At 36.0% G+C, this 62,604-nt stretch overlaps 1 protein-coding gene and 1 long non-coding RNA gene across 28 annotated transcripts; both read right to left on the bottom strand.

Annotated features, from left to right (window-relative positions):
* Nucleotides 1-2,069: 2,069 nt before the first annotated feature.
* Nucleotides 2,070-10,954, bottom strand: LOC147381481 (cysteine protease ATG4B-like). Of its 4 annotated transcripts, XM_086430362.1 has the most exons (11): nt 10,793-10,953; nt 10,609-10,701; nt 7,251-7,445; nt 6,917-7,135; nt 5,978-6,063; nt 5,746-5,796; nt 5,222-5,595; nt 3,591-3,729; nt 2,847-2,902; nt 2,663-2,733; nt 2,070-2,568 (listed from the first exon to the last, which is right to left on the bottom strand). In XM_086430362.1, the coding sequence occupies exons 4-11, from the start codon at nt 7,104-7,106 to the stop codon at nt 2,333-2,335; spliced, it is 1,203 nt and encodes a 400-aa protein (XP_086286488.1). In that variant the 5' UTR covers nt 7,107-7,135; nt 7,251-7,445; nt 10,609-10,701; nt 10,793-10,953; the 3' UTR covers nt 2,070-2,332. The 4 variants fall into 4 exon arrangements, 3 of the variants coding, with proteins under 3 accessions (XP_086286488.1, XP_086286487.1, XP_086286490.1); XM_086430361.1 differs by having other exon boundaries at nt 6,917-7,445; XR_015174528.1 differs by having other exon boundaries at nt 2,546-2,568; nt 3,641-3,729; nt 6,917-7,445; nt 10,793-10,954.
* Nucleotides 10,955-27,725: 16,771 nt separating this feature from the next.
* On the bottom strand, nt 27,726-47,695 carry LOC147381480 (uncharacterized). 24 transcript variants are annotated; one of them, XR_015174532.1, is made up of 11 exons: nt 47,558-47,695; nt 43,216-47,466; nt 43,062-43,123; nt 39,342-39,447; nt 37,897-38,181; nt 37,059-37,125; nt 36,760-36,813; nt 36,255-36,329; nt 34,924-35,115; nt 34,632-34,739; nt 29,121-33,959 (listed from the first exon to the last, which is right to left on the bottom strand). It is a non-coding gene; the product is annotated as an uncharacterized LOC147381480 (long non-coding RNA). The 24 variants fall into 24 exon arrangements; XR_015174530.1 differs by having other exon boundaries at nt 29,122-33,959; nt 37,536-38,181; XR_015174531.1 differs by having other exon boundaries at nt 29,122-33,959; nt 37,709-38,181.
* Between the last annotated feature and the right edge of the window lie 14,909 nt (nt 47,696-62,604).

The following is a 62,604-nucleotide window of genomic DNA, read 5'->3' as shown; positions in this document are numbered from 1 at the left end:
TAAAATGTTTAAAGCTTAACCAGATGGGTTTGTGGATAAGGTGGTCTACAATTTGTATGAAACATGTGAATTTATGGATTGCCTTGCATGTACATACATCTATGTAATTCTTGTAATGTTTCTAGTGCATTCATAGTTTGCATGTGTTGTTGGGGTGGGACTAAAATTTTGGGCATTAGTAGGAACATTGCATATGTTTATTCAATGGTAATGATAAGTAACAAGTGGATTCCAAAACTAATTCTTAACGTATAAGAGCAACTCCAAGGGGGATACCCATCTCCATCTCCATTAATGAATGACCATGGGCTTATAGATAGTCACTTTGGATGTTCATGGTGTATGCTTTCCACCCTTGCTACCCAAAAATTAATATTCATAAATATTTTCATATTTTTTTAATGTAACCTAAATTCCAAACGGTTTGAAGTTTTAATATTTTCAGTCACCTGTCTGAAATTTTTTACCTCCAAAAAGTGGAGTAGCCGTGCCTGGAGCTACCATTTGGGGTTGTGAAAATGCCGTGACCCAAAATGGATAGTGAGATGGGTTGTGCGTTGGAGTACGACCCAAATTGGCAGTTGAGAGCATGGTTTTAAATCTTGTCCGAGACCAAGACGACTTGTCCGATTCGTCCACCAATGAGACTGATAGACAAGTCATCTTAAACCTAATGTGTTTCTCAAAAGTTAGTCCTTGTTTTATTGTTGAACGAAACGGCTTAAATAAATCGGATGACTCGGTCTCGTTCATGACAAGATAAGACGTCAAAACAAGTTTTAAAACCATGATTGAGAGGGGATGGAGAGTGGGATAGGTTGTGAGTTGGATAATAGAGCGCGAGCTCTTCATGCAAAGAGGCAAAAAGCTTGATGTCAAGCAGTCAACCCCTCAATTTGCCACGTTCCACACTTTTTGGGGATTTTAAGGGTTTAGATATCATTGAATTTACAATACTTAAAAGTGATAAGTTACATAATTATGAATTCACTTAATAATCTACAACTTTAAGTTTTTTGCCAGATGGAAAATAATTTTAAATTCTAACATTTGATTAAAAAATTCTCATTAATATAGATAAATAAATCACTTCTAACGAGGTTAGAAGGTATTGAATTTGAAAATTATTTTTTAATGGGTCAGGATCCCTTGACTCCTAAGAATGAATCATGAAAAAAAACAATGATCCCAAACCTTTAAAGGGTTAGGATCATGTGTTTTTTTTCCATTAGTCATTCCTAAGAGTCAATGGATCCTTACCCTTTTAAATAGTGGTAAATTTCATAACTATGAAATCATGTTCACAAAAAACCAATCCATTTTAAAAAAGTCATGTGTTCATATACAATCCCAATTGTGTAAATGCAAAATCCAACTGTTGGGATTATCTTAGGGATTTGGAAGGCATTCTCTTTTATCTGGACTATTAGAATTCACATTAAACAGTCAAGATTGTCTTTGAACATATGAGTCTCCGGATCCTGGCCCTATAAAAATATTTTTAAAATCATTATTAAAATATTTAACAATTAATTATTGTAAGTATGGACAAATAAATCAATTTTGATGGGTTTACAGGATATTGAATTTAAAAATATAATATAATATAAATTTAAATAATCATGAATCCATATTCCATTCACAGTTAAAAAAAAACTTCATATTTAGGTATCCTTTGAGATAAAATTATTTTAAATTGTCACAATTAATAAAAATAATACTTGCTAATGTAGAAAATAAATTACTTTACTTGGGCTTAGAAGTAGCTAAATTTAAAGATTTTCAGCACTTATAAATTAAGTTATTAAAAAATCACACTCAGTAAAAATCAACTCACTGAAACATTTTTAATGAAAATTTAAAATTCTGAACAAATTAATCAAGAAATTATTCTCACCAATGTACACAAATCAATAAATTCTGATGTGGTTAGATATCGTTGAATTTAAAAATATTCAATAGTGCTAATTAACGAAGTTATGAATTTTTGCTCCCAAAAATCAAGTTATATAAAATTTTATTCTGATTGAAAATATTATTAGAATTATTGAAATTAATTGAAGAATCAATTCTCATGAATGTAGACTGCTAATTACCTTTTATCGGTCTAGAGATTCTGTTCATTGGAGAGAATTTTTTGAATGGTCTCTGTTCATTGTAGAGAATTTACACACAAAAGTACAATAACTCAGTTGTCTTTTTCACAAGTTATTTTAGCAAACAAATGAATATACTTAGTTGAACCGGCTCTGGCAGCACTGATAACAAAAGAGTGGCATGGCATGGCATGAGCGTAGCAACTGATCAAAGTCTTCACCAAGGTTCATTCTCCTCAAAGGAGTTGCCAATCATCCTCGCCTGGATGAGCATCTTCAATATCATCATCACTCGTGTTCTCCATCTCAAAGTTATCATTCCCATGGGTCCCATCCAAATTATGGATCAACACGTCGTCTTTGTTATGGACTTGCCTTGGTGGTTTGCGGGATTCAGTTACTGTGAACAATGGTGCACCATTTGATTGATCTGCAAGGTTGGAAGCTCGAGCACAAAAATCATCAAAATCATCTGCACAGCAATATATACATATATATGAGATTCCAGAGACAACATTGGCTTTTCGGCTGTTAACAAGAAAATAATTAAATCCAACGTCTATTACCTTTGTCTCGACAGTAGAAACCAATTGCCAAGGATGAATCAATCATGTCAAGGGGAAGGTACCGTACAGCACTGTGTGATAAATCAATAATTTATATATATATATTTAGATATGGAACTTATAATGAATACAAAATTGGTAATGATTCATGAATGATCACTTCTCTCTTTTCCAGCCAACTTACTTGCAGTGGTAAGATGAAGTATCAACCTCTAGATTATCCCTCCTGATATCAACCACCTACAACGATATTCCAAAGATGATGCCAGTCATACATGTCATCCACAAACAAAACAAAATGGTACTATAAAATCATAACAAAGACTTGGCTATACTTTATAAAAAGTCAGTCCTTCAAACTTTACTGCCAAACAATATTCATGCTACCACGAAAAATGAGAAAATGGGAATATACACGTATTAATGGAAGAGATTTTTCAATAGGGAAAAAGAAAAAGACAAAAACTGAAAAAAAAAAAATTACAAAGAAAGGAAAGCTATCCAAGTGGTCAAGATGACCTACCAAGGAGGCAGAAAGAATCAGAAAAACAAAAAAGAAAAATCACCACCACAATCCTCACAGAAGTCAGCGGCTAAAACACCCCCCCAGCATAGATGAGCAAAAGCTTAGACAACAACTCAACTATGGTTTTTTGCATCAATGAATGCCATCTAACACAAAATCCCCAGATAAGACCCCCCTTAATTCTAGACGATGATTAAGGCAGGACTGACCAAGCTACTGAAAAGGGTCGACACCAAGTGGTGAAGGGGGTCCAATATATGTGAAAAAGAGAGAAAAAAAATGACCCTAGATCTTACTAGTTAGCCTCAGACACAAAAGGCAACTCAAGACCAAATTTTCATATAAGAACTTTGATGTATATGAATAACTGGGCAGGAGAAATAATTTAAGAACATATGATACCGGTTGAACTTCATGCGGATCAAGATAGTAGGCGTTGTCATCTTGCATACCAACAATGTAAGTTGAGGCCCCTGGTTTCCCACCTAAGATGCCAAGGCTTTGAGGAAAAGTGAACGTTGCCCAAAGTGATGGGATATACCTGACGAAGTCCAAGAAATGAAGATTTAAGGCACTAGATTACATAACTGGTGCATGTCACAAGTAGTAGCATGTAACACGCAACATTACATTAAATGATATCAATGAGAATGTAATGAGTAAGAAGCTTTTGTGCAGTCTTCCAAACCATTTCTCCCTTAATACGAAACATTAATAAGGGTGAAAAAAGGAAAACAAAGATTTTTTATTTTTATTTTTAAGATTCATAGTTGACTTGATTTTCATACAGATAGTTGCACTTCCTCTCCCTATCGATTGAGTCAGGCTAAAGCTTCCTTCCTGAGCTCGAGAATCAGCTTTGCTTCTCTCTTTTATTTTATACCTCTATTAATATCTTTTTATTTGTATAGCACCCTGTTGGTGAACCTATTTTTTGTATTTTTATATTAAGAACTGGGCCCAAGCTTTATTATCTGTTATTATTTAGAGGACCAGCCACTTAAGTAACATGTGGGCCCCACATGGGAGATTGTATCACCCAATAATGGGCTGGTTGGTCAACTCGTGTTAGTTGATTAGTTGTTTTAATTTTAATGGTAATTTAAGCAGTTCACTTAATTTTGGGTTTTAGAGTTTTCTCTTCCAAGAACACAATATTTTGGCGGGTAAAAGAGAGACAATAAAGTTGGAGGGGCATTATAATTGGAAAAAGAGAGAAAAGGAAAGGTAATATATAAAGTTGTATGGGTATTCTTGAAAATGGGTAGAAGAAGAAAAACAAAAAAGTTGGAGGGATATTCTTAGTAAGAGAGAGGAGAAAAGACAATAAAGTTGAAAATTGTTCTCAACATAGATTATGAACTTCAATCCGAACCACTCTTTATGGGGGGCAACCATCTTGGGTTATTATATAAACTAGAGTTTGCCCGTGGTGTCCTCTTTGAAATTAAGGGGGTAAAAGTGAAAAAAATAAAATAAAGTTAAGGGGCATTATTAAAAAAAATTGAGATTAAGGGACAAAAGATGAAAAACAAAGTGGGTGAAAGGAGTAAAAGAGGAAATATAGAAAAATTAGAGGAGGTAAAAAGGAAAGGCAATAAAGTGACCCCCACAAAAATTGTAGTTGGATGGAAGTTTGCCCCTCACAAAATAGGCCCTACAGTTGTGTTTTATTATATAGATGTTATGTTGTTGTTGGAGGCAGGCATTGAATGAAAAATAAAAGATTTTTTCTAATTTCCCACTGATTGGAATCTCATTTGGTGTGAAATCATGTAAGTTATCTCTTTACCTCTTCCTAACCTCCTCTTCTTATTCTATTTCTCTGAGTTTTTTTGTTTTGATTTTAGTCCTAACCATCAAAGAGATCTGGTCGAACCCTTCACCTCCAACTAAACTCATTTGTTTCAGCCATAGTTCTCCCAAATACATTGCCGACTTCACAAATCAGGTATCACGCCAATAGCTATGTAGGAAAACAATAAAAAGGTTAACCCTTAGATCAAATGACCAATGAGTAAAACATTACAAACCTGGGATTGACTTTGTCAAGTCCAAGAACCAGCGGAACCAATAAAAGAATAGGAGTCCAACCACTTTGATCCTTGCAAAAGTCAGAGCAAAGTTTAGCAACATCTTCAATACAAACAACTGGGGCTCCACCTCGTTCCCCATCTTCATCACCAGAAACAATATAAACAGCCATTGATAAAAACTGGTTATCAGTCCGCTCTTGCTTAGATCGAGCAAGAGTTTCCCATGTGCGACACATGGCATAAGGGCCGACCCAAGAACCAGCAGCAAGGCCATAAACCTTTCCAGCTTGAAGAAGATTGTGTATGGAGAAAGCTGATGCCTTGGAATCACCAAAGAGCTCCAAAATCTCAATGTAATCTTTATCAAAAGGCTGCATTATAAACTAGGGACCATCAGCATCCCTACAAAATAAATTAAAGAGTCTCATCACTCTCTACATGTAACTGACGAGGTTTTTTTTTTCCAATAGGTAAAAGGTAAATTGTGTATCTATGACTCTCGAGTACAGCTTTCATCTTACCTTTTCCAAAGGCTTTCTCCATGATCTCCCTAATCGATGAATAACCAATGCCTAAAGCATAAGACAATAATTAATCGACTAAAGTACAACATTCTGGAACTTTGATAGAAATGCAACATGGTAAAGGAATGAACATAAGAGTTAAGTAGAACCAAAATCATGACCAAATCACCTGAAAATTAATGTGTTGCTTTATAAACATATATTTAAGGGTACAAAAGAAGCATTTTACCTGGGCAACAAGCATTTGACTACTTCTAAGCATGCAACCCCAATTGACATCACTGGTGAACTTCGAATCACCAAAAGCATCAAAACCTGTGGGTTAACAGAGTCCACTTCATTTCATCTGTGCCACTTTAATATGGACAAATTTGGATTGGTCAAATCAATTGAAAACATGGTTCAAAAAGTCTCAGATGATCCAATATAGGATGGCCCAATCAACATGGGATCAGCCATGGTGAGCCAAGATCCAGGTGTGAATCACGAATGACACTAGATCGACATAAGATAGTTCAGGATCGCAGTCACATAAAACACATGCTCAGAGATTTAAATTTTAACCTGAATTATCCAATCAGTGACCCCATTTATGAGGCCATCTTGACCCAAAATCAGCTTAATATGATGATTTAAATTTGTTACCATCAAATAAATACATGGCTTCTCTATGTTGCCACCCTCATATTTTTGTCCAAACTAAAACAATACAATTGGTAGGAAAGTTAAACTCACCCAACAGTGCTAAATTGTATTCAAAGAAATCCTCTAACATGGGTCAACAATTTCTACAATTCATATTTTCTTGGAGCAATCGCTTCACAACTCGCAGAAAATGTTAACTGCAAGAGAGCAAGGAAAGCTTTCGGTGTAGGAATGAGAACACAATGGCATTAGGGGCAAAAACATGCCAAATTAAAATTTAGGTTTAAATGTCATCAATTTTGTTACAAAAAATTAATGTATTTTGTAGATTTTTTATTTTCCTGATTAAAAAACAAATACTTTTCAGGGCTTTTACTTGGGCATCTTACCAATTGATCACATATGATCATTCCAGTACCATCTGAATCATCTGATTCAGATCAATCTTAGCCAGGAACAATACTAATCATGATTTTGAGACTTTGAACCATGTCAATCAAAGAAGCCTTTGTACAAAACTAACCTTTTCGATATGTCATCCATATCCTTGATGAGAAATCATGTGCGAATTCAGCTAATCCATTGCCATGAACATCTTCAGATGATTCTTCTGGTAGAATTTTATAGCATACACCAAGAAGCCATATTTCACTAGTTGAGCTAGAAATGCCAGTTTTGCTTGAACCTACTATGCACTCTTGAAGTCTCCTCATTGAACCACCAGCAACAACTCGCTTCAAAGCTGTTGTCCACCCATAGGTTCTACTGTTAGATGCTTTCTTGTCACAAATAGATGACTCACTGTATGTTTCAAAGATTGAGAAGGTAGATGCAAAAAAGCTTGACCATAAGGAGACCTTGGAAGACTTAGTGTCCCTAGTTTTTGGGTCAGAACTGTCAGATGTCAAATCTCTATTAGGATAATCAGTTGCAGATCCTGCACAAAATTTTGAAGCCGCAATCCTCTCAGGCAAGCCCTTCATCACCTAATTGTACATAAATGTACAATAATGGAGATGGTTCGTGGAAGCAAGCCAAGGAGTGAACTTTACCTGTAGATTAGAGATGAAAAAAATGAAGTGGAACTTATTCAAACTATGAGGTAAGGTGCCTGAAGATACATATATGAATTGAAACTAATAATGAAACATCATATTAACGGATGGAATAGAAAAATATGATCAATTAGTGGTGTTCAGTAGGCTACTTATTTGTTACACATTTTTAAGTGATGAGTCAACAGAGAATCATGATAATGCACCAGTTATTTCTTTTCTTACTTGTTGGCAATAATTGCACATCTTTGATACATTTCCCCAAGCCTAGGGAATGGTATTACAATCAACCAGAAATTTTGTTAAATCAAGTCAATGTTTTTTTTATTTACAAATTGGTGACAATATTTTCTAGAGGGTGAGAGTGTAGGATTGGGTAGACCCCAACCTCAGTTACATCAATTGAGTCAAATAAAGAATTACAAAGGAGAGTATTACAACCTCTAGCATCTTCCCCAACCAAACCTTACCCAAGGGGCACAGTTGCCCTGAAAGAAATAGAGGACATCTATGGATGAAAACCCAATTTTAGGGGACATCTAATAAATTATTAAGGATTAACTACAAACCATTAACAGTTAACCAAACTACATACCCCAACATGGCTTGCAAACCCAAACTTTGGTCCTAACATCAAAATCGAGTTAATTTGTCTGAATTGTCTTAGATGAAACCTTTCTGTACGTCTTAAAATGAACTTTAAACAATATTTTTATTTAAATATAATTATTTCTAAACTACAAATTAGATTGATAGATGCTCAACCACAAAATAATCATTTTATATATATTTTGATAAGTAAAAATATCTTATTAAAATAAGGGTCTGATTGAGATAACCAACCAAAGGAAATACAACTAAAACAGACTTACACCAACTAATTCTAAAAAATCGAACTATTATTTATAAACAGAGACAACTAACCACTAACAAAAAACCACCAATCAGTAATGAAAAACCACTAACAGCTAACCATTGCCAAAAATCATTGAACACAACTAATAACCATTATCTATCAACCATTTACCATCCACTAACTACTAAGTAATTACTACTTACAATTTATCATTGCCATTTTGCCAATAAACCATTAAACACTAATAAAAAAATCATTATCAGTAACGAGTAATTATTAACCAACTACTAACTACAAATCACTAACATCCAACCACTAACAACGAAACACTAACATCCAACTACTAATTATAAGTCAAATTATAAATTACTAAACATTAGCCACTAACAATTAATTTTTGATCTTTATTCATAAACCACTATCCCATAACCATAAACAATAAATCAATACCAATTAACTATAAAGGATAAACCTTCATCACTACACTAACAAGTAAAAACCAACCGTTGTCAATGAATAATTAAAAACTAACCATAAAACAGTAATCATTTATCAACAACTCAATAGAAATTATAAATTACTAGAAGGTGGCTTGTGCAAATGCACATGTATTAGATGAGCTTATCAGTAATTTAAAACATTGATTAAAGGTTTGTTAAGTATTATAAAAAGGATATTTCTGTAATTTTGAAAACGAACCAACATGATTCTAGGTTCGTGGGACGCAATTTTCTTGGCATTTTACCAAAATAACCCTGATTATATTAAGTTTAAATGTAAAGATGAGGGCATTTGTGGAATGCAAAATCTGTTGTCGAACCACTTCTACTTTGCCTTCTCTCATTATAGTAGTAAAGATAAATTACTAATCATTAACGACAATAATTTATCAATAAGGAATATGGATTAACCTCTAAAATCTAATCATAAACCATTATGTAAACAATAACCATCAACCACTAACCATTATCAATATCAATAACCAACCACTAACTTACTAATCACAACCAATAAACTATAAATCGAAAAATGTAAATAGTTAAGCAAAAAAAAACACAAACCAAGCACTAGAGATCATTAACTATAACTAGGAGGCATGTGCAAACACACGTATCAAAAGGGCTTATTTGTAACTTTGAAAACTAAGCAATGTGATTCTATGGTCGTGAATTTCAATTTTCTTGCTTTGTTACCAAAATGACCATGATTATATTAAATACAAAATAGAAGTGGGGGGGAGGGGGGCAATTGTGGGCACTCAAATTTTGGTGTCAAACCACTTCTACTACTCTCATTATAATAGTAAAGATACATAAATCATTTAATCATAAACCATGAATGATAACCATAACCTATGAATACCCCAAACTTTATTCTCTTTCTCCTTCTACCCTTTCCAATATTCCTCCTCCAATTTTATTGTCTTTCCTCTTCTCCCACCTTTCTTAATAATAACTCTCCAACTTTATTGTTTTTCCTCTTTTACCCCTAAACCCAAAAGAGGATGCCCGTGTTGTAGGCATGGGCAAACTCTAGTTGACTATAAGTTATAAATTATTAAGCCCAATACTTATGAACTATGAATTATGAACCACTAGCTAAATAAAAGTAAAACCCTAAACTCCTCAAATCATTAAAGCTCGTTCCTTACTTGACCCCTATAAACTTGGAACACTTGCCATAAAAATAATCAACTACTAATCATTAATCACTAAGCACTAACAAATGGATATGGAATCAGTCGACAGCCAGACATGAACAAAGCGAAGATGGGGATGGAGAAGAGGTTGTTACTACTTGAAGATCCATTCTGTAGTCATGGTTAAAGAAGTATGACATCTCTCTTACCAATGATTAAAAAATTTGATCGTTCAGGCGATGAAAATCTGATGGTTAAAGTAGGTAGGTGTGTTTCAAAAGAAAGAGTCCATTATTAGAGTGAGTTGGACATTCAAGGGTTCAAATCCTGAAAGTTGAGTTAATTATAACTTCAGTGATGGTTTCCATGAGAATTCACTCATTCTTCCGCTTCTTCCCCAAACTCCAAAAAGAAAAAGACAAAAAAAATAATAATCGAAGAAAACACTAAACCAAACAAAGAGATCTGATGAACAATATAAGTATCACTCATGTATCTTTAAACGAACATCTATCATATCATTTTAAACAAAAAAAAACTGTTATGAAACCCTAAATAATTATTCAAGAAACAAAATCGCCCAAAACTATATATAGTTTTTACTCAATAAAAACCCTAGAAACACACCCTACAAATTGAGACTCGAAGAGGCACTAAAAGAATACCTGATGAAGTTAATGGAGAGGACCAATCAGATCTGATCTGCAAAATTCTTAAACCAGATCTTAATTACATAAATCAAATAAGGGTATACCGATCTGCAAAACGAAGAAATTAACCAATGTTTGAGAGGTCGCGAAGATACCGTTTAGGAAGGAAGGATTTAGAAGATCATGAGAGAGAGAGTACCTGGTTCGATGAAGAGACTTGCGAGGTAGCACAGGAGGTTGAAATGTTTGTCGTCCGTTATCCGCAGGTTAAAGGGTTGATCGTACTTTGTTATCTGCGTATACGGGAGAAAGGGAGTTGGGTAGTTTAGCCTTCTTTTATTACAACGGATCATAACCTTTGTGAGTAGGAGGTTGAGAGAAGTAAAGAGTAGGGGTGCAAGTTAATTCGGTTCAAATCGAGAACCGACCAAAATCGTAAATTTTGGATTGATTTGATTCGGTTTTAACAGATAATGGTTCAATTTCGGGTTGAAAATATGAAGAACTGATGAATTCGGTTCGATTCTCGGTTCATCCCTAATATATAACCGAACCAAACTAAAAACCGAATGAATATTTAATTTAAAATAAAATATCAGATTTTATATAAGTTTTTTAAATTTTACAGAAACCCTAAACTCAGTATTTCATCTTTTCCCTCTCTCCCTCGTCTCTTGCAGCTAACCTGCGGCAGTAAGCTCAACTCTGGCGATCGGCGGTAGGTGTTTGACGGTCATCCCTCCCCTCTCTCTCTCTCTTGTGTGCGACTGGGCGGTGTGCGGCGTGAGGTGTGCTTGTGGGCTGCCTCTCAATTTGGCAGTCGGTGATTCATCTCTCTCTCTCTCTCATCTCTTGCGTGTGCGACTATGCGGCATGCAGCTATGGCTATGGGCTACCTCTCAACACCGGCGCCCTGCAGTTCATCGCTCTCTCTCTCTCATCTTTTGCATCGATTGTAGGTGGGCCTATAGAATGGCAAGTTGGATGGCAAGTAGCATGGCCTATAGGATGGCCGGTAGAATGGCCTGTAGAATGGCAAGTAGCATGGCCTATAGGATGGCCGGTAGAATGGCCTGTAGAATGGCTGGTAGGATGGCAAATAACATGGCAGGGAGCATGGCCTGTAGAATGGCCTATACGATGGCAGGTAGGATGGCCTTTAGAATGGCTTGTAGCATCCAAAATTCATTTTAAAATGCAATTTTTTTTATAATTAATTTGAAATGTTTTTGGCAACCCATGGAACCAAACCGAATTAAGTTCGGTTTGGTTCTATACTAATTCGGTTCGGTTTTGGTTTCAATATAATGAAACCGACCTTGGTCAGTTCGGTTCTAATTTTTCTCAAAATCGAACCAACCCGAACCAAGTTGCACCCCTAGTAAAGAGCATCACATTTACCTTGAAAATAATATTTTTAAAAAAGCTATCAATATGAGAAAAAAATTTGAGAATATGGAGATGTGGCTAACTTCCGATAAGGAGATGCGAGTATTTAAAAAAACATAATTTTTTTTTGAGTTTTGATTAGAATGGATGTTCCTGCGGAGTATCCCGTTGTTTGCTATTTTCGGGAAGGAAGATAAATTTATATTGAAAACCTTTCTTCTTAGAAAATGTAGGTATTTTTATACGGACAAGTGGACATAAGTATTGATTAAAGTCAATAGACGAGTGATGAGATATGACCATTTGAATGCAACGATGCCCTACCTCAAAAAAGAATACCTTCACGAAAATCACATTTTTTGAGAAGATTGTCAGTATTAGAAAACAAATCTAGGAATATAGAGACGTAACTAATGTCCATACAAACAAGTGGATATGAGGTATGAATTTGTTGATTAAATGGATAAGGAGCTAGGAACGTTAAAAAAAAACGTAAATTTTTTTGACTTTTCGACGAGAATGGGTGCTCATACAAAGTATCCTGTTATTTGTTATTTTCGGGAAAATAGGTACATTTGTATCAAAAATCTTTCTTATCGGGAAACATAGGTATTTTCAATATAAATGAGTGGACATAAGTTATAATTAAATCCAACAGACGAGTGACGAGATATGACCATTTGAATGCATCAATGTCTTGCTTTGAAAAAGGGATACCTTCACAGAAATCATGTTTTTCGAGAAAACTATCAGGAATTTTTTTGAGCTTTTGAAGAAAACGGGTGCTCAGATAAAGTATCCCATTGTTTGTCATTTTCAGGAAGGAAGATGAATCCATATAAAAATCTTCCTCATCGAGAAACATAGGTATTTTTTATATGGACGAGGAAACGTAGGTTATGATTAAATCTGACAGACAAGTGAGGAGATATGACCATTTAAATGCATTGGCATCTTGTCTCAGACAATGGATACTTTCATGGAGGTCACATTTTTTGGGAAAGATGACGATTTTCGTAAGAAAATTGAAGAACATGGAGACGTAGCTAACTTCCGTATGAACAAGTGGCTATAAGCTATAAATCCCTAGGATGAAAGGATAATGAGATACTAGTATTTAAAAAATGTAAAAAATTTCATTTTTTTCAATGATAACGAGTGCGTAGGTGAAGTATCCTGTTGTTTGCCATTTTCAGAAAGGAAGATGAATCCAAAAAAAAATCTCTGTTATCAGGAAACATACATATTTTCGATACGGACGAGTGGACATAAGTTACAATTAAATCCAATAGACAAGTGATGAGATATGAACATTTGAATGTATCGATGTCTTGCCTTGGAAAAAGGGATACCTTTACGGAAATCATGTTTTTCAAGAAGGATGTTTATCTCTGGGTTTAAATCCGGGAACATGGAGATGTAGCTAACTTTCTTATAGACGAGTGGGTATAAGCTACGAATTCGGAGGATGAATGAACATTGAGATACGAACGTTTAAAAAAACGTAATTTTTTTTGAATTTTCGACGAAAGCTACTCAGGCATAATATCCCATTGTTTGTCGTTTTCGGAAAGGAAGATGAATTCGTAAAACATCTTTCTTCTTAAGAAACGTAGATATTTTCAATACGGACAAGTGGGCATAGGTTACGATTAAATCAGACAGATGTGTGATGAGATATGACCATTTGAATGTATCGACGTCTAGCATAAAAATAAAGGATACCTATACAAAAAAAAAAGTTCTGGAAGGATATCGATCTCTAAGATAAAATCTAGGAATATGGAGACATACCTACCTTCCGTAAGGACAAGTGGGTATAAGCTACTAATGCATAGGATGAACAGATAATGAGATACAAGCATTTAAAAAAGCATAAAATATTTTGAGTTTTTGACGAGAATGGGTGCTCGGGCAAAGTATTCTGTTGTTTTCTATTTTTGGGAAGGAAGATGAATCCGTATAAAAAATCTTCTTACTCGAGAAATGTAGGTATTTTTGATAAAGAAGAGTAGGCGTAAGTTACAATTAAATTTGAGAGACGGGTGATGAAATATTGACCATTTGAATGCATCAATGTCTTGCTTTGAAAAAGGGATACCTTCATGGAAATCAAGTTTTTTGTGTAGGATACCAGTCCTTGGGATAAAATCCCAGAACATGGAGACATAGCTAACTTATGTATGGACAAATGGGTATAAGCTACGAATCTGCAGGATGAACGGACAATGAGATACGAGCGTTTAAAAACAATGTAAAAAAATTCGAGTTTTAGACGAGAATAGGTGCTCGAGCGAAATATCCCGTCGTTTGCCATTTTCGGGAAGGAAGATGAATCTGTACAAAAAAGCATAGATTACGATTAAATCCGATAGACAGATGATGAGATATGACTATTTGACTGCATCGATGTCTTGCCTCAAAAAAGGGATACTTTCATGGAAATCATATTTTTTGGGAAGGAAGCATTTGAATGCATCGATGACCATTTGAGTCCGATGTCTTGTGGGTCTCAGATAAAAAATCCTAGGACATGAAAATGTAGCTAACGTCTGTATGGACATGTGGATATATGATATGAATTGGTTGGATGAACAGGCAAGTAGATACGAGCTTTTCAAAAAGAAAAACTTTTTGAGATTTTGATGAGGATGGTACTCACGTGGAGTATCTCGTTGTTCGTTGTTTTCAGGAAGGAATATAAATCCAGAACGAAAATCTTTCTTCTTAGGAAGCACATGTATTTTCTATACGGACAAATAGACGATAGTTAAGATTAAATCCCATTAATTTAACTTGAAAAACTATGCTCAGTTAACGTAGCAAGTGTATAGAACCATATATTTTTTCTTTGAGATACACAAGGAAAAGTCTACGATTCTGTGCACTTGCCACATCAATCAAGTAAAGACTGTGTATGTTTTTTCAACTCATTTTATCATTAGTCATTAACAAAACTCCTATATTATCACAAATTTAAAACTTATTATATTCACTTAAACTTCGGCCATATGATTAGAGATGATCCACAACACCAATATTTTATGGAACCAATCTAGGGCTGGCAATGATTTGAAATATACCCAATGTTTGAACCAATCTAATCCAAAAAAACATAAAAAATCGAATTTTCGATCAGATTCGAATTGAAATCTTAGATCCGATATAATTTCATATAAATACATATAGATAAAAGGTATAGTCTTTTTGGTTTCCCTCTCTATATTTGAAGTTGAAAAGTGGATTTTTTTTTTAATTTTTTGAACATTGATAATTTAAAAAGAAGGCATGTGTTCAGATCAAATCAATTGGTTTCGGATTAAAGATGAAATGAAACGGATTTGATTTTGTTAACATATTCATTAATTGGATCGGGTACATGTTTAAAAAATTTTGAATCAGTATTGGAGTGGTATTGATCCAATATCAAATAAATCTGTTTCCAACCCTAAACCAATCCAAACGAGTCAATTCATAAACTTAGGTGAGTCAATTAAATTTTTTTTGTTTACTTTTTATAAAAATTGGCATATAGCCTTTTTTGTAAATAACTCTTTATGAGTACGATAAAAACTGAAATTATTAACTAATGAGCGTTGGGCACAGTGGCCAAGGCAACCCTCCAAAAAGAGAAAGGTCTTCAGTTCAAGTCCCTTCGTTGGCCATCCATAGAAATTTTTCCCTATTTACCTAATATGTGTGGTTTGTGGGGTATTGCATGTAGGAGTGCTACTTGGTTCGGGTTGGTTTGGTTTAGAGCAAAATCAAAACTAAACTGAACCAACTCGACCAAGGTCGATTCCATTAAATGGGAACCAGAACTGAACTGAATTGGTCTAGAATCGAACCAACCCAAACTGACCTTAATTCGGATCCATGGGTTGCCAAAAAAAAGTTATTTTTTTACACAAATTTATCAATAAAATTATGGAAATAAGTACATAAAGTAACATTCGTCCCCAAAAAAATAACATTTTCGGATTGTTTGAGGAATCGAATTTCTAGAAAGATGAGTCTAAATTTCTGTCAAATTGGTTGCTTTCAGAAGCAGGTTGAGAATGACCAACTTCATTATGCCAAACACATGAAGATTATGAGATCACATAAAGATTAGATTAATTTCACACGCAAAAAAATAAAAAGACTAGATTTCCAGATATCATCTAAAAAATCAATTTTTCTCCAAAACTACAAAACCAATACCCAAAACAAAATGGGTTTCCATTAATCTCTTCCACAACAAAATAAGTTTATAAAAATGAATCTAATTTGTGATATTTGAGAGATTGGGTTCACTTACAGGGGAGATTGGGAGCTTCTTTGGATCAGTTGGTTTCATTTTGGTTCTCAACAAAATCAGTAGACCCTTTCTGTTCATTAACTATTTATACATTTCTTTCACATTAAAGTGTAAAAAAAAAATTCAGAAAACAGAACTTCTGAATTTGAGGAATGACAGAGAAGATTCAATTCTGCTTAGATAGAGAGATGAGGGATAACTGAAAACGCCCTCGATCCGTCGGTTGCAGATCCTCTTTTTTGGTGTTTGGGAGTCGTCCCCTAATTTCACGGTCTAGGAACCGAATCATAACTCTAAAAAGATAAATAATACTAATCTACAAAAAAGAAATTATGGGTCTGGGGATCACGTTACGGGATTGGAAGGCCTTAGGTACCAATCCCGCTCAACAAATGCCGGTATCTATTTTTTTCAAAAATTACATTGCTAAAAAATGACCTAAGCAATATAAAAAAAAAAAAACTAGTTTACCTAGATGATTGCGACGGTTGATTCCCTCAGAACTGGCGGAGTACGTTCCTCGTATGAGTTTTTCTGCTTGTGTTTCCATCACCAGATCCGCTTTCAATATTTGAGATGAGGTATTCTCCTCCTAGATATGAATATTTTCTAGATGTTCTAGGTGTTTTGAAGATTTCTGGATGTTTTTTTTTTTGTTGAAGATTTCTATGTGTTTTTTGAGTAAAAAATGGGGTTTGGGTGTTAGGTAGGGACTTAGGGCTTCAGATTTAGTATTTTAGGAAGGCTGGGGAGAGTTTTTGGTATCTCTTTCCTAGGGTTTTTCTTGACCTGCGAGATTAGGTTATGGAAGTTCTTTTTTATAAAGTTTTTTGGAGTTTTTCAGTTTGACTAGGTCTCTTAAGATAATGATAATTAGGGTTTTGAATTAGGATTTTAATTCTTACGTATAATGACTATTTTTAAGTTTTTTTGGAGAAATCCCTTAATTATACTTTTAATTCTTTGGGACCCCAGATGGAGGGGTCTTTTAATAAATATCATGTGGGCCCCCACTTAAATAAGTGGGCCACCACTTAAAATTTGGCTCATGGGCTTGAATTGATTGATTTTATTTGTTCAGATTTTTAATTCAATTTATTAAAATTCACTTTACGTTAATTAATGTTTTAATTATTAATTTCGAAATTTTAAATTTTTAGGATTGAAAAATTACTATTTTGCCCTCAAAAAGGACTTTTGTTTTGAGAGGTTGTTTTCGTTGTTTTGAAATGTTTTGAAATCAGTTTTTCGTAAGGAATTCAATGAGAGTATCAGTTTGTATAACTTATGGGTTTTTTTTGCATGAAATGGTTGACCCTATGAGGGCGTTTTGATAATTTTGTTAAATTTTGTGAAAATTTACGAAATGGTTTATTTGGTTTGAATTTGTTGTTTTGTGTTCGAAAAGATTTTCCTAAGAGTAATGTAGGCTCTAAGGATGTTTTGATGTTGGGGGTATTTTGATAATTTAATTTTGGTAATTTTTCTCGTAAAGCTTATTTTTGTCTCAAAATGATGATTTCTATGTTTTTGAGTTATATTTTCTTAGCGTAATGTGATTTTTAAAGTTTTGCTTATTTAAAATACCTCATTCGAATTTCTGAAATATATCTAGTAACAAATAAAAAAATATTTAAATATTCATCTATCATTGGAAACCGTCGCAATTGAGTTGACGAGTTGATTAATCAGGCAAATGCGAAAATGGGGTGTCTACAGATGCTCCTCTTTGGCAAAGGGTTGTAATAAATTAGATAGCAAATCTACTTTGATAGATAGTGTGATATCTGAATGCCAAAGCTAGTGACAGTTCATTTTGCAGTTTGATTTAGCAATTTGTTGGAACGTTCGAATCCTTGAGGGTAAAACTCTTTCCGAATTAAAAGTAGTCAGGTCCTCAAGTGCAAGTTCTCATTAACGATATCAGATCCTTGAATTTTAGAAAATTCTCCATGACTAAATGAACAAATGTGCAAGTGTGTGCACTTGAAATCTAAGATAAATCTCAGAGGATCTGAGTAAAATCTAAGCAAAAACTGAGTAAGATCTGAGCAAAATCTGAGTAAATCCTCGATGATATCTGAGCAAAATTCGAGAAAATCCTTGGCTGTGTTTGGCTAAGAAAAATCCGAGAAAACACTCGGTGGTATCTGGTTAAGCAAAATCTGAGAATACCTTTGGTGATGTCTGGCCCCCTCGGTGGTGTATGAACAAAATTCGAGAAAACCCTCGACGATGTCTGGCTGAGCAAAATTTCAGAAAATTCGAGAAAGCCTTCGAAGGTGTTTGAGCAAAATTCGTGAAAATCCTCGACGGCGTTTAGTTGAGCAAAATCCGAGAAAACCCTCAACGATGTCTAACTGGGCAAGATCCGAGAAAATCCTTGACGGTATGAATCTGAAAAAGAATGGATAACTTTGGGAATGAATGAATGAATTTGAAAAAGAATGAATGAATATAGGAAAAATAAATGAATCTAGGAAAGAATAAATAAATCTGGGAGTTCTACTCTACCTACTCGGGGTGAAAGAGTAATGAACTATTTTGAGGAGTCCTACTCTACTTACTCGGGGTGAAAGAGTAATGAACTTTTTTCTAGGCAAAACCAAATATGAGATCAGAATGCTTCTCTTTGAACCTCAAGATTTTTCAAAGATTTTATGAATTTTTTTTACTTCCCTTAAACTTCAAGGGTTTTCAAAAAATTGATATTAAGAGGATAACCTTAAATTCAGAGTTTCTATTATCCTTTAAGATTAACATTAATTAAGCTTCAGAACAAAATGCCCCTAGTTTGATAGAAAACATTGCATTGGGGACAATTGAACTCAATTTGGAAAAGACTGTCCTTAGTATAAAGGGAAAAACTACACGCTTTAAAAAAAAAATGCCCCTTATTTTGAAGGTTTGAAATCTTTGATTACCACAAGCGCAATAAAGATTTAACTTTTACTTTTGATTTTTTACATTGAAGATTTTGAGTCAGGCTCAAGGGAACAAAATACTTCCTTTTAGAATCCACCCTTCTCTCTCTTGGTTCACTTAAGGAAGTGAAAATTTTCAAATCAATCATGAATAATATACTCGTGGCTTCTGAGTCTTTACCTAGTTTAAGTTGGGTATTAGAACTTGGTCATTTGGATGTCTGATATTTTGATTTAGACCATCCTTCTAGCTTTTCAACTCAACGGGAATTTTCTTTTGTTGCTTTAACTTTTGCCTATATTGCCCTTTTAGATTTTCAATCTAGTAAACATGCTCTAGCTTTTGCCTTACTAGATTGCCTTTTTAAGTTCTCTATCTAACGATCTTATAATTTTTCATTTTTGCTCTGATTGTTGCCAAGGTCATCATTTCAGATTTTCAACATTGCGAGCTTACCTAAATTTTTGCCTAAGTCGCCCTTTCGGGTTTTCAACTTAGTATGCTTTTTTCTTTGTTCTAATTGTTGCCAAGGTTGTCCTTTCAGATTTTTAACCTTGCGAGCTTGTCTTTAATTTTTGCTTAAGTCGTCCTTTTGGATTTTCAACTTAGTAGGTCCCATTTTTTTTTTCTTTTTCTTTTAAACTTCTGGAGTTACTATCTGATCACGCTTTGTTACATTCCTTTTTCACACGGTACTTAGGAAGACTTTTCATGGGTAAGCTTAGGATTGGACATAAAAATAAAGGAATTTTGAGGCTCAAAAAACCCGAATGCCCCTTGTGTGGCATTTCTTTTAATCTTTTTCTTTTTCTTTGAATTTTCTTTCCCATTTTGACAATAACTCTTTTTTGAATATTTTCTTTGTCTTTTTATGAGGGAATATATATTTTTATTTTGATGTGGTCGGGCTTGAAGTAACTTCTCAAGTTGCCTATGTACCCCAGAATTTTGGGATCAGACAAAAATGTAGTTCGAATTTTCCCTCCCCTAGGTTGGATAATCGGGCTGGGAAAGAAAAATGCATTTTTTTAAAAAGGCTGCAAAGGACTGAGAAATGAGATATTGAACTGGATAACAGAAAATTGATTTGGCCGAAGATGGCCTCCTTAAATGTAGTACCGCTTGATTTGGTCAATGTTTATTGGTTCTGATAATTCAATTCCATCATGATCTTGAAATCTGACGACTTTTTCAAGTAGTATTTCTTTAATGAATGAATCTCTCCTATTGGGTTCAGACTTCCTCTTGTGGCTGAGGGGGGGTGTTCAATTTTCTTTGATTTATAAGTGGCGAACTTTGACCTTTTTGTCAAACGTACGAGTGACTCTTCTCTGATAAATTTACACGTGGTGCAGAACTTTAAGTTGTTTTTATTCAGTCAAGTTTAGTTTTTTGTACCCATGATGGACCCAGTCTGTCTTTGACAACTGACTTTCCAATAAAACCCTAAGAGACGGGATTTCCATTTCAATTGGTAAGATTGCTCCCATACCATATATTAGGGAGTAGGGAGTGGTTCTAGTGGAAGATCAAATTGAAGTGTGATATACCTCTAATGCGAATGATAACTTCTCTAACCAATCCTGATGCAATTGACACATTTTCCCGATGATTGTCTTAAGATTTTTACTAGCTGTTTCAACATCTCCATTAGTCTGAGAACGTAGAGAAATGATTTGTGATGCCAGATCTTGAACTTTGAATATAGAGTAATAACCTCAACTTTGAAGTGTGATCCATTATAAGAGATCAATTTCAAAGGTACCCCCACATCGGCTGATGATATGTGTTTGAATGAACTTTGCAACTCGAAATGTAGTGAGGATAGCGTTGATACATTTTGTAACATTTCTATCGATATTTTCATTTCATCGAGTGAATATTTATTCCGTGTTAAACAATACTTAAACTTGCACTTAACATATCCTCATAGGATCACGCGAACAAGTCTTTTGAAATTTCTGAGTAAATTCATTATCCTCTTGTGTTCTTCTGTTTGAATTTCTTGGGAATTATTCTTTTCGAGGTGAATGACATTTGCTTCCTCGATTAGAGGATGAACACGACATTTATCTTCTCATTCAAAAGGGAGTTCCTTATTAGAGGAATCTATCTTTGAAGTCAAATTATTAGTTAATTTGTTAATGCGCTCGAGGTATTAAAAAATTTCATTTATTCAATCAAATTCAGATGGGACGACAGACACCTTTATAGACTTGACAAATTAACTCAACTCAACAGAAAAAGAGGGATAGACTCGATCTAAAGAAACATGACCTTGCTGAATTGATAAAAAAATTGGATACTTGAGCTAACCCAAATGGTTCATGAAAACTCAAGACAAATACCCACAACGGGTTTGATTATGAACTGAGGACTCGAGACATTGCTTTCAACTGGTAGGACTAAGGCACTATGATCCTCAGGGAACAACTGTGTAATGTTGAAAATTTTTGGGGTACATTTTTGAATATTCACTTGGTATTGACGTTCGTTCTAGCTGACTGGATTAGTGACCCTAGCAAAACGGTGAACAATTGAGCTTAGGTGTAATGATAACCCATCGAAAGTGAATTTAATCAATTCCAGTGTTATCCCCTTGATAACATTTTAATGAATTATGAGATTTTATTGAATTCTATGCATCAATCCATTAAACAATTCATTCATGTAATGATTATTTCAAAAGAAAAATAATTTTATTGCACTCTTAAAAATATTGACAAATAATGTTTTCATTGAAAAAAAAAACTTTCACAAATCTGATTTAAACTATTTTTTTGCAACATATTTTAGTAATTTTCCAAGGTCCATGCAAAATTTTTTTTTTTGTAAAAATCCTTTTCTTTATTTATTTTTTCTTTAGAAATATTTTTCTTCTTTTTGAAATGGGTTGGGACCCGAATTAAAAAAACGTTTGAATACCATTTTGATTTTAGTGGTCCGGCCCATCATGATTGTTGGATCAAAATGGACTAGGTCTATGAACCATTGCCAAATTTAGAATGGATTCTTTGTTGGGTTGGTGCACCCAATGATATGGTAGCCTCGAATCAAATTAAACCAAAATTTGGTATCTTGAGGACAAAATTGTAACTTCCTAATCTCAACATTTGAAAAGTTCATTTCCAAAAACCAACCTGGGAACACCACGATAAGTTCAAGTTATGACCTATTTGGAGGTTTCTAGACTCTAGGTTTACTACGTGCAATATAATTTATCTGGCTACCTTTACCCAAGTGTACTTATATACTTCTCGAGCGTACTCAATCTACGGTATGTGGTAACTTGGTTTGATATATCGTATATGTGATAATCTAAAACTCCAACACAAATCTCTAAAGTCAAAAGCAACTAGTTTGATCCATAGTTGAGAGGTGGCGCATGATGCTAAGCAAATGCATTCTTAAATCACCTCTCGTCTAGAATAGACGTTATATATCCCCCTAGTACATGAGGTACAATAGGGTAGGATTTCACTTAGGCACTGATTTTGACCAAGAAAAGCAATTTGTACAACTTAGATTAGCTTTAGTATATCGTATAGGTATGAGTCTAAGGTTATAGCTTTCATAAATGGCTTAGCATCCCACAAGGGAATTGATCACATACTAGTACTACGTTGTCAATCGAGACATGCGACTTTACGGCTTATAATAGGACAAAGGCTCAGGTCACTCTAGAATGGGTGCATCGATATACCTTTCAGTGTCACTTAATTGAACGGTACTAATGCCCTAGTTTTATATATCATAAAGTTACATGACTGGAGTTGTGGTTTTTATGCATGACGTCGCACCTCACGAGAAGACCGAGCCATACACTAGTGCCACGTTGACTATAAAGGACATGCAAGCATGCAATGCAAAGAAATTTAAACGTGATAGTGGTGTGTACAAAACAGAGTGGGGTGTGCCTGGGGTATTTTTCAAATAAATTGGCCCATAAGCCAAATCAAACTATCAACATATGGATGCCACATAAATGTTAATCAAGAAATACAAAAATATTCAAAACATCCTGTTCGAGATTAAAGCACGCACATCATAGAGATATATCAATCAGACCATGGCATATTAGATATCAATCATATCATGACATATTAGATAGAAAATCAATCAGGGTAGTAAAGAGATAACGAAGAATGATCCGTCAAAATATCACATAAATAATCAACCATTGAGATAGGCACAGAAAACCTCTTTTTTTTTTTTTTTGAAAAATGAACTAATTTTTTTTATGGTCCAATAAAATATCACTTTGGGTGACCCTAAACAAATTGAGATTTCCACGAATATTGAATTGAGGACATAATGATAATTGTGGAGATAGGGAGTCATGATTTATTTTATTTTATGTTATTTTATTTTATTCTTTTGTAAATTGAAAAAGAGAGTTCAAAATTTACTAAGGGTCACTTAGCCAACGTGTTCATCTCATCCGTAATCTAATACCATGGCTTTCTAGATTTAATGGAAAAGCTTGGATCCAAAAGTAAAATTCACAATTTTTAACTTTGATCTAATGTTTTGAAATGAGTGACTATGAAATCAAATTTTAAATCAAGATTCAAAATGAAAATCTGTTTTTAAGAATTTTCTCGAAAAGAAGATTGGGGTTGATTTTGGAAACCGTTTGGTAAGCGATGAGGTTGTGGATACGATATGGATGATCTCTATGAATAGCAAACCGAACGAAATCATAGCATACCGATTTTGGAGATCAATCGTTTCACAATTATGGAGGGTGAGACCAATCCACCATGATTAACGATTTTTTCCTTTCAAAATAGAGAAGAAAAGATACAAAAAATGCCAATGGCGGAGAAGAAGAAGAAGAAAGAGAGAGAGAGAGAGAGAGAGAGAGAGAGAGGCGTCTCTCTTCTTTCCTGACTAAGCACATATAGATGAGAAAAAATAATAATAAAAAACGCTTTCTTACTAATGGCACCCCATGCACAGTAGCGCTGGGTTTTCTTTGATTTTTTTTTTTTTTTTGTGATTGTTTTTTGAAATCCCTTCCTCACACACAAAAAAAAAAAAAAAAAGCCATTACTAACAATACATCACTCTCGCATAAAAAAAAAAAAAATCTTTTCACAACTCACCACTCATGCATAGCAAATCGCTAAAAAAAATTTCATCAAAAATCGATTTAAAAAAAAAAAACAAAATCATGGCTCCTTATTTCAACCCAATCATTCCCTCTTAATTCCATTAATATTTAAAATATTGAATTATTTAGGACACCACAAGTGACCTTCAATTAGATCACAAAAAAAGAAAAAATAACATACTCAAAATCCAAACAAATGATCAACAATCAAGCTAAAAGAACAATAAATAAATACACAAACAAACAAAATAAATAAAAAAACTAGATCGATTCGGCAATGCCTTAATATTTGAGATATTTCAAATTTGATCCTCAATAAAATTCCCAGTGGAATCGTCACTGAAAGCGCTCTCAATCTGCGGATTGCGGATCCTCTTTTTTGGCGTTTGGGAGTAACCACATAGTTTTACAATCTAGGAACCGAATCATGACTCTAAACAGATAAACAATATTAATCTACAAAAAAGAAACTATGGGTCCGAGGATCACGTTACGGGATTGGAAGGTGTTAGGCGCTAATCTCTCCTGACAAATGCCAAAATGACTTAAACAATAAAATAAATAAAAAAATTAGTTTACTTAGATGATTCCTATGGTTGATTCCTTCAAAATTGATGGGGTGCGTTCCTCATATGAGTTTTCTTGCTTGTGTCTCCATCACTAGATCCGTTTCTGATCTCCGAGATGAGGTATTCTCCTCCTAGATCTGAATATTTTCTGGATGTTCTGAGTGTTTTAAAGGTTTCTAGATGTTTTTTGAAGATTTCTAAGTGTTTTTTGAGTAAAAAATAGGGCTTAGGTTTAAGTAGGGAATTAGAGCTTCAAATTTAGATTTTGGGAAGGTTGGGGAGAGTTTTTGACATCTCTTTCCCAGGATTTTTCTTGACCTACGAGATTAGATTGTGGAGGGGCTCTTTTTTATAGATTTTTTGAGAGTTTTTCAGTTTGATTAGGTCTCTTTAAGATAAGATAAGGTTAATTAGGGTTTTGAATTAGGATTTTAATTCTTACGTACAATGAAGATTTTTAAGTTTTTTGGAGAGCCTCATAATATACTTTTAATTCTTTGAAACCCTAGATGGAGGGTTTTTTTTTAATAAATATCATGTGGGCCACCACTTAAAATTTGGCCCGTGGGCTTGACTGATTGATTTTATTTGTTAGAATTTTTAATTCAATTTATTAAGATTTCACTTTACGTTAATTAATATTTTAATTATTAATTTCGAAAATTTGAATTTTAAGATTGAAAAATTATTGTTTTGCCCTCAAAGAAGACTTTTGCGTTGAGAAGTTGTTTTTCAATGTTTTGGGATGTTTTGAAATAAGTTTTTCGTAAGGAATTTAATGAGAGTATCAATTTGTATCACTTATGAGTTTTTGGCATGAAATGGTCGTAGACCCTATGAGGGCGTGAAAATTGACAAAATGATTTATTTGATTTTAATTTGTTATTTTATATATTTGAAAATGTTTTCTTAAGCATAATGTAAGCTCTAAGGATGTATTGATGTCGGAGGTATTTTAGTAATTTTGTTTTAGTGATTTTTCTCGTAAAGTTTCTTTTTGTCTCAAAATGATGAATTCTATGTTTTTTAGGTCATATTTTCCTAGCGTAGCATGGTTTCTAAAGTTTTGCTTGTTTAAATACCTTATCCGAATTTCTGAAACATATCTAGTAACAAATAAAAAATATTATAATATTTATCCATCACTGAGAACCGTCGCAATCGAGTTGACGAGTTGATTAATCAGGTGAGTGCAAAAATGGGGTGTCTTCAATGACCCGCCGAAATTGAGAGGCAGCCAACAACCTCACCTCAGTTGCAAGAGAGAGATAGAGAAAGGGGGGGGGGAGAGATGACCTGTTGGCCACACCGGAATTGAAAGGCAGCTTGCAGCCGCATGCCTTGCAAGTTGCAAGAGACGAGAGAGAGAGAAAGAGAGTAGAGGAGGGAAATATCAAAGAAGGAAAGAGGGCTTTAGGGTTTTGAAAAAAATAACTTATATTTTATTTTAAAATAATATGTTGATTTGGTTCAGTTATTTACCAAGTCTAAACCGATAACCAAATCGAATCCATCGGTTCTTCATTTTTTAAACCTGAAACTGAATCGTTACTTAGTTTAAACCGAACCAAACCAACCCAACATTCACGGTTTGAACTAGATTAACTTGCACCCCTAATTGCATGTACCCGGGAGATTTGGGCAAAATACAGTGCTTTAAGAGGCCAATTCCCTCATAAAATTTTTAAAAAAATATTGATGAATAAAAACCCCAAAAGATAGTGATTAAAATAGTAAGAGTAGATGATGGAAATTACGGTCTTGTCCAAGGACTAGTCCTAGAGCATGTGCAACGCCCGCACATCACACACACCAAGTAAGTGAGGGTGTGCCCTCACGGGTGGCACGTGAAGAATTAATGCTCATACTGGGTATTGAACTCACAACCTATAGGTATTAACCGCTTATTAGTCCAGTACATTATTCATTTTAATTCCCAAACATGTTTTTCAACAAGTTAGCACCAGTAACATATGTATGGCCTATGAATCATTAGAATATAGGGTTACAACTATCTTTAAGCTTGTAAAATGTAATCTAAAGGACATTGATGTTGAAAATGAAGCTTATCTAAACTGCAAAAAATGAGGAAAGGGACATATAGAAATAAGATTCACGTTCTTCAAAAAAAAAATGATTTAGCACTTTAAAAAGGCGAACTTCTTTGCCACACCAACTTTTGCTAATGCCACTCCATGATGTGTGTTAATTTTTTGGTAATTTATGGACGAATTGGGGTGGCATTAGCAAAAGTTGGGGTGGCAAGAGAATCTCTCTTAATATTGTGTACTAAGCACGATCATAAATTCGTATCTTTCATTCATAAAATGTTGAAATAATGGATTATTCTCAGAGTTGCCCTTTAGTTTTTCCCTTTTTTATTGGTAGTGTTTTTCACGTAAATCTTAATATCATGGTTTACCAACTATGTGTGATAAGTTGCTACATATATTTGCTTTGGTTGTTTATTTTGGTTTGATAATTTTATCTTAGCTTCACACATAATTGGGAAGGTTCTCATAAGTCTTTATCCCGACCTTGGATTAGGTTTGTGCACAAGCATTTCATGCCCGAGGTCGAGGTCGGGTGCGTGCACACAAGATGAGTCCCCCCCCCCCCCCCCCACTCAATTTTATATTTACTTTTAATTTCATATATGTGGATTTTTAAATATATTTTAGGAGAAATAATTGTAAATATATATATTTTTTAAATGCCACTTGTCAATATATAAGACATTTTATTTAGTATTAATGAGGAGTGAGCCAAGTTTATCAACCCGACCGATCCGTTGTATTGAGCATTTCATGCCTTAGATGAGATTTAGAGAGGAAAAAAAATCCCTTCTAAGCCAGACGAGGGTATTAAAAGTCAACAACCACAAAACTTACAAATTTAAACGATTAGATTTAGTTTGTTTGTTTGTCGGCATGGCACTCTCTCAACCACTAAAACTGCCACAGGAGCTATAGGAAAAAAAAACTACCACGTAAGGCATTTGACATCGGTTATTTAACCAAGGTTAAAGACATATAACATCAGTTACCAAACCGACGTCTCTACAGGCAACATTGATAGCCTAAAGAAATTATATTAGTTTCGAATATGTTGATCATACAATGATGGTTGTTATCATCATGATGAACATACAATGATTCTAATAATGATTATCATCATCATCATTACATGGACATTATCATCATCATGATCATTATAAACAACCTCATCATGAGTATTATCATGAACATGGTCATCATCATCATGGCTTCAACCCATGACTTCAAAGTTGAGATTGTAACATATCGTCATATCATGATGAACATAAAATGATCTAATAATGATGGTGGTGGTCATCAGGTGATAATGATGAGTCACCCACTATACTACTGATTAAGGAACCGAAGTGAAATTTACTGAAAAAAAAATCCTATAGATGACTTATGTTTATATTACTTAAGATGGATTTAAATGGAAGAACAATACTCACATTGCAAATCCCAAAGTAATACAGGATTCAAGCCTTCCCCATAGAAAGATACATTCTCTGATCTTGTTTGAATATTCGATTCTAAAACCTTTATATAGTATTGATCAAAGGAAAAGGAAATACTTGTTAGAAGGTTGAAAGAAAGTTTAATTCATTGCGATACACTACATGTCAACCAAAATGAGAAATGCATCTATTTAATAATCTCTTGGATTCATGATACAAAGGCCTTCCTATGAATTCAACATCTCGCAAGCATTGAGAACTCTAGGCCTTCTACTTAGATTTCTTTTTTATAAATATGATGCTGATTTTAAACTTGAGAAGATTAAGTTCTTGAAAAAAAAAGGAGTGCTTCTTTGTTGACTGTGGAGATGTAAGGTCTAAGGGTGGACGCCATGACAGAGTTGTTGCTCGTTCGGGTAGATACACGAGAGCGAGGACCTTGAAATGGAGAGGAGTGGTTTTAAACAGTTTAGGTGATTTCAAGCAGTTGAGGTATCTGGTCGATCTCCTCATCAAAATAAAAATATACATGAAAATGAAAGGCCTCGTTCCTCCTCTAAATGAAGATCTTGAGTTTCCTCACCCTCACTTGCTATTCTTGAGGCTTACTTTTCTAAGTCTTCCTATTCAAATATATATTTTCCAATTTGGAGCATTCTAGATCATCTTCATCAGGGGTCCAATGTTCCAACTCTCTCCACCTAAGAAGAATTTTGACTGTTCAACCCAAATGCATGAACAACAAGAGCATAAATCAAATACGATGTATAAAACTCATGAGGGGGTGAGACAAACAACACTAATCAGTATGTAATAAGGGGTAAAAAAGAGAAACCCCAGTCACATAAACTGAATTACCATGTAAAAAATCATATAATAAAGTAATGTGAAACGAAATCAGAGGCTCTCATGCTCAAGTACCATTTGCTTAACCAGAGTGGTACTTGGAAGAGCCCAATCACAAAATCAAAGTTTAAAAATTATTTTCATAGTACAAAAAATCCAAATTTGAAATGCCATTTTTCATTTACAAAACTCAAATTTTGAGAATGGTTTAACATTGCAAAAGAAAATTTTTTAGATCATTTTTTATAGTAAAAAGCATAGATTTGGGACTTCAAGTTAAAAAAACAAAATTTAGAGTTGTTTCTATGTTATAACAAAGTAGAATTTGAATAAAAATTTGACATTTTATAAACATGCAAACAATCCCTAATGATTAGAAACCTCACTAAAATAGACAACAAATGGTTTAGCGAATCAAAAATCATGATTTAGTGTTGTAATGCCTAACTTGTGCAATCCAACAATAATAAAACATTCACTACCAATTTGTAACTAAATTCAACTAACCAAATTATTGATCATTTCAACTAAATCACTAAATACTAACCTTCAACCAATAAATGATCATTAATCACTAATCACTAATCAAAATTATCCATTGAACATTTACCACGAACTGGTAACTACTAACATTTAACCAACCACTGATCTATAAATAAAAAAATCATTAACCTTTAAACCTAAATCCTAAAAATCCCAACTCCAAAACATAAATCCCAAGCCCCCCAACCCCTAAACCTTATAAACTACTAAATGCTAACCACTCGTCACTAATCATTAATCACTTAATATTAACAACTAAAAATGGAAAAAAATCATTAAATGCAAATAATGAAACTAAAATCATTAACCAACCATTGTTACTCACTAGTCACTAACAATTAAATTAATTATAAACAATTAATTGTTACTCATAACCAATTTACATTGAACCTTTAGTCAAACAATTGGCTAATAATTACCGAAGGCGTATTTGAGGTGTTTTGGGTTCTTGAGATGAGATGTAAGCCTCAAGGCGCATCAAGGCATAAGCCTCAATTAATTTTTGTTAAAAAATCTTAAAAATATATAAAAAAATTTATAATAAATTCAGAAAAAATATAAAAACAAGTAAATTACCTACAAGCATCAAATAAAAATATACATTAAAAATGTAAGATGTATCATCACTCATAGGGTATCAAACATCAAATAAACAACTACTCTAGGCCTAGGAATAGAGTTTTAGACCCTATTATAAATTAGAGAAAATTGTGTACAAAAGAATCAAACACAAAAACAAAAGAGAAATATGAGTTTTCGAAAGAAAAAAAAAAGGTAAAAAGTTCAAGAATATACATAGAAAATCACATGCCTCAAAACCTTAGAAAATCCTTGATTTCTTGGTTCTATTCACAATCTTCATACAAAAGTTTTAGTAACCAATGGATTCGAATTCAATGAATATTGGAGCCTCTAGGAAGAAATTTTGGTATAAGGAGATTTTAAGATTTTAAAGAGAGATTTTGAGAGATCTCTTTATAATCTAGGTTTAGAAGACAAAAAACTCTTCTATTTAGTAGAGTTATGTAAATAAGAGACATTTGGGGAGGGGGGGTATTTGTGTGAAATATAATAAGAAAATAAAAAATTGAATTTTTTAACCCACGATTTTGGGTTATGTTGAACATATTGAGGCGTAAGCCTCATTGCATATTGAGGTGTGAGGCATGAGGCGTAAGCCTTACTAATATTTGATGAGGCTTAAGCCTCAAGCCATGAAGCCTACGCCTCGCCTTGAGGCCTACGCCTCATGCCTCAAGACATAAGTTTTTAAAATATTGATAATGATTAACCCCAATGTAGATGAATGCATTAACTAACATGGATTATTCCTAATCTAGCACAAATCAGGATATACACACTAGCGAATGACCGTGCCTAAGGTACGGTTTGGAAACAAAACTGGTGTTAATGTAAGGTACACTGATTTTTCCCAAGCTTGAAGTCATGGACTAATGGATAAAAGGTAGATCACCATGGTAGTTCATGTTGCATTTAATAGTTAATGGGATATGGTTGTAAGCTAGGAGTCTTTTCTTTTTCCTAGGGATAGCATAATTTATCTACGATTCCTAACAACTAACCATGAAAACAATGAAAAAATATTGATCTACAAAAATGAAAGCATAAGAAGTCATTAAATATTGATAATTGGTCACTACTTCCAATACTTGCAACAATTTATGGGAGTGAATCCAAGAACTACAAAAGTATAGCATGCACTTCTAGGAAATTTCTGCAAAAAGGACTAGTGAGACGTTCTCTATATGCACAACGATGGAGTACAAAGGAGAATTATTCAAAAACTCTATAATTGCATAAGGCTGACATCACTATCCATTATACCCATTAGAGGTTATGTTTGATTGGTAGCATGTAGTTTTCTAAAAGAAATTTTTTTTTTTTTTTTGGGGTGAAAATGTGAATTTGAAATGTGGTTTGATGAGCATTAATTCTTTTTTCTTTTTTCCCAAAAATTCTATGTTTAAAACCAAAAGGAGCCTAAGATTTTTTATGGGTGGAACAGGGAGATCTGATTCCAATTGGAGATGGGTTATTGAAGCTATGGAACAAATGCCATATTTTTCTTTAAGTTTGACAATGTATTTATTGAATTTTTTTTATTTTTATTTTGCTAAGATTAAGTGACCCGAGACAAGCCACAAAATCGATAAGAAAGATTCATATTTGCACTAAATAAAGGGGGGTAAGACGTATGAAAACTAAACATTTAAGGAAATATTATGCATGGAGAAGAGAATTACAAAAAACCATGACAAAGTTCAACACACAGGTCATTGTACCAACACAAAGATTTTAACCAATTTAGCAATGTGGGAATAAGTTAAGGAAGGTGTTATTGTTATGGAAAAAATAAAGCTCGATGATAGCTGATGAAAGACATTATGCAAATAGAGTAGTGATTAATGTCCGTTGTATCAGTCAGAAATTTCTATCCTTTTTAAGAACAATGTGAAATAGGAAAACAATTTCATCGTTCGCCTAAAAATAAAATAGTTTCCATGCAACCTAAATGTTGCAAACCAAATAGAAATTCTTGTATAACAGAAATTTTTTTTTTTTTTTTTGTAAAAGCATGAAAAACAAAAATACGTGCACCAAAAAAGACTGGCTAAACATAATTTAGCATACCCCAATTTCTACCAAACACACCCTTGTCCCTTCCAGTTGTTTGCCTACCAAATTGAGAATCCAATTACCTCACTTAACTGAGAGTCCAATAACAAATTAGACTGACCAAAAATATTTCCCAACTCCTACCAGCCAAACACACCTTTATTCCAACTAGCCAAACGTACGCCGAATATCCACCAAACACCACAAATACATACAGATTGTAACCGAATGATAATATTCACCAAACTAAGATAAAACTTGAAGAACAATTTCAAAATTTGAAGAACTAGAAGATAAACTTGAGAAATATGATAAAAATACAAAGTGGCACAACAAGGTTTAGGAAAAAAAAATCAGAACTATGTGATAGTTAGAGATAAACTTGAGAAATCTAGCAAAATGGAGTGTTGTACTGAAAATAAGGTTAGGGGTAAAAACAATTAAAGGAGATAATTAGAGAAAAGAAGAAGGTTAGGGTTTTAATGAGATTTCGCCCAATTAGAGAGAAGAGGAAGGCTGGGGTTCTGATGGGATTTCACCTTACCTCCACCGATGCCATTGAAGACATCAAGATATCTCCTTGGATCTTCTTCAGATTATTGTTTTTGTGGAACGCTAACTACCAAAATTTCATGATGAGGCCTTGGTTGCCCTCGAAGATTAGGATTCTTCTTCAAGATTACTTGCTTGAACATACGAGGAAGGGAGTGAGAGAGAGAGAGAGATGGGACAAGACAGAGAAAGGGAAACGCTTTAAATAGACAACTTTGGTTCCAACGGTCATTTGCATTCTCCAACGAGTAATATCTATGGATCATTCGATTGTGTTGGATCCAACGAAAAAACGAAAAATGGCTTGTTTTACCAATGTCGAGCTCACCACATTTTATTGCCAAGTTCAATATTTTTATTGTTGAGTTCGACATTTTTTTTTAGATTATTGTATCCAACAATAAAAAAAATGTCAAACTATACAATAAAAAGTGGTGAGCTTGACAATAGAATTTTTGGGCTTCCTATTCATGTGCCCAAACAATTAATTAAAGTTCACAAGGAAATTGCCGAAATTACTAAACCAACCATTTTTAATAACTCTAATGCACATCAAAAACAACATTTCAATAACTAAACATCACCCATTCAAGCATTTAACCCAGATAATCCCTAAAATTTCTCATAAAATTCTAGGCAAAATAAAATTCTTTCATTAAAAATAAAATAAAAATTTAAAAAGAACTCACCTTCTATATTTAGTATAAGCTATGTCTAGTGTTGTAGAATTTGAAGTCTTCTTTTCAAAAGGCAAGGAAATCACATTAGTCTCTCTAAATGTATTGAAACAGAAATAACAATATGCAACCAAACAATACAACCCAATTATACTTACAAAACATTTAAATACAACATGAGATCTAAGCATCACTTCAAAACTAAGAACATGAATAGAAATATACAAAAAATACTTAAAATACTTACCCCAAGAGAATAGTATGATCCATTGTACCAGACTCGATTTTCCTTCCGACTCTCAAGAAATTTCAACATAGTCTAGCACAATACAAGCAAAATATTAGAAAATGAAAAAAATAAATATCTTGGCCCATCCTATCTAGTATAATACAAACAAATACAAAGCAGAGTTTTCTTTTGCTACTTGACCCATTTTATCTGAAAATCCACAACTTATTGCTACAAATATATAACTAGAAAAGACGTAAGAAACAACCTACTTATGGGATGGAAGATAGGAGAATTGCAATAAAAAAATCGAATGATAAGTACGCAATTGTAAAAATGAGCATAAAAAACATTAGTAAGTCCATAAATTAGAACATTAGTAATATCCCGAGATTTCTTGAGTTTCCCAAACCCTTCCCCAAAATCTCATAACCCCTACCAAACCCAAATTATCTTAAGCCCAACCAACTTGTGGGGCCCAAATCGACCCTATAGGGGTTGGGCGAGGCACCGTCGGGGTCAAATCGATTTTTCATTTCTACTCCCATATTGCCCCGAAATCGTCGAATTATCAGAAAGATGCACATGAAACATGATGTACAAGTTACAATATTAGAATGCACGTGAAGGATTGAGATAGAGAAAGTGGATATGAACTCACTTCCAATAAAAGAACTTAGAACTTGGTTGAGTACTATTTACTACGACAGGAATTTTAGCTAGCATAGCATATGTTTTAGAAAAATTTAGATGAATGCATACATCTTGCATCCCAACTGATTCAGAGGCTTGTTTCCTTCTGTCAGCTGGAAGTAACATCATACAGGTATACTTGGATGGCATGCTACATTGTATGCTCATTTTGACAACCTGTGAGGAAAAAAAAAAAAAGAGAAAACATCACAAACAACAACATTTAGTACAGACGGAAACTCAAATTGACAAGGTGTAAGGATGAGATCATCCTCCCCATCTGGGTGGTAAATGTGAGACATGGTATTTCCTAGAACAAAAAATACCCAATTAGATGGTAAATTAATCCTTTATCACTTACGGGGTGCTAAGAGCTTCATCGTATAGAAAATTCAAGAGTTTAAGCTTTGTTGAGAAGTCTAGCTTGTCATATCCATCAACACTTTCATCAAAACACTTCAAAAAAAAATCCTCCAATTCCCATTTGGACTCAGATAAGCATTTTCCAAGGGCTTGCAACCATGAATTTCCGCTGCTTGGACTTAAAAGGTGTCTAAAAGCAGAAAAAAATATAAACCTTATTAGCTCATAGATCAAAAAATATAAACCAAAGGTCTTTCCACTAAGGATAAAACATAGATCAAACACTAATTTTTTTGTTTTGTTTCCATTTTGGTGGGGAATAAAACACAAGTTGAACTGTGCCCAATGAATTTCTTCTGCATGGCATAGCCCAGATGTGGTGGTGAAATACAGCAGTTGGCCCTTCATTTATTTCTATGTTAATATCAAAAATCATGGTATCATGATTTACATCCAACTCTTATCATTCCTCGAGATGGTGAAACTAAGCAAATTACCCTCTGGCAGGGTGGTTAGAGGGATCTCTCCCCTTGTTTGGCCACAAATATCATAACGTGTATCAACAATTGCTCCTGGCTGTCTGGTGCAGCCATGTGCCCTAGATTGATGACCCGCTGCTGTCCTACAGCTATAGCCCTCCCTGTTCTCCAGCGGGATCTATGAACCTTGCCTCGACTGACTGGTCCCATATCCCATGTAAGAACTGTATTGCCTAAGAAAAAAGCTAGTTAACTAACCCTAGACACAGTCAGCTGATAACTAACTGTATTGTCATAGTAGAGAGGTAGTATGTCTGAGTTGATCAGCAATGGACCAAAGATGATAGCAATCATTAGTTGTGCCAATGTGGTTGACGAAGAAACAGTGGGTCAGGCTACAGGAATGAGAATTTGGATGGATGAGTATTGGTCTCCTCCAGAATCTCCAAGAAGTCCTAGTGGAGAATGAAATGTGCTTGTGTTGGTGCACATGACCCTTCCACAAACATGATTGTGATTTAAGGATAACAAAGCCTCATCGTTATTCACTGGATGCCAATCCTCAACTACAGAAAATTAGGTCATTCTTCTTTCAAGTTCCTTGGACAACTTTCCTTGTGTTATCAACTTGGTCTGGCTCTTTGGAACTCTCATTTTCCTTTTGTTTCTTTGCTTCTGGATTGCTGGAGTATATTCTACTTTGTTGATATGTTCTCTTATTGATATATTAAACACGAACAGAAAAATTAATTGGGTATAATGTTCTACATCAAGAATCTTCAACACAACTCACAAAGTACAGAAACATCAATCAAACTATGCCACAAGTTTGTCAAGAATGATGTCTCACCTGGTTCCCAAGAGAAGGTATGACTTGATGAACAATCCATTGCGAGTCAACCACACCAATCTTCTCGTATGCCGGCTGCTTGGATGAAGGAAATTAAGGGGTGAAATCAGACATAAAAAGTGCCCAGTAGATATGAAAATCATGGCTGAATCGTTCATTTTACAGATGGACCACTGGACAATTTATTGGCCCATTACTGGATGAAAATAAGGTTTACAGTTACTTTAAGAAAAAAATATGGTCCAACTCTTCAATACCAGCCAAAATAAACCCAATTATTATTCAAGTTTATTTGAGTTCCTTATTTGGAATTTTGGATAATGTAATTAGTAATCAAGTCCACTGGAAGCCTTAAGGGTTATCTGATTAGTCAACCTTTAACACACCGGTCTTGCCTGAATCCGAACAAGGCAAACGATTGGAACATACAGGTCATCTGCCTAGGCTTCATGTATATATGTGCTTATAGTAAAAGAGATGAATCAGAAAAACAAAATCCACTAACCTCAACACATCTTCTTAGCGCAAAGTCCATACCCCATCCATGCACCAAATCATTCTACAAACTCATTATTAGACACAACTTGTCACTGGAAGGTTAAAATCTAAAATAGATTCAACCGAAAGGATTCTGAAGTAAAGGAGCAGCATGAAGATGCCAGCTTGCTAAGTTGGTTTAATTCTGTGAGAGTCAATGCCACAAAACCCGCCTTCACCTACTAATTATTAACCAATAACCCACTTGCTTATCAAAAAAAAAAAATAAATAAAGGAACAGGGTGTTCCATCAAAATTTAATGACACCTGAATCATATGCCACATGCAACACCATGCTTCCCGAGAAAATACAGGGGCCATAATTTCCACAAAACTGAATCAACGAACAAAAGAGTTAACTGAGTCAGCATGGTTACATACTAGTGTGAAGGGATTATAGTTCGTTTGATCTCAAACAACAATATATTGTACTCTATACCACCAGGACAACACCAAGCTCTCCATGGGTGATCCCTCATGGGCATTTGCGACACATACAAAGGGAGAGAAGCACGGTGTGGGTGGTAACATAAGCTTACCCACAGAGAACACTGTTTATATGCATGTTTGATACGAAATAAACTTGTTCATCATCCAGAACAAAGAATGAATGAGCCCTTAGTCAAACTATAGCCCAAAATATGTTGTTCATGTCATTCTATATAGAATGATCTAATAATTAAGCATCTTGGCTTGCTTATTATAGATAAGATTTGAGACAGAGCCCAAATTAATTTTACTTACGAAAGAATCCATTTGAAATTTTGAATAGAATCAAACTGTTGTGCAGTTTTGAGGCTACAGTCTATTCAAGGACAGATTTATCATCGATTTTTCATGTGGCACACTTTACGTCAAGTAGGTAATTTTCCTGCTTGTCAAGCACATGGTACCACAGAGAGAGAGAGAGAGTATACGCTGCACATGGAGGCAAATGCGGCTCAGTACACCAACCCTGTTTCTCTTTTGTAGGGGTGCATAATCAACACATTTATAATTTAAAACTGTCTGAAGACTGGATCATATCACATTTTCACCTATATTCATATCAAAATCAAGAAATTTGTAAGTCATTGAAAAAGAGTTGACAACATAGAAATCCAACTTGTGAACTTCTCTGTCTCCTCTCCTCTGTCATCTGCCATGTCAAACCATTATTTGGCTCAAGACCTGGTTGAGAAATATCCAAGCTGTGTTTCTTTATTAGTTGAATATACCTGGTACAAAGTATAAAATATGAATACAATAACTCAAGTAACAAAATCAATTAACGAAAAAAATAGGAATACTTCTCTGCATCGAAGTGTTCAACTCCAAGATCTTCATCCCAAATAAAATATAATCACATACTATAACTACATCTGGATGCAAAAATCGTTTCGCATACCACCTACAAAGTTATGGGTAAAGTCAGAACATGCTGCACAAGGTTATTTCCCACATGCAAGATCAAAATTTACCACAAATTAAATAAAGCAGATAGGTTTTTTTCAATGAAAAACCCAACTTAGATTAGAATTAATGTAGCTGTGTTTCAGCAACAAATCATGTTGTGGACAGCAACTTTGGTTTGTTCTTGCACACGGAATTAAAATCTGAATCTTTTAAAAAACAAAGATGATCATATAGATTATATATCTTAGATTGAATGTTGATGATCGATCATAATTTGTAATTTCAGCAAGAAAATTTTCAGAACTCACAAAAAAAATACCGCAAAGAAAATGCAGAATTCACAAAGAACTATATAAGAACAACTACGAAATTCAATGAATGTTCATGGTTTCCAACAAGAATGTTTTAAAATAATAAAAACCTGGTTTCCAGCCATTGTCTTTAATTGATATGAATTTTGTTGGGGTACAAGGTCTACTCCGTTGAATCTCCAATTGAATGGCACGTAACCCAATCTTCGAAGAATTCTCTCAATGATGATTCATTTTTCCAGCAATCTTGGAGCTTTGATACCAAATGATATGATTCCTCTTGGAAACTCCTCTTGATGATCTCTTCTAGGAATCTTTTAATTCAAAGGAAACACAAGTTGTGTAGAAACAAAAGATGATGTTGATCGGATTAGAACCTTAAGGAGGCTATGTCCTTAAAACCCCAACCTTGAGACGCCACTCAAGGTTGGGGTTTTAAGGACATAGCTTCCTTAAGGTTCTAATCCGATCAACATCATCTTTTGTTTCTACACAACTTGTGTTTCCTTTGAATTAAAAGATTCCTAGAAGAGATCATCAAGAGGAGTTTCCAAGAGGAATCATATCATAGAACCTTGTTGATTTCACAGAGCAATGCTGAGAAGTACTAAAATCTAGTTACACATATGATAATGTTTCCACCTAGACAATGATATAGTAGTATGGAACCTAAAAATTAACAAAAAATAGTACCATTTTGTTTGCTTCTTTACACTAACATGAATTGTACGCTTTGTTCACTCAAATTGATCCCATTCGCTTGTCCGACCATGATAGTGAAATAGTAATATCGTGAAATCCTCAGAAAACTATCAGGATATGTGAAAAAAGAAAAGGTAAGTACCTTCGAAAAGTAAATAGAAGACTAAAGAGAATAGAAGCCATTCACATAACCCTTTTAACCGCAGCATTTATATTGTCACTAAGTATTTCGGCCGAATTTGTAGATCCTGCAAGTTTCATAAAATTGATTTCTGTCAAAACAAGTCCAATTACCAAAGCATTTCATCAACACACACCATATGCCTACCTGCATATGTGTGTGCACACATTTTTAGCAAGCTGCACAGAACTGCAACAAGTCAAGTGTAAAGGAAAACAACTCTACTAAAACACATACGAAGACAAAGGAGTCCATTAAGGAGGGACTTGAGGGAGAAATTGGCTGGTGGCAAGAAGAGGGAAAAATCACTAGAGGATAAAGAACTCAAAGAACCAAGATTTAAAATCTTGAATTGTTCCTTCGTTTCAGGTTTTCCAAAAACCAAAACAGGACTGAAACATTTGGATTAAACCAAAGGTCTTATCCCGTACAAAGTTTTTGAAGCTCCACAGTGCTGATAATTTGTACTGCCAGGTTGAAATGCACTCTCAGCATAATGAACACAAAAATTAGGAATAGATATTGAAATTAGGAATGATCTTCCGCATGCCACTCAAACATATTGAATAGCATACCAATGTAAAGCATAGGCTTTGTTATTCCCTGAAATAAACCCAACAAAAGTCACGGAGAGACTCAAAGCATGATAGTCGAGAAAGACCAGCAATTATACCAACAAGCACTTGTCAGTGATTTTTTAGTGAGAGATTACTTTGCAAAAGACATGAAGTCAACCACAATTAAGTATCCATGGTTTAAAATTCAATAAAAAACTACACTATCAGTGATCTTGTTTGAGTGGGATTGTCATCCAAAATCAGGCCTCTCATTTTCTCCCCTCTAACCATGAAATTTGGTCAGACTTGTTTGGTTCTTTTAGACGGCTTAACCAAATTTTATGATCTTGTAATATAATATGCGGCAAAGCAAAAGTGATTAGGATTCTGCAGCCCAATGATCTAATTGAACACGAAAGTGATTAGGTGAAGGCTTATAGACCCCGGATTTTTGGGATAAGGTTCTGATGATCATAAAGGTAGAACTTAAGCATCTAATTCTAACTTCTCAAGTTCTCCTGTAATATTGGAAGGAAATGTTCACTTACCATTAAGAACAATACACAACTTGCAAGGAAATGAAACTTACATTTGGCTCAAAATCAGGGTTTGATAAACTGATAGTGAGGTTTCTCATCACTAACACCACCAACACATCAAAGATTAAGTCACCTTTGCTAACATCCCAGATTCAACAATGGGAAAATGGGGAAATAATCATAATCTTTATTAAAATAGAATGGAGCTTGGCTTTGAAGTCATGAAATGGAACTCAAATCAATCCCCAACCCAAACTCAAGAACTCCAAATCCGTCAATCTTTCTGTTACAATCTCTCCAAAACCTCTCCCAAAACTCATCAAATGCATTCTCTATTCCATTAAATTTCCAATCAAGTAACCTATGTTGCCATACTGTACAATCCATTTATCAAATAACCTTTCAACCTAAGAATATCATATATCAACTGTACAGATTCATATAGTATGGATCCATCCAACCTACATTGTTCCAAAAACAATATAAATTACAAGAGAAAGGGAGTTCAAAAGAAACCCTAAAATAATCGAATTTTTATATAATGGATCTCTGTTCTAGTTTAACACAAAGAGAGCTCCTACGAACTCCATATTAACAGAGTTCAAAAATGGTCTAAACCTGTTATAATCTACTCATAAAAGATCAAAATCCTATTATCACAATCATTTAACCTAAAGAGAATCTTTATCATCAAAGAAAACAAGGAAGAAATATAAATAGATCAAAGATGAGGAAATTGATACTCAAGACCATTACTAATCAAGATAGATCTATCAGATTTGAGAAAATAACAAGATTTACCACAAAGAATGACTGCTAACAAGATCAAAGACCCACGATTTCCCCAGGATCCATCCATGGTTAGGGCTTGTGCTCTCTCTCTCAGAGGTGAGAAATAGAATGATAGATCTCTCTTTGAACAATTTTTTTAATTTAGGAATAATATAAACCCTAAAAAGATAAAACCCTCACTTATGTTTGATTCGAAGATTAAGAGGAGAAGGAGAAGGTGAAGGCAACGATTGAATCCATAAAGTGAGGAAAAAATATGATTAGAGAGGAATTTCAAAGAAAGCCCTATGTTGAGGAGAAACGTACCTAGAGTGGCAATCTTTGAGGAAAACCCTCAACCTCACTCGATCGTGTGTATTAGGGCAAAAAACGACTTCAAAAACCCTATGTTCGACGAAGTAAAACAACTGTTCAAAATTTTCTTCCACAGCGACAATAAAGTTGAACGAAAACAGAGTCATTTTTCATGGGACGACTGATAAAGGTTGTCATTGTAGAACCAATACTTTGGTAAGTCGTTAATACTGCTACTTAGATGTCACTATTTGCCTCTTATGACGTACTGAATCATTCGATTCCACCAAATCACACATTTTGATACAAAACCCAAATGCATACCTTCTGTACTTTCCGTTCAAAACACCAAGGACTACCAATTTTTTTAGGTATGGAGCTTTTGATAATCTCCATGACTTCACATCACTATGTTTTGCCCATGTATGGGATTGTAAAGCATTTTCTAAGTTGAATATCCTAATTAGAATGAATAAAACAGAACACTTAGTAGTACTATAGTCCATCAATGTAAAAATATATATACAAGTTAGAACAAAAGAATGAAAACTAACCCAGGGACTCATACTACCTTTGGAACCGTAAGACCATTAAGTTCTACATCCATTTTCTTCACACAACTCAAAATAATAACACCTCTATCTATGAATGTCTTTAAAATTGCTTTGTATACCACATTAATTGACAAAGGGATAGTGGGAGAGGGGTGTGAAATAGTAGGCGGGAGAATGGAATAAATTTTAATTTTCGATTCTTGAGATTCGTGCATGATGAATAGATAAAGAAGTGGTACTTCTTAATAGTAGATCTTAGATATATAAATATAATTGGGGTGGGATGGGGTATATCAAAAGCATCTCCGCCCCGAAATTGAATCGGTTTTTCATTTCTACTACCATACCGCACCAAAACCATTTAAAAGTGAGAAAAATCAACCCTATAAGGGCGGGGCGAGGCGGGGCATCGGTGGGGTCGAATCGATTTTTCATTTCTACTCACATACTGCCCCGAAACTGTTTAAAAGTGGGAAAAATCGACCCTATAGGGGTAGGTCGGGGCGAGGCAAATTAAAGCAATAATAACCAAAAAGAATAGCACATTTCATTGATTAAGTAGGACAATAAAAGGAAAACCATAAAAAAAAACCCCAGCAACGATATACAACAACGATCCAGCATTTGTTGTTAAAAATTTAATGTGGAGAGTATGTATATGCTTTAAACCTTGCCTTTTTGGGCCACATGACTTGGCCCACGGCCTCTTTTTTCTACTTTGAGTAAATTTTCATGATTCAACATTTTCCCAAGGGGAAAAAATTCCATCATTTGCCCGACCCATTTTCACATGAACATGCCTCAATCGAAACACGCCCTAATGATAGAGCATGCAAAGAAAACCAAAACACTACAAAGAGTGTTCAATGAGAAAGATCTTAGATTGCATGGTAAGGCAAAAGGAGTAAAGTGGACCAATGGTTTGCTGTTTCAGATAAGACTTACCAGATGCAGCAAAGATGAAGATTAAGTTGATAATCGATACGACCCATGCAATTTCTCCATGCCTGAAATGAGAAGTCATTTTTCCCAACAATAAATAAATATATAAAAAAAATCAATGATAAAAAAAATGAGAAAGAAAGGATTGGATATATACCAATTTTTAATTAGCTCGATCGATCGATCAAAAGGCATTTTTTGTACTCTATCCGTTGAAAGAATCTCTTTGAAGCTTTCTTGATTCTAATTTCAATCGAAAACTTGTGGTCTCGTTGTATTGAGGTAAAAATTTGAACATTACTTGCATGGTCCTGCCTTGTTACCTTCCTAATAGTGTGAGGAGCTTCTCTGATGGCTCCAAAAAGGGTTTGTTTTAGCTTCTTTGTTCTCCAAATAGAATTCAAATTTGCAGCAAGGACTAAACCAAATTCTACTCTTCAAATATTCAAGAAAATATAGGAAACAAATTAGACACAATTTCCCTAAATTCTAGTTTTGAAGCACTTTAACAATATTTTTCTCTACTACAATAAAATTGCAAGACTTAATAAACCAAATTATGATAATGCCATCCTTTAAATGCTTTGATATTCAACCTCTAACCAAAATCTCTTTGTTTTTTTATAAAATATGTCATCTTTAAATTGTTTGGATTTTTTTCCTTTTTCATTTAGGCAAAATGATTAATGACCACATCTTCAACATTAGGAATAGGACCTTTGTCTATCCCAAAAATCCCTCTTTGGCTTCTAGGTCAAATAATTTTTAACCTAATCAAATGCATACGGTATTAAGAACCATTCGATTCCACCAAATCACACTTTTTTGATACAAAACCCAAATGCATACCTTCTGTACTTTCCGCTTGGAACACCAAAGACTACCAAATTTTTTAGGTATGGAGCTTTTGATATTCTCCATGACTTCACATCACTATGCTTTGCCTATGTATGGGATTGTAAAACATTTTCTAAGTTGAATGTCCTAATAAGAATGAATAAAACAGAACACTTAGTAGTACTATAGTCCATCAATGTAAAAAAATTCATACAAGTCAAAACAAAAGAATGAAAACTAACCTAGGGACTCATAATACCTTCGGAACTGAAAGACCATTAAATTTTACATCCATTTTCTTCACACGGCTCAGAATGAATACCACCTCTATCTATGAATGTTTCTAAAACTCCACTTTGTATACCACATTAATTGACAAAGGGAGAGTGGGAGAGATGTGTGAAAGGGTTCAAATAAAATACATAATGAACATTAACAATTTCTATTAATTAACAAATTAACTTTGCAACCATTTTTCCTGGACCTTGTAAAGATAAATAGCATAAACAATCAAGTAAAAAATTTATATTGGAAATAAGTTATATAAAATTCATAACCAGAGCAACTACAAGTCTATAACAACAACCAGAAAAATAGCATTTGTCATTTATGACAACGAATATCAAGATAAATTCACATTAAAAGTAAATCTTACCATCTTTGCAACCTCACCACTTCTAGATCTTTCATTACTCACCACCACCACACCATTTTTTAGAAGTGTCGGTAACATGATGTTTCATAAAACAAAGCAAACCATGTGACTAAGATTTGATTTATTGAAAAGGATTTTGCACTACTTATAGGCTTTTGGACACCAATAACAAACTATGTATAGTCAAAAATGATATTAACAAACTAGTTCATGTCTATATAATAAAGATCCTACTATGAAACAATCGATGCAAGTACAAAAATCTCTTGAGATCTATTTTCCTGGATTCGTATTTAGAAACTAATGAACCAATGACTTGAAATTTTCTAAGGTTTAAATTTTGAATTTGTATTTGTATGTAACTACATGTAAAAAAATTGCCCAAATCACGAGTAAATTAATAAGCTAGTTTTTGAAAATTTTGAGTTTATGCATTCTTAAATAATTAAAAACTAATTTCTACGAAAACTAAAATTCGCAAGCAAAACAAAGCTTCTTTCAATAACTCATTTTCACATAATATCTCCCCTTATCAATAAAATCCATACAGATGAAATGCAATACTTAAAAAACCCCTATGAGTTGGATCATACCATCACCCTAATAAATATTAGACAAAGGCAAAAGAGACAGTGAAGCCAATAGTGAATGTTTTAGAGTCAATGAATAAATGAGACAGCCACTTTTACTAGTCATCCGTTAGAAGAACATTCAACGTTAGTTATCATTGGGTGAAATGGTGAATTGAACTATTCTAGATAGGTTCAGATATTAGGACAATATGCAGGTTAGATCACTATGGAAACTAAATGTAACCTAGTGAAAGATCAAATTTAACCCCAATGTCCAAGGGAGATTCACATTTTTTTTTCCTTTTTTTGGTGTCTTTTGTTTTTTCTTTTTTTGATGAGACAAGGTGTCCACCTCTTTGAAAGTGGGACTAATCCTTGTGGATACGCCATGCCACCACAAACAGGCGTATCAAGTAAAATCGCGGGTGGAGAGACTTAATGTCACGACCCTAGGGAGCAAACCCAAGCCGTTCAACCACTGCTCTACCACTCGGGTGGTTCTTATTTATTTTATAAAGTAAACTTGCAGGTGGGGAGACTCGATGTCACAACTCTGGGGAGCAAACTCAGGCCGCTCAACCACTGCTCCACCACTTGAGTAATTTTTTTTTATTTTATTAAGGGTGGGGAGGCTCAATGTCACGAGTCTGGGGAGCAAACCCAAGTCGCTCAACCACTGCTCCACCACTCGAGTGATTCTTTTTTATTTTATTATCGGTGAGGAGACTCAATGTCACGACTCTAGGGAGCAAACCCAGGCCGCTCAACTACTGCTCCACCACTCGAGTGATTCTTTTTTATTTTATTACGAGTGGGGAGACTCAATGTCACGACTCTGGGGAGCAAACCCAGGCCGTCAACCATTGCTCCACCACTCAAGTGATTCTTTTTTATTTTATTACGAGTGGGGAGACTCAATGTCACGACTCTGGGGAGCAAACCCAGGCCGCTCAACCACTGCTCCACCACTCGAATGATTCTTTTTTATTTTGTTATGGGAGGGGAGACTCAATGTCACGACTCTGGGGAGCAAACACAGGTCGCTCAACCACTGCTCCACCACTCGGGTGATTTGTTTTTATTTTGTTGTGGATGGGGAGACTCAATGTCACAACTCTGGGGAGCAAACCCAGGATACATATAGGGTCACATAGTGATCAAAACTGCAACATGGCCACAATCTAATCCTTACTAGCAATAGACAAGGGGGGCACTGTGATCATCAAAGACTAACCAATTGAATCACCCTCTAGTTGAAGAGTAGTAAAAAGACTACCAATTGAGATTCAAAGATATCTAACCCATACTATAGGCTCAACTGCTCTAAATTCGCATAATATAATTACGATGAAGGGATGATCAATACATATAGGGTTCCTAAAATGCAAGTCACATAAGAAGCCTTCAAATTATTTTTATAATTTCAAATAGAATCAAGAAAATTGTATTTCAAAAACAATAAGTAAACAAAAATGTATGTACGATTAGAGAACCATATGACGAATGAAATGAATGCAGAAAAAATAGAGTAGATAATTGAAGAGGTATACTACAATATATTATAAATGAATGTGATTTTTCTAATTAAATTATGATACTTAAGATTTAATATTCTGCAAGTGGACTTACGTATGTGTTATACATTTGCTATTATATTGTCCTGTTTGGTTTGAAACATGTAAGTTTTTTAGAAAATTGTGAAATAGGAAAACAAATTACTTGTTAACCTGCGTAAAAATACTTTACACTAAAACTAGTTGGTGTGCATGTGTTGTATAAATATGGCTCAATTTGGTTAGCAACATGTAGATTTTTTCAAATTCAATGGCCTGAGAGAGATGCACCATTGTTCTACATCAAGGTTGGAGCAACAATATGTAGCTTGCTGTCAGTCCCAATAACCTTCCCAATCACTCAAATTGTAAAATCAGAGAGAGAGAGAGAGGAATGAGACTTCTGATGCCCAAGCCCTAGCTTGAAAACTCAAATCAATCTTCTCTGCAACTTAAACTGGACAAGAGTCCCAACTAACCAACAACTCTCTTCTCTATTGTAAATGTATGTGTTAGGTAGAGATTTATAATACAGAAGAACATAGTGGGAATTTCCAATACAATAGTTCAATTTTAGGTAAATGGGTTAAAAATAGAAAATCAAATGTGGGTTAGTGAAAATCCCAATTTCTACTTACGGTTCTGAAAAAAAAACCTGATTTTGAATGCGGGTTCATTGAATGCGGGTTCATTGAATCTGATTCTATTCTTCTCAGTGTAATCGTCTCTCGATGAGATTTTACAGAGGTGATGGCTACCATGTACTTTGACCTTGATAGGTTTCTCTTCTGCTGAGGAATATTGAAGAAAAAGGAAATAATTAAGAATCAAAGAGAGAATCATATACTAGGGAGAGGGGGAGAGAGACGAAGAGATGAATACCTAGAGGTTTTGAAGAGGGTTGTCGATTGATTTTGAGACGAAAATCCTTTGAGGAGACGCTGGTGTCTCTCTTTGAGATTCATGAGTTTCTTCTCTGCCATCAAATGAGAGAGAGAGAGAGAGAGAGAGAGAGAGAGAGAGAACGCGTTCTGATGTGGTTGGTGAGGTCTCGGGTGTGGTTTTATAAAAAAGAATAAGCGGGATTTCAAAATCGAACAGCTGTTTTGACGTGTTAATTAATTACCGTTATGTTCAAACTCCGTCCATTTGAAACGGATAGAAATTAATATTTTTTTAATAAATTAATTTAAAAATTAACAATATTTTTAGTAATTTTTTTCTTTTCGTTTTATTAGTTTTTTTTTTTACTTGTTTACAAAGCGTGCTCAGTAGTGATTAAGTTTTATTTAGGCTCTTAACTAAGTTTTTCATGCATTCTAATGTGTACAAAAATAAAAAACTTTGGTCAATTTAAGAATCCACACATCAAAAAAACTAATCAATTTTTATAAAAATTATCAAACACAATTAAATATTTTTTACTTTAACCTTCAAGTAATTGAAGTTTTTTTTAATTTCAAAATCCTAAACTTCCTGAAAATGATTAATTTTTTTTAAAAATAATAATAAATAAAGAGACCAAATTTATTGAAATTAGTATACAAACATTTTCAAGATAGATATGAAAATATGATATCTATCTTTAAAAAGAAAAAAAAAATCTTAAAATAGAAAAATATACAAGTAAAAGAACGAAAAAAGATGAAATGGATCACATATGAAACCTACATTGACCAATCAACATGTCCAGTGCTATTGGGGCTTAAAATGGAAAGTTGACCTCTTATCTGTTCCCACAATGCAGCATATATATGTAAAAGCATTAATAAAACACATATGCTTGAGTGAATTAACCCTAAAAAAGGATTGCATGTAATTCATATATGCTACAAACTACTATATGAAATATTTTAATATAATAGTGTCAAAGGCAAGGAGGGACCTAGGTGAATACACAAAAAAAAAACAAAAGTAAACGATTACAGTAGAGCCACCACCTTGTTCCCAAGTCATGGCCTAGGCACCTTGACCAGTCCACCTTGTTCCCAAATTGTGGCCTATTGCAGAAATGAAAGAAGATGAATATCTAAAATATACATGTTAGGGTGAAATGATATTCCAATATTTGATTGTTGGTTGAAAGTGATTAAACAAGATTTTTGAGATTATGAAAATGCCAAATGGATGGAGAAGCACTATGGTACCTATTCATATTCAAAAGAACAGAAGAGATATATTAAGTTGTCTTGATCAAAGTGGGATATAACTTATAAGAAAAATGTGAAACTACAGGATAGTTATGGATAAATGATTAAGAAAATAATAACACATCAAACAACCAAGTCAACTTACATCGAGAGAGGTCAACTACCAAGAGTATCTTTTTTTACTTGGACAAATGAAGGAGAAGATTCAAGGAAGAAAGGGATAAAAATGTACCTAACTTTCATTGAATTAGACAAAACATATCTTGTTGGGTTAAGGGTTGGGATTCGTAGACTCATGAAAGTGAACTCATATGTTCACACATAATTCTAAGAGTTCATCTTTCATGAGTCTATTAATCCTGGCTCCTAAGTTAAATAGAATGACGATTGTCAATAACAGTGCTTATAAGCAATTCACTCAAATCAGCAAGCAAGATCTATTGTAATTGAATCCAAATGCTACAAACATAAAAATCAATAATATAATTATAATAGCCTCTTAAATCAATTCTAGGCCATCAACACTAGAGGGTTGTGGTGTTATTTTTTCTCAAAATGATCTCATTTGTCCTACATTTGTTCTAACTCTCCAATCTAGTAGAAATGAGAAGTTCTTATTTAATTTTTTTGATAGATATAGATGGGTTAGTGGTTACCATGTGCTTATTCAACTTGCAAATCCTTAGATATGCATAAGTCCAAAATATTTTAACAATTAAATTCAATTTTTCTAATTTAGTTAGTATCATTTATGACAGATATGGTTTTCTAGATAAATTGAATTTTATAACCCGAATCAATAAATTGGGCCAGATCGGATCCTGTTTAGGTGAAAACAAAATGGATTGAGTTAGATTCGGATAAAATAAAAAAAATATAATCTACATATGCGTTTGCAAATGCCACCTTTGGATACATGTGTGTTTGCACATGCCACCTTCTAATTCCTTATATAGGTTTCTAAAAGAGTCATGACAAACTAACGTTCTTTGTACGCTCCCTGTTGTGATAGTGCATAGACCATAGATCTTTTTCTTTGAGATACACAAGGAAAACATCTATGGTTCTAATGACTGCTATGTTAGGGAGCGTACAAAGAGCATCAGGTTTTGGGGCATCAGTTTATCACTAGTCTTTCTAGAACCTATAAATAGTCATCAGGGTTTGAGACTTAGAAGCTTAATTTTCTTAAATCAAAACCACACTACCTTCAAATAAAAACATGGTCTTAGAGATAATTGCTGCTTCCACAACATTTTTCCAGTTCCAAGTACATATTATGCCATGTCTCTATCAATTGCAAGATTTTAGAGTAAGTAATCGTTTCAATCAAAGACCTTGTCGAATAAATGGTAACATAAAAATGAATTTCCAAGGCAACTAGCAAGAACAATACTAGAAGGAGACTTGAAAAAGAAATACTTTGAAAACTCTACCTTTACTTGAATTACAATTGAAATCGGGAAACAAACTAGAAGGTTCAAATTTCCACACAAGAATCAAGAAATAACACCACCATATAATCAAAATGCAATTATAAACAAGTTTAAGTAGTTCCCCAAAATAACCTAAAACTTGTTAAAATGCAATATTGGAGAACTAAAAGAAAATATAATTTGTCAGCTAAAGAACTAAAACAATCAAATTTAAAGTAAGAAAAAAAAAAGCTAAATTATTTGAATCAAAATGCAACATATTTAAATTTCATAAAATTAAGAGTTGAGCGGAGAGTGAGATACGAGCGTTTAAAAAAACGTCAAAATTTTTGAGTTTTTGATGGGAACGGTCGCTCGGACAGAGCTTCCCGTTGTTTTCCATTTTTGACAAGGAAGATGAGTCCAGATCGAGAATCTTTCTACTCAGAGAACGTAGGCATTTTCGATACGGACGATTGGGCATAAATTACGTTGAAAACTGAAAGACGGGCGATGAGATATGACCATTTGAACGCGCACATGTCCTGCCCCAAAAAAGGTGTACCTCCACGGAAATCACATTTTTTGGAAAGGATCCTGGCCTGCGGGGTGAAATCCGGGAATATGGTGACATAGCCAACATTCGTACGGATGAGTGGGTATGTGCCACGAATCCACTAGTTGAGCGGAGAGTAAGATACAGGCGTTTAAAAAAAGTCAAAAATTTTAAGTTTTCGACGGGAACGGTCGCTCTGGCGGAGCTTCCCGTTGTTTGCCATTTTAGGTAAGGAAGACAAGTCCGGACTGGAAATCTTTTTACTCAAAGAATGTAGGCATTTTCGATACGAACGATGGGGCGTAGATTACGTAGAAAACCAAAAGACAGGCAATGAGATACGACCATTTGAACGCGCACGTGTCCTTCCCAAAAAAGCTATACCTCCACGGAAATCACATTTTTCGGAAAGGATCCCAGCCTGCGGGGTGAAATCTGGGAATATGGTGATGTAGACAACATCCGTACGGATGAGTGGGTATGTGCCACTAATCCACCAGTTGAGCGGAGAGTGAGATACGGGCATTTAAAAAAATGTCAGAAATTTCGAGTTTTCGATTGGAACGATTGCTTGGGCAGAGCTTCCCGTTATTTGCAATTTTTGGTAAAGAAGATGAGTCCAGACCAGAAATCTTTCTACTCGAGGAACGTAGGCATTTTTTATACGAACGATTTGGCATAGATTACGTTGAAAACCGAAAGACAGGCGATGAGATACGACCATTTGAACGCGCACGTATCCTACCTCGAAAAAGGTGTACCTCCACGGAAATCACATTTTTTGGAAAGGATCCCGGCCTGTGGGGTGAAATCTGTGAACATGGTGACGTAGCCAACATCTGTACGGACGAGTGGGTGTATGCCACAAATCCACCAGTTGAGCGGAGAGTGAGATACGGGCGTTTAAAAAAATGTCAAAAATTTCGAGTTTTGGACGGGAACGGTCGCTCGGGCGGAGCTTCCCGTCTTTTTTCATTTTCGGAAGGAAGACAAATCCGGACCAAGTATCTTTCTACTTGGGAAACTTAGGCATTTTCGATACGGACGATTGGGCGTAGATTATGTTGAAAACCGAAAGACGGGCGATGAGATACTACTATTTGAACGCGCACGTGTCCTGCCTCAAAAAAGGTGTACCTCCACGGAAATCACATTTTTCGGAAAGGATCTCGGCCTGTGGGGTGAAATCCGGGAATATGGTGACGTAGCCAACATCTATACGTACGAGTGGGTATGTGCCATGAATCCACCAGTTGAGTAGAGAGTGAGATACGGGCGTTTAAAAAAATGTCAGAAATTTTAAGTTTTTGACGGGAACGGTCGCTCGGGCTGAGCTTCCCGTCTTTTGCCATTTTCGGTTAGGAAAACGAGTCCAGATCGAGAATCTTTCTACTCAGAGAACGTAGGCATTTTCAATACAGATGATTGGGCATAGATTACGTTGAAAATCGAAAGACGGGCGATGAGATACGACCATTTGAACACGCATGTGTCCTGCCCTAAAAAAGGTATACCTCCACGGAAATCATGTTTTTCGGAAAGGATTCCAGCCTGCGGGGCGAAATCTGGGAACTTGGTGATGTAGCCAACATCCGTACGGAATAGTGGGTATATGCCACGAATCCACCAGTTGAGCAAAGAGTGAGATACGGGCGTTTAAAAAAATGTCAGAAATTTTGAGTTTTCGACGGGAACGGTCGCTCAGGCAGAGCTTCCAGTCTTTTGCCATTTTCGGCAAGGAAGACGAGTTCGGACTAGGAATCTTTTTACTTGGAGAACGTAGGTATTTTTGATACGGACGATTGGGCATAGATTACGTTGAAAACCGAAAGACGGGCGATGAGATACTACCATTTTAACGCGTACGTGTCCTGCCTCGAAAAAGGTGTACCTCTACTGAAATCACATTTTTCATAAATTATCCTGACTTGTAGGGTGAAATCCAGGAATATGGTGACGTAGCCAACATCGGTACGGACGAGTGGAATGTGCCACGAATCCACCAGTTGAACGGAGAGTGAGATACGGGCATTTAAAAAAACGTCAGTAATTTTGAGTTTTCGACGGGAACAGTCGCTCGGGGGGAACTTCCCATTGTTTGCCATTTTTAAAAAGGAATACGAGTCCGAATTGGGAATCTTTCTACTCAGGGAACCTAAGCATTTTCAATACGGATGATTGGGCTTAGATTACGTTAAAAACTGAAAGACGACCGATGAGATACGACCATTAGAACGCACACGTGTCCTGCACTGAAAAAGGTGTACCTCCACGGAAATCATATTTTTCGGAAAGGATCCCGACCTACGACGTGAAATCTAGAAATATGGTGACATAGCCAACATCCGTATGGACGAGGGGGTATATGCCACAAATCCACCAATTGAGCGGAGAGTGAGATATGGGCGTTTAAAAAAAATGTTAGAAATTTTGAGTTTTCGACGGGAACGGTCGCTCGGGCGGAGCTCCCCGTTGTTTGTAATTTTCGACAAGGAAGACAAGTCCGGACAGGGAATCTTTCTCCTCGAGAAACGTAGGAATTTTCGATACGGACGATTGGGTATGGATTACGTTAAAAATCAAAAGATGAATGATGAGATACGACCATTTGAACGTGCACGTGTCCTACCCCGAAAAAGGTGTACCCCACGAAAATCACGTTTTTCAGAACGGTTGCCCGAGCAAAAGTTCCTGTTGTTTGCCATTTTTGACAAGGAACGCCCGTCCGGACCAGGAATCTTTCTCCTTGGACAACGTCAAAATTTTTGATACTGACGATTAGGCGTGCATTACGTTAAAAAATAAAATACGGGCGATGAGATACGACCATTTGAACGCCCACATGTCTTTTTCTGAAAAAGGTGTACCCCCACGGAAATCACCTTCTTCGAAAAGGATCCCAGCCTGCGGGATGAAATCCGGGAACATGGTGACGTAGCTAACATCCGTACGGACGAGTGGGTATGCGCTATGGATTTTTCGAGTCTAGCGGAGAGTGAGATACGACCATTTGAAAAAACATCAGAAATTTCGAGTATTCGACGGGAACGGTCCCCTGGGTGGAGCTTCCTGTTGTTTGCCATTTTTCATAAGGAACGCCCGTCCGGACAAAATATCTTTTTCTTCGGAAAACGTCAGAATTTTCGATACAGACGATTGGGCGTAGATTACGTTAAAAACTGAAATACGGGCGATGAGATACCATTTGAACGCACACGTATCTTTTTCTGAAAAAGGTGTCCCCCACGGAAATCACCTTCTTCGGAAAGGATCTCGGCCTACGGGATGAAATCCGGGAAAGTGGTGACGTAGCTAACATCCGTACGGACAAGTAGGTATGCGCTAAGAAAATTTTTTCGAGTCGAGCGGAGAGTGAGATACGGGCGTTTGAAAAAATGTTAGAAATTTCTTGTATTCGACTGGAACGGTCGCCCGTACGGAGCTACCCGTAGTTTGTTATTTTCGGAAAGGAATGCCAATCCGAAACATGAATCTTTCTGCTCGGAAAATGTTAAAATTTTCGATACGGACGATTGGATGTTGATTACGTTAAAAACTGAAATACGGGCCATGAGATACGACCATTTGAACGTGCACGTGTCTTTTTCTAAAAAAGGTGTACCCCCACGGAAATCACCTTCTTCAGAAAGGATCCCGGCCTGCGGGATGAAATCTGGGAAAATGGTGATGTACCTAACATCTGTACGGACGAGTGGGTATGCAATACGGATTTTTTGAGTCGAGCGGAGAGTGAGATACGGGCGTTTGAAAAAATGTCAGAAATTTCGAGTTTTCGACGGGAACAGTCGTCCGTACAGAGCTTCTCGTTGTTTGCCATTTTCGGCAAGAAACGCCAATTCGAAATAGGAATCATTCTCTTAGAAAATGTTAAAATTTTCGATACGGACGATTGGGCGTAGATTATGTTAAAAACAAAAATACGGGCCATGAGATACGACCATTTGAACACGCACGTGTCATTTTTTGAAAAAGGTGTACCCCCACGGAAATCACCTTCTTCGAAAAGGATCCCGGCCTGCGGGATAAAATCCGGGAACATGGTGACGTAGCTAACATCTGTACGAATGAGTACGTATGCGCTACGAATTTTTCGAGTCGAGCGGAGAGTGAGATATTGGCGTTTGAAAAAACATCAGAAATTTCAAATTTTCGACGGGAACGGTAGTTCGTACGGAGCTTCCCGTTATTTGCCATTTTTAACATGGAATGCCAATCCGAAACAGAATCTTTTTACTCGAAAAATGTTAAAATTTTCGATAAGGACGATTGGGCGTGGATTACGTTAAAAACTGAAATACGGGCCATTAGATACGACCATTTGAACGCGTACGTGTCTTTTTCTAAAAAAGGTGTACCCCCACGGAAATCACCTTCTTCGGAAAGGATCCCGGCCTGCGGGATGAAATTCGAGAACATGGTGACATAGCTAACATCGGTACGGGCAAGTGGGTATGCGCTACGGATTTTTCGAGTCGAGCGGAGAGTGAGATACGGGCGTTTGAAAAAACATAAAAAATTTTAAGTTTTCGATGGGAACTATCGCCCTTACGGAGCTTCCCGTTGTTTGCCATTTTCGGTAAGGAATGCCAATCCGAAACAGGAATCTTTCTACTCAGAAAATGTTAAAATTTTCGATACGAATGATTGGGCGTAGATTACGTTAGAAACTGATATACGGGCCATGAGATACGACCATTTGAACGCGCACGTGTCTTTTTCTAAAAAAGGTGTACCCCCACGGAAATCACCTTCTTCGGAAAGGATCCCGGCCTACGGGATGAAATCCGGGAAAATGGTGACGTAGCTAACATCTGTACGGACGAGTGGGTATACACTACGGATTTTTCGAGTCTAGAGGAGAGTGAGATATTGGCGTTTGAAAAAACGTCAGAAATTTCGAGTTTTCGATGGGAACGGTCTCCCGTACGGAGCTTCCCGTTGTTTGTCATTTTCGGCAAGGAACGCCAATCCGAAATAGGAATCTTTCTACTCGGAAAATGTTAAAAGCTTCGATACGGACGATTGGGCATGGATTACGTTAAAAACTGAAATACGGGCCATGAGATACAACCATTTGAACGCACATGTGTCTTTTTTTGAAAAAGGTCTATCCCCACAAAAATCACCTTCTTCGGAAAGGATCCCGGCCTACGGGATGAAATCCGGGAACATGGTGACGTAGCTAACATCTGTACGGACGAGTGAGTATACACTACGGATTTTTCGAGTCTAGCGAAGAGTGAGATATTGGCATTTGAAAAAATGTCAGAAATTTTGAATTTTCGACGGGAACGGTCGCTCGCACGGAGCTTCCCGTAGTTTGCCATTTTCGGCAAGAAACGCCAATTCAAAATAGGAATCATTCTCTCGAAAAATGTTAAAATTTTCGATACGGACGATTGGGCATGGATTATGTTAAAAATCGAAATACGGGCCATTAGATACGACCATTTGAACGCGCACGTGTCGTTTTTTGAGAAAGGTGTACCCCCATGGAAATCACCTTCTTTGGAAAAGATCCCGGCTTGCGGGATGAAATCCGAAAACATGGTGACGTAGCTAACATCCGTACGGATGAGTGGGTATGTGCTACGGATTTTTCGAGTTGAGCGGAGAGTGAGACACGGGCGTTTGAAAAAATATCATAAATTTGAGTTTTCGATGGGAACGATCGCCCCTACGGAGCTTCCCGTTGTTTGCCATTTTTGATAAGGAACGCCAATCCAAAACAGGAATATTTCTACTCAGAAAATGTTACAATTTTCGATACGGACGATTGGGCATATATTACGTTAAAAACCGAAACACGGGCCATGAGATACGACCATTTGAACACGCACGTGTCATTTTCTGAAAAAGGTGTACCCCCACGGAAATCACCTTCTTCGGAAAGGATCCCGGCCTGCGGGATGAAATCCGGTAACATGGTGACGTAGCTAACATTTGTACGGACGAGTGGGTATACGCTACGGATTTTTCGAGTCGAGCGGAGAGTGAGATATTGGCGTTTGAAAAAATGTTAGAAGTTTTGAGTTTTCGACGGGAATGGTCGCCCGGACGGAGCTTCCCGTAGTTTGCCATTTTCGGCAAGGAAGGCCAATCCGAAACAGTAATCTTTCTACACGAAAAATGTTAAAATTTTTTATACGGATTATTGGGCATAGATTACGTTAAAAACTGAACTACGGGCCATGAGATACGACCATTTGAACGCGCATGTGTCATTTTTTGAAAAAGGTGTACCCTCACAGAAATCACCTTCTTTGGAAAGGATCCCGGCCTGCGGGATGAAATCCTGGAACATGGTGACGTAGCTAACATCCGTACAGACGAGTGGGTATGCGCTACGGATTTTTCGAGTCAAGCGGAAAGTGAGATACAGGCATTTGAAAAAACGTCAGAAATTTTGAGTTTTCGACGGGAACGGTCGCCCGTACGGAGCTTCCTGTTGTTTACCATTTTCGGCAAGGAATGCCAATCCGAAACAAAAAATTTCTCCTCGGGAAATGTTAAAATTTTTGATACGGACGATTGGGCATGGATTACGTTAAAAACTGAAATACGGGCCATGAGATACGACCATTTGAACACGCACGTGTCTTTTTCTGAAAAAGGTGTACCCCCACGGAAATCACCTTCTTCGGAAAGGATCCCAGCCTGCAGGATGAAATCCGGGAACATGGTGACATAGCTAACATCCGTACAGACGAGTGGGTATGCGCTACGGATTTTTCGAGTCTAGCAGAGAGTGAGATATGGGCGTTTGAAAAAATGTCAGAAATTTTGAGTTTTCGACAGGAACGGTGGCCCGTATGGAGCTTCCCGTTGTTTGCCATTTACGGTAAGGAACGCCAATCCAAAACAGGAATCTCTCTACTCAAAAAATTTTAAACTTTTCGATACGGACGATTGGGCATGGATTATGTTAAAAACCGAAATACGAGCCAAGAGATACGACCATTTGAACGCGCACGTGTCTTTTTTTGAAAAAGATGTACCCCCACAGAAATCACCTTCTTCGAAAAGGATCCTGGCCTGCGGGATGAAATCTGGAATGATGGTGACGTAGCTAACATCCGTATGGACGAGTAGGTATGCGCTACGGATTTTTCGAGTTGAGCGGAGAGTGAGATACGGCGTTAGAAAAAATGTCAGAAATTTTGAGTTTTCGACAGGAACGGTGGCCCGTACGAAGCTTCCCGTTGTTTGCCATTTACGGCAAGGAATGCCAATCCAAAATAGGAATCTCTCTACTCAAAAAATGTTAAACTTTTCGATACGGACGATTGGGCATGGATTATGTTAAAAACCGAAATACGGGCCATGAGATACGACCATTTGAACGCGCACGTGTCTTTTTTTAAAAAAGATGTACCCCCACGGTAATCACTTTCTTCGAAAAGGATCCTGGCCTGCGGGATGAAATTCGGAATGATGGTGACGTAGCTAACATCCGTACGGACGAGTAGGTATGCGCTACGGATTTTTCGAGTTGAGCGGAGAGTGAGATACGGCGTTAGAAAAAACGTCAGAAATTTTGAGTTTTCGACAGGAACGGTGGCTTGTACGGAGCTTCCCGTTGTTTGCCATTTACGGCAAGGAACGCCAATCCAAAACAGGAATCTCTCTACTCAAAAAATGTTAAACTTTTCGATACGGACGATTGGGCATGGATTATGTTAAAAACCGAAATACGGGCCATGAGATACGACCATTTGAACGCGCATGTGTCTTTTTTTGAAAAAGATGTACCCTCACGGAAATCACCTTCTTCGGAAAGGATCCCGGCCTGCGGGATGAAATCCGGGAATATGGTGATGTAGCTAACATCTGTACGGATGAGTGGGTATGTGCTACGGATTTTTCGAATCGAGCAGAGAGTGAGATACAGGCGTTTGAAAAAACATCAGAAATTTTGAGTTTTCGACGGGAACGGTCGCCCGTATGGAGCTTCCAATTTTTGCCATTTTCGGTAAGGAATGCGAATCTAAAATAGGAATCTTTCTACTCGGAAAATGTTAAAATTTACGATACGGACGATTGGGCGTAGATTACGTTAAAAACCAAGATACGGGCCATGAGATACGACCATTTGAACGCACACGTGTCTTTTTCTAAAAAGGTGTACCCCCACGGAAATCACCTTCTTCGGAAAGGATCCCGGCCTGCGGGATGAAATCCGGGAACATAGTGATGTAGCTAACATCTGTACGGACGAGTGGGTATGCGCTACGGATTTTTTGAGTTGAGCGGAGAGTGAGATATTGGCGTTTGAAAAAATGTTAGAAATTTTGAGTTTTTGACGGGAACGGTCGTCCGTACGGAGCTTCCCATTATTTGCCATTTTCTGCATGGAACGCCAATCCGAAATAGGAACCTTTCTACTCGGAAAATGTTAAAATTTTCAATACGGACGATTGGACGTGGATTACGCTAAAAACTAAAATACAAGCCATAAGATATGACCATTTGAATGTGCACGTGTCTTTTTCTGAAAAAGGTGTACCCCCACGGAAATCACCTTCTTCGAAAAGGATCCCGGCTTGCGGGATGAAATCCGGGAACATGGTGACGTAGCTAACATCCGTACGGACGAGTGGGTATGCACTACGGATTTTTTGAGTCTAGCGGAGAGTGAGATACGGGCGTTTGAAAAAATATCAGAAATTATTGGTTTTCGACTGGAACGGTCATCCGTACGGAGCATCCCGTTATTTGCCATTTTTCGCATGGAACGCTAATCCGAAATAGGAATCTTTCTACTTGGAAAATGTTAAAAACTTTCGATACGGACGATTGGGCGTGGATTACGCTGAAAACTGAAATACGAGCCATAAGATACGACCATTTGAATGCGCACGTGTCTTTTTCTGAAAAAGGTGTACCCTCACGGAAATCACCTTCTTCGGAAAGGATCTCGGCCTGCGGGATGAAATCTGAAAACATGGTATAGTAGCTAACATCCGTACAGACGAGTGGGTATGCACTATGGATTTTTCGAGTCTAGCGGAGAGTGAGATACGGGCCTTTGAAAAAATGTCAGAAATTTCTAGTTTTCGACAGGAACGATCGCCCGTACGGAGCTTCCAGTTGTTTGCCATTTTCGGTAAGGAACGCCAATCCGAAACAATAATCTTTCTACTCGGAAAATGTTAAAATTTTCGATACGGACAATTGGGTGTAGATTACGTTAAAAACTGAAATATGGGCCATGAGATACAACCATTTGAACGTGCACATGTCTTTTTTTGAAAAAGGTATACCCCCACGGAAATCACCTTCTTCGGAAAGGATCCCGGCCTGCGGGATGAAATCCGAGAACTGGTGACGTAGCTAACATCCGTACGGACGAGTGGGTATGTGCTACGGATTTTTCAAGTCAAACGGAGAATGAGATACGGGCGTTTGAAAAAATGTCAGAAATTTTGAGTTTTGGACAAGAACGGTCGCCCGTACGGAGCTTCCCGTTGTTTGCCATTTTTGGAAAGGAACGCCAATCCGAAATAGGAATCTTTCTACTCGAAAAATGTTAAAATTTTCGATACGGACGATTGGGCGTAGATTACGTTAAAAACTGAAATAATGGCCATGAGATACGACCATTTGAACCCGCACGTGTCTTTTTTAAAAAAAGGTGTACCCCCACGGAAATCACCTAATTCGGAAAGGATCCCGGCCTGCGGGATGAAATCCAGGAAAATGGTGATGTAGCTAACATCTGTACGGACGAGTTGGTATGCACTACGGATTTTTCGAGTCTAGTAGAGAGTGAGATATGGGCGTTTGAAAAAATGTCAGAAATTTTTAGTTTTCGACGGGAACGGTCGCCTGTACGGAGCTTCCCGTTGTTTGTAATTTTCGGTAAGGAACGCCAATCTGAAATAGGAATCTTTCTCTCGAAAAATGTTAGAATTTTCGATATGGATAATTGGGCATGGATTACGTTAAAAACCGATATACGGTCCATGAGATACGACCATTTGAACGCGTACGTGTCTTTTTTTAAAAAGGTGAACCCCCACAGAAATCACCTAATTCGGAAAGGATCCAGGCCTGCGGGATGAAATCTGAGAACTTGGTGACGTAGCTAACATCCGTATGGATGAGTGGGTATGTGCAATGGATTTTTCTAGTCGAGCGGAAAGTGAGATACGGGCGTTTGAAAAAACATCATAAATTTTGAGTTTTCGACGGGAATGGTCGCCCGTACAGAGCTTCCAGTAGTTTGCCATTTTTGGCAAGGAACACCAATCCGAAATAAGAATCTTTCTACCCAGAAAATGTTAAAATATTCGATACGGAAGATTGGACATAGATTACGTTAAAAATTGAAATACGGGCCATGAGATACGACCATTTGAACGCGCACGTGTCTTTTTCTAAAAAAGGTGTACCCCCACGGAAATCACCTTCTTCGGAAAGGATCCCGGCCTGCGGGATGAAATCCGGGAATATGGTAACGTAGCTAACATCCGTACGGACGAGTGGGTAAGTGCTACGGATTTTTCGAGTCGAGCGGAGAGTGAGATACGGGCGTTTGAAAAAATGTCAGAAATTGTAAGTTTTCGACGGGAACGGTCGCCCGTACGGAGCTTCTCGTAGCTTACCATTTTCAGTAAGGAACGCTAATCCGAAACAGGAATCTTTTTAATCAAAAAATATTAAAATTTTCGGTACAGACGATTTGGCGTGGATTACGTTAAAAATCGAAATACGGGTCATGAGATACGACCATAACGCGCACGTGTCTTTTTCTGAAAAAGGTGTACCCCCATTGAAATCACCTTTTTTGGAAAGGATCCCGGCTACGGGATGAAATCCGGGAATATGATGACGTAGCTAACATCCGTACGGACAAGTGGGTATGCACTACGGATTTTTCGAGTCTTGCGGAGAGTGAGATATGGGCGTTTGAAAAAACGTCAAAAATTTCGAGTTTTCGACAGGAACGGTCGCCCGTACAGAACTTCTCATATTTTGCCATTTTCGGCAAGGAACGCCAATCCGAAACAAGAATCTTTCTACTAAGAAAATGTTAAAATTTTCGATACGGACGATTGGGCGTAGATTACGTTAAAAATTGAAATACGGGACATGGGATATGGCCATTTGAATGCACACATGTCTTTTTCTAAAAAAGGTGTACCCCCACGGAAATCACCTTCTTCGGAAAGGATCCCGGCCTGCGGTATGAAATCCGGGAATATGACGACGTAGCTAACATCCGTACGGACAAGTGGGTATGCACTATGGATTTTTCGAGTCTAGCGGTGAGTGAGATACGGGCATTTGAAAAAACGTCAGAAATTTCGAGTTCTCGACGGGAACTGTCTCCTGTATGGAACTTCCCGTTGTTTGCCATTTTCGGCAAGGAACGCCAATCCGAAACAGGAATCTTTCTAATCGGAAAATGTTGATTGGGCGTGGATTACGTTAAAAACCAAAATACGGGCCATGAGATACGACCATTTAAAAGCGCACGTGTCTTTTTCTATAAAAGGTGTACCCCCACGGAAATAACCTTCTCCAGAAAGGATCCCGACCTACGGGATGAAATCCGGAAACATGGTGACGTAGCTAACATCCGTACGGACGAGTTGGTATGCGCTACGGATTTTTCGAGTCAAACGGAGAGTGAGATACGGGCGTTTGAAAAAACACCAGAAATTTTGAATTTTTGAAGGGAACGGTCACGCGTACGGAGCTTCCCGTAGATTACCATTTTTGGCAAGGAACGCCAATCCGAAATAGGAATCTTTCTACTTAGAAAATGTTAAAATTTTCGAT

Source organism: Akebia trifoliata, unplaced genomic scaffold (genome assembly GCF_017979445.1).
Source record: "Akebia trifoliata isolate Shusen 1 unplaced genomic scaffold, ASM1797944v1 Contig00401_ERROPOS105446, whole genome shotgun sequence".
Classification (NCBI taxonomy): domain Eukaryota; kingdom Viridiplantae; phylum Streptophyta; class Magnoliopsida; order Ranunculales; family Lardizabalaceae; genus Akebia; species Akebia trifoliata.
This window is presented reverse-complemented; position numbering and strand designations above follow the sequence as displayed.

Bases quoted from the DNA above. Each gene is read 5' to 3' on its own strand.
- LOC147381481 (XM_086430361.1), bottom strand. From the start codon at position 7,376: ATGAAGGGCTTGCCTGAGAGGATTGCGGCTTCAAAATTTTGTGCAGGA. The intron at 2,734-2,846 runs GTAAGTTGGCTG...TTTATCACACAG, and splicing joins ACTTCATCTTACCACTGCAA to TGCTGTACGGTACCTTCCCC. The intron at 2,569-2,662 runs GTAATAGACGTT...ATTGCTGTGCAG, and splicing joins TTTCTACTGTCGAGACAAAG to ATGATTTTGATGATTTTTGT.